The sequence below is a fragment of the Emydura macquarii genome, unplaced genomic scaffold, assembly GCF_026122565.2.
Source record: "Emydura macquarii macquarii isolate MOO-44397 ecotype Brisbane River unplaced genomic scaffold, CSIRO-AGI_Emac_v2 contig_1119, whole genome shotgun sequence".
Classification (NCBI taxonomy): Eukaryota; Metazoa; Chordata; order Testudines; family Chelidae; genus Emydura; species Emydura macquarii.
In genome coordinates, this window is record NW_027131256.1 from 21,738,190 (window position 1) to 21,809,652 (window position 71,463).

The 71,463-nt window shown below is 43.8% G+C and overlaps 2 protein-coding genes and 1 long non-coding RNA gene across 6 annotated transcripts; 1 reads left to right on the plus strand and 2 right to left on the minus strand.

Moving 5' to 3' along the window:
* Positions 1-1,518: 1,518 nt before the first annotated feature.
* ACP6 (acid phosphatase 6, lysophosphatidic) lies at positions 1,519-13,624 on the minus strand. Of its 2 annotated transcripts, none has more exons than XM_067546422.1 (10): positions 12,548-13,382; positions 8,850-8,978; positions 8,631-8,761; positions 8,208-8,287; positions 6,807-6,894; positions 4,997-5,129; positions 3,919-4,019; positions 2,971-3,066; positions 2,571-2,736; positions 1,519-2,259 (listed from the first exon to the last, which is right to left on the minus strand). In XM_067546422.1, exons 1-10 carry the CDS (start codon positions 12,743-12,745, stop codon positions 2,131-2,133), a joined length of 1,251 nt encoding a protein of 416 aa, XP_067402523.1. In that variant the 5' UTR covers positions 12,746-13,382; the 3' UTR covers positions 1,519-2,130. The 2 variants fall into 2 exon arrangements, with proteins under 2 accessions (XP_067402523.1, XP_067402522.1); XM_067546421.1 differs by lacking the exon at positions 12,548-13,382 and adding an exon at positions 13,565-13,624 and having other exon boundaries at positions 1,520-2,259.
* Positions 13,625-16,318: 2,694 nt separating this feature from the next.
* LOC137151835 (uncharacterized) lies at positions 16,319-36,669 on the plus strand. Its single transcript, XR_010919373.1, has 3 exons — positions 16,319-16,521; positions 19,370-19,573; positions 36,254-36,669. It is a non-coding gene; the product is annotated as an uncharacterized lncRNA (long non-coding RNA).
* Positions 34,051-51,794, minus strand: GJA5 (gap junction protein alpha 5). 3 transcript variants are annotated; one of them, XM_067546322.1, is made up of 3 exons: positions 51,520-51,794; positions 47,801-49,429; positions 34,051-36,967 (listed from the first exon to the last, which is right to left on the minus strand). In XM_067546322.1, the coding sequence occupies exon 3, from the start codon at positions 36,950-36,952 to the stop codon at positions 35,843-35,845; it is 1,110 nt and encodes a 369-aa protein (XP_067402423.1). In that variant the 5' UTR covers positions 36,953-36,967; positions 47,801-49,429; positions 51,520-51,794; the 3' UTR covers positions 34,051-35,842. The 3 variants fall into 3 exon arrangements, with proteins under 3 accessions (XP_067402423.1, XP_067402424.1, XP_067402422.1); XM_067546323.1 differs by lacking the exon at positions 47,801-49,429; XM_067546321.1 differs by lacking the exon at positions 51,520-51,794 and having other exon boundaries at positions 47,801-51,509.
* Between the last annotated feature and the right edge of the window lie 19,669 nt (positions 51,795-71,463).

The window sequence follows — 71,463 nt, forward strand, 5'->3', positions numbered from 1 at the left end:
AGCAAGAGGTTGGGTTATGAGCTGAAGTAGGCGGCTTTTATACTCTTCCTAAAATGTACATTATCCGATCCTGGTTATCCTGTTTTCACTAGCTATATAAATATTGAATTTTTTAAAATCTGCCTGTGCTCTTGAGAGTATCTTGTGCCAGTGAGTTCCACAGAACTTGTTGCTGTTCAGTTTCACTGGATGGTATCTTGTTCTTATGTGATAGGGGTAAAGGAGCTTACATTTTACCTTCTGTTTATCTTTAGTTATTGCATAGACTTCCTCTAATGTCCCCTCTTCTGTCTCCTTTCCAAACAGTCCACATCACTTCAGTCTCCACATAAATAATTCATCTTTATGCCTGTAACCACTTCCATTGCTCTTCTCTGAACACTTTCTGCTCTGTCATTCTTGAGCTAGTGTGCCTAGAGCTTAACATGGTGTTCCAGATGAGGGAGTACCATTGACTTATATGACGACGAATATTCAGGAGGTGTAAGGAATTTGATGGAAAATTACTAATGTTTTGTTGGCTCTCTTTGACTTCTACTGATTGCAGTTAATTTAGAACCTGGTGATATATACGTATTCAAATTTATTCCACCCATTGTGCATTTTGTCAACACATAACAGTGGTTGGCAGGGATAATTTAATGAAATATCAGAGGAAAGTCCAGCCTAGCGCACATTTCTGAGAGGAATTACCATAGTGCCTCCAGCAATGTATCACAACAGCAGCACTACTGGATTTAGTGTTTCTCTTTTAGGTGGGAAGGGATAATATTACACAGTGAAACTGTAGGGGCCATTTAGGAATACTGCATGTAAATAACCAGATGTGGGCGAAGATAGGAGGGCATAGTGCCATGGGAGCATTAATAGCTGTAAATGATCAAGGGCCTGAGTTTTACACACTAACTAAACCATGGCATCTCTGGTAATGCAGTCTCCTTACTGCTCTCCGATGGTAGCAGGAACAGAGGGAAGAGTGATGCCACTTCAATCAACACCACTTCTACAGACACTGGTGTATTCCTGGATTGCTCTTACTGAATACAAGCTGCCATTGCACTGCCCAGCTTGTGAAGTCTGCAATCATAGGCCATAATTCACTAGACTTCTCTGACACAAATGGAGAAGTCAAATTCACCTAGGAGTTTGCTGAGTGCATGTTCCCATATTTAATCTTGGCTTGGTGTAGTATGCTCAAAGCAGGCGAATATCCAGCTGTAGCAAGATGGTAGAAATGGAGTTCAGCAGCCTTTTTAATGCCTTGGAAATGGGAGAGGTCTGTATGGATAACATAGGCTCTAAATGGACTAGAATACTTAAGTCCCAAGCAGCAGGTGAGATGAGGAAGGAAAGATAGCTGTGCTCTGCACAGAGGCTATTGTGATAAGAATAAGGGAAGGAGGCAATGTCTATATTTAAAAAAGAGACCTGTAGCATTTTAAAGACTAATTTAATTTCTGCAGTCATAAGCTTTCGTGGGCTGCAACCCACTTCATCAGATGCAAGAAACAGAAATCAGATAGGGGGTCTATATATACATCCAAGGGTAAGGAACAACAATGGGGAGGGTAGGTGTTAGCAAAGTCCATTCAGTTAGAGTAGATGAGGCCTATTCACAACCATTGTTTAGAAGGTGAGAATGTGTGAACAGTGACAATTACTTCTTGTAATGAGAACCATTCCAAGTCCCTGTTCAGTTTGATTGTGTCAAGTTTGCATGAGTTCCAGCTTTGCAGTTTCTCGCTGAAGTCTGACATACTCCAGCCTTTGCTGTTAGAAAGGAAAACAGAGCATCTCCACAGCAGCAGGGCAGTCCAAACTCCTGTCCTTCTTAGCTATCTTCAGCCTCCTTCATAGTCAGACAGTCTTCCCCTGCCTTTGTATTCTGACGATAGTTCGTACTGGCAGATGCACTACCCAGATGTGAGGTTCACCTGTTTATTACACACACTCTTGCTGCTAATGCAGGAGTTAGCAGCACTACATACCAGACCTGCAGATCCTGCATCTGGCACGAACAGGTCTAGTCACCTTCATAGTGACCCATCAGATGGAGGGAAGAAAAAACTCAGACACCAAAGGTTGTAGGTAGGGAACTGAGTTTTATTTAAATGCTACTTATGAATTAGTTTACTGGTTCTCCTCCATCTGGGAGCAAAGGACACTGTACTCCTCTGGACTTACAGCATAATGTGAAAGAGCATTTAGAAATTCCTCCAGGGGGCAGAGACCTGCTGTGCATCCTCTCACCACTTGTTCCTGTAGTGGGACAAACAAGTACACATCCATTTAATAACAAATTCTTGTATCGCCAAAACCCTTTTTGCATGATCTCAAACAGGTGAAGTTGAGGCAGAGGTTAAAAAATGTTGCTGAAAGGTCCCACGAATTAGGGGCAGGCCAGAAAGATAACTAGCTCCCACCTATCCATCTTATGCTCGAGTGTTTTATCATGTTCCCAGTGACAGTGCAATCAAAATCTGTCTCATTCCATAACTTAGTATGCTGCAAATTTGTGGCAAGACCCACTATCTAGCACTTGCATTGCAGAGCCTCCCCTGAATCCTTACCTCTCCATGGTAAGACAGATGTACAAACCATTCTTTGGATTGCTGATGCTGATACAGTTCCACTGTCACATCTGCGGCATAGGGTGGCCACTTGTGATCAAAGGTACCCAGTGCCATCAACAGAGGGATGAGGGTAACGTCATGAGCAGCATAGAGAATGAGCTTTCTGGTGGGTGGGGGGGAGAACAGTAAAATAAACATTTTGATTTATTTCTCTGTGGATATCTATCTACCAAGCGCATGCTTGTGCTAATGGTGGATTAGCTTTTAAAACTCTGCTAACTGTTACGTACCCAGCTGTTCCTTTACTCATACACACAATTCTAACTGAATTGGCTCTTTACACATGCAGCCAATCAGAACTTACGGCAGCTAAAGACACAATTATATTGTCCTGTACCTGGCCTTTGAAGCAGGAGATGATGGATCCATTGCTTTCATTATATTCTCATGTAGTACATAGAGAAGAGGACCAACACTCATCTGGAGAACCTCTCTAGAATAAATGGGATTGGAAATTAGCCTGAAAAAAAATTGCTTCGGTAGATAACTTCTAAGAAGACCCAGAGAACTCACTTCCTTCTTGTTTCCAGTTGAAGTGACTTGAATACAGCTGTTTTCCTTATCTGCCACTGGATGTTACATGACTGCAAATTGGATGGCATGGGACCACATGATAGTGAGTGGAAGGAGAGAGATCCACAAGATAGTCTCTCAAAAGGTGGCTCAAACAAAGGAAAAGTTTGAGAATCTTTGGTTTATACTTTATTTCACTTCCCTATTTTGTTTTCTCTGATATACACACACTCAACTTAGGGTTTGTGACTTGTACTGGGGTCATAACTATACCCTCCATTTCTATATGGCTTGAAAGAAAGGGGGAATCCTGAAACATTGTACTTTAATGCAGAGTCAAAGTATGGAAAGGTTGAGAACCACTGCCCTAATAGGAGGGGAAAGCATCCCTACCACCAGAGAAGGAAGGTTTTTTTAAAGGAAAAAATACTGTTTACTTTGGCAATAAGCATCGTTTTTACAAAGGATTGTGAAACAGTTACTCAGCTGTGTGTTTCAGCTGACTTTTTTTCCCCCAAGTAGTTGTGTGTTGCAGGCCTAGAGTGCACCCTTCCCACTAGTATCTGCCCCTCTCTTCACAGCCCTGTTGTGTGAGTTACAGGTGATGCACCACTGGGATAACTCACTGCCTGGTGGAATTCAGATTCCAGATGTCTGGAATGACATTTTGCAAAAGGACTTCTTTACTCATCCAGCCCAATCCTCACATACTGGAACCTAGTAAAGTGCAGAACTGCCCTTCAGGATGGGGGCTGGAGGTCTGAGGCATCACCTTGAATTGTGTTCCAGGCAGTAAAGGATTGAATCGATGGATCTACGTTCAATCATTTTCAGGAAGTTCTTCAGCACAGGGCAGCTGGGCAAATCGTGTACCTGAAAGAATGTGTGATGTGTAACAACCAGCATGCAGCCACCCAAGAGCAGATACAGATGACACATGCACTCATACCTAAACACAGGTGTTCATGGGCTAAGTTTTCCAATAGGCACACTTCACAGGTCTGCCCTTGCAGTAGGAAACTAACTTGTGATGCGTGTTGCAGTTTTTTTGGGTGGGTTTAATATAAGGACCTGGCTCTTATACCAGCTGTAAGGTTTATGCATATTTCTCCTTAACCTTCCACTCACATAAAGAGCACTGAACGTGGTCTTAGGACCTGTGATGGAGATGCAGAGTAAATCTGACGGCCAGACCAGGTGAATCCTATTAGCCAGTGTAGGATAGAAATATAAAAAGGGTTTTGAGCCTCTCTCTTTCAGATAGGGAACTCTGGGCAGAGACAGATGTCCTGCAAGACAAAATCCTGAACCAGCCAAACTCAAGAGGAAAGATAGGTCAAGGTCTATGTAAGTTAATAAAGGCAAAGCTCAGGAAGGCAGTACCTTTGGATCATGTGTACTGTGATAGGAGCAGGGTGGAAATGCCCCCTGCCTGTAGGCCTGGTCCTTGGCGTGTTGATTAGAGCTAGGTAAATAAATACAAACTTTGCAATATATCCATTTATAGGCCAATAGTTGAATTATTTATTGAGCTTCATAAGGCTGACTGAAGGAAGAAAAATATTTCTTGAATAACTTATTTCAGGGACACTTGCCATTTAAATACATTTTCTATTACGTAACCAAATGCCCCCAACTGTCACTGGTGAGAGAAGAGGGTGCTCTGAACCTTGCAGAATCATATTTCATATTAAAATAATCTTCCTCATGCTGTTACTTTCTAAAGGGCTGGATCCAGCCAAAGGGGCTGTACAGGCAGGTGCCTGTGGATTAACTTGCAGGATCGGGGCCTGAAATAGGACCATCCAAGGTTGTTTCTATGACATGGCTGCAATTATGTCCAGCCTCACCTGCTCAGCAAAGAGGTTGTCAAGTAGAAGAAAAAAATCCACAGATTTCTCACTTTCAATCCCCATCTCCTCTTGAATCATCTTCAGATCATCAGAGATGCCCGGCTGCAACAAGACACTTTCCAGTTTACCCCTGTCAAGAAAAAGGAGGCTTTTTAGATCCTCAGGCACCTTGGCAAGAGCAACAAGAAAGCTGCAAGGGAACCTCCCTGCTCGTGGGGTGGGGCTGTCTTCCAGGAGCAAGAGCAGGAAGAGAATGGAAACAGCTCAGTGCTGGATGGTGTCCCAGTGTTTGGAATGCTGACACTAGAAGTGACAGATTCTTAGTGTCTGATATGATACCAAGACTTTAGATTTGTCATTAGAACTCTAACCTGGGGGGGAGTGGAAGGGGAGATGTTAATTCCAAAGAGGAAATCTAAGGGAGACACAAGCATTTCAGAAGAAAAGGACACCCTCGGCAATGATTACATATCAATTAATAGTCTGTGTCACACTGGAACTCAGCCCACCTGTGCCTCCAGGGAGCCCTGCTTTGCCTAGCTTTCCTCACAAGGAAAGAGTGGTGAAAAACTCTGGACTGACTTCTACATTTGTTGTATTTACAGGGTCAATGCAGAACTTTGCTTAGTTAACTTTGCCTAAAACTTTCCATGATAGGTCCCTACTTTCAATTGTTTTAAAACTTTGCTAAACTTCAACCAGTTGGGCTATGAAAGTCCATGTTGCATCTTTGCCTGAGGCTGAATGTGTGTGGGGGAATTTCAGCAAACTCTTCAGCCATTTCCCAGAATTAGATTAGGGAAAAATAGCTCTAGCAATGTTTAAAAGTCTGACCATTTTTTTCAACAGCTCTAGCACCTCAGTGCTGGAGCAGGGATTACAACTTTGGCAGGTCTTTGTGTCAGGGAGGTGTTTTGCTGTCCTCTAGAAAATCCTATATCCTCCCCCAAAACGTTGCACATGTGCAATTGTTCAGCATGTGTTCCTGAGTGTTGTGAATGTTCCAGCTACCGTGTACATGTTCTCAGGCCTCAGAGAGCTGCCTTTAGCAGCCAGCCTGCTTGTAAGCCCACTTCTTACTCCTGACCCCATCAAAATACACCCTAGGTTGCAAAGCCAAGCACTCAGTGTGTGTGTGTGAGTGTGTGTGTGTGTGTGTGTGTGTGTGTGTGTGTTCGTTCTGATAGTCTTTCCTGGGCTATGGACAAAAGTGTGTGTTATGTAATCCAAGACAAGCACAGTACATACATGCAAAGGGGACAGAATTAGATAGCACTGGCAACCTTCATTCTGGCATTTACTAACTTGAGTGCCTGACTTTGCAACCTTTAGTGTTCTTTTAATGTAGATTTTTATAATATTTTAAATTCCCAGATAAAAACTCTGTTACAGGTGCTCAGCCTTAACTCCAATCAGAGTATAAATATTATATGGATGTTGTAATGATCCCAAAACAAAATACACACCCTAGACATTCAGAGTTAAGGTTAAATTGAAAACAAATCCAAACATGTTAACGGATGGAACTGCAGCGTTAAGGCTCCCAAGCAACCTTAACCTTAGCGTGAGGCCAAGCTTTAACCAGACAATTATGATTTGTGCACAAGTGTTTGTAGTGATTAGATTAAACTGATCTTTCAAGATCCATTAAATTTTTTCCCCAGATAATACTTTATGCAACAAATGAATAACCACAAGAGACAAGGAGTTAAGCCATTGCAATAAGAATTAGTGAATGATGAAAACATGGTGCTTTAAGTTAACAACAGTGATGTGACACTATGGTGGAGATATGACTGGTGATTACCTGCTCAAGTGTTTCAAACGCTGGCAGTTTTGGTAATTGGGGTAGAGGATTTCAGTGCTTGCTTCAGCCGTGACAATAGTAACGGGTCCTGTGGAATGGACAAGAGGAGGATTCCGTTATCCACAGCCCAGCCGGATTTGCCTCCTACTAGGTTTGCTTTCACAAATACAGGAATACAGAACTGGGCCTTTGTGCAAGACTATCTCCCATTAATGTCAATTTCTTTGTGCAAGAAAAACAAGACTCATACCATTGTCTTCATGTCCTTCCAAGGCTCTGCTACATTCTATTTTTGCTAATCAACATTTACATTGTGGTACTACTGAGAGGCCATCCAGATTGGGGCCTCAGTGTGCCAGGCTGTGGACGTACATATAGCAAATCGCAATCTCTGCCCCAAAGAGCATATTGCTGTAGGAATCTTACCTGAGCCTTGAAAGCCATGATGTGTACATATGTAGTATTTCCCACCTCTGACTTTCTTGTTTAGCTTAGTATTGCCGTATACCACAAACTATCCCTCCCTGTAACCCATCAAGAGAGTTATGAGCTGGTAGGTCACTTTTCTGCTGCCAGGGCATTCAACACCAGGGACCAACAGCAAATGAGATGCTCTCAAGACAGTCATATCTCTAGGACCTGCTCCCTGTGACATTAGTCTCACATTAGTGAGCTTCAGGGTGCAGGTGAAGGTGTTTCTGGATGGTCAAACTTTGAATGGGGCTCAGGACTCTTAGGGACAGAATGCTCCAGTTTCTCTAGAGAGACATTTCAGACCTGACAATATTTCTTGTGAATTTTAATGTGGTACACACTCCATTTCTCATTTCCTGTTTCTGAAATGCTGCCCTGCTCAGTCAAGCTGAGCTTGCGGTACCAGGGGCAATGATCAAGGATGGGCATCAACATGAAACCCACCAGGAGACAGAGCAAAAGGCGAACTGACAACTCATGCACTAGGCAGGAGATCCTAGAGCAGGGGTGGGGAACGTCCAGCCTGTGGGCCGTATAAGGCCCACGAAATCATTTGGTCTGGCCCGCGGGACCTTTTGGTCCAGCCCTGGCGGCGGGGGGGAATTCGGCGGCGGCGCGGTTTCGCGGCAGTGAGGTTCCGTTTGGGGGGCGGGGGGGGCAGTGCCCGCTGCCGAAACCCTGCCGCCGTTTGCCCCTTTTCGGTGGCGGACACTCAGCCGTCTTCCGCGTACCACCATCAGGCCCTTCGCAGAAAAAAGGTTCCCCACCCCTGTCCTAGAGGGACGGGGGGAGGGGCCATAAGAAGGAAGAACAGAAGCATGATGGGGAGACAGCAATCTGGTGACCAGAGCAGCTAAGATGGGTGAGTAGTGTATCTATGGTAGAAAGAAGGTGGGAAGCACATCAGTCAGAACCTCCACCCCTAACCTTCTTTATGCTGTTGGAACAGCCCAGCCAGCAGACACCGCATGGACTCCAGATTGCGAACAATATTAGTGGAACGGACACTGAAAGAGAGAAGGCAGCTTGTGAAAGAGTGAGATGATCTCCCGCCTGTAAACAGGGCTGCATCCAACAACGACCTGTTAGATATGGGTCCTCAATCTCACCATGAATCAGCAGCTCCAGATACCCACTGTCAACATTAGCATCACTGAAATGGCAACTTGGAGTCACCTAAAGGCACTAGTGCCTCCTTGTACTGAGCTGTACTGGCCATGTGGGAGGGGACAGAGGCTTGCAGTGAGCAGGCTGACAAGCTGGGGGAGGAGCACGTCAGTCAGGGAGCCTTCATCCAAGAAGTAAGAGTGGGGCTTTGGGGGACTGATGCAGGAATTTTCAGAAACTCACAAGACCTCAGAAGGGTTGAACACCGGAGACAGAAAGTTGATCTTCTCCACATAGCTTCTCCTCAGCCTTTCCCCCAATGCAAACATCTGCTGCATCCCCACTGTTGTCAGCTGCCCTGCAATGACACCTCCCTGGAGAGAGAAACAGCAGTCACATTCAGTTCATGGAAAGATACAAGTCTCTCAAGAGGAACCTGATCAATAGGAAAAAGTCTCTCACCTTCAGTGTGGTCTTTTTGTATTGATCTTCATAGGGGGAAGGGGGTTTTGGCCCACCAGAGAGATCAGTTACAGTGTAATCAAATTGGGTTTGAGCAGGGACTTCTAACAGAGTTGGATGCCACTCCACCTGTTGCAAAAAACAAGAGAGAAATGCTTCAGTAGAAAATAATAATCTTCAATAGCATCAGAACTACTCTGGGCTACACCAAAGCATGGGGGAACATACTGCACTGCCTCTGTGATAATATGAGACAGGATCCAGTAATATATAGTACATGACTCCATAATCTCCTATTATAGCACAGCATCTTGGAACGTATGGTGCTTGAGACCCTCTGCTATTGAGACATGGAACATCACCTCTGTATTGCATCTGAGAACCTCCAGCACTGAGACAGCTGTACCCCTGCTAGCTGCTGAAGAAACAACAGGAGCTCACGCCTTCTACTACTACTGCTAACAGCAAACTGAATTTCTTCTTGAGCTAAATGGTAGAGCTAATACTTTCAGATTCAAGAGTTCCCAATCAGAATCCATGAAAAGCTGGATCAGTCACAATGATGCCCAGGTAAGAGGGGTAGTGTAGTACATGCTCCACTGGAGCAGTCTACATAGTAAGTGCTCATTGCCCTGGAACAGCTCTCTGGATCTGAGCATTGGGAGTCAAGCACTTCGTTAAAGTGGGCAAGTATAAACAGTTTTGCCACTTCAGAGGCAAGGAGTGTGAGAAGGATGATCTCTACTGCTACTGTACTGGCAGCTAATGGATAGGACTCCAGAGGAGGAGTATGTGCTTTTGAATCTGAAGACTCCCCCAGCCAGATTTCTTACAAACAACACTACATTCCCTCTACTATATTCAGCACAACAGCCATCAGTTTAGTAGGTAAAAGCTGGATCTAGCCAATTTTTGTTCCCAAATCCCAGTGTCTTATCCTGGTTGCCCTATTTAAAAGTACACTCTAGTGACAATGTCCCTGAAAAATGAAATGCATTTAGACAAAAACAGGGCCTCAAAAACCCAAGTCATTACCCTAGATCTAGCCATTTTTTACTCCAAGCCCTAAATTTGTACCACCTACAACAGAAAACAGAAGGCAATACCTATTGTATCACTACAAAGAGGGCATGGATCCTGAGGGATCTTGGTTCAAAAGGACAGCAAAAATTTGGATCTAGCTGGCATTTGGCAAACATTGTAACTAACAGGAGCTTGGTGCACTTAAACAGATAGGTATCTTCTATAGTAACAACCTGTATTTACATATGTCTGGAGAAAATGAGACATTGTAGTTGGATCACCACACATACAACATGACGCCATTTGAGTTAGAAGTGTGACAGACACCTTTTTGAGAGTGTCAGATGCCAAACACTATTTTATGTCAGATACTGAGTATGGCTGAAGGGATGGGATGTCAGCAGCTTCTCAGTACATGGAAGTGGCTTTCTATTATTTGCATGTAGTTAAATTAGTAATTACAATTATGTGTATTTATACAGTAACAAAAGACCCAGTTCTGCCCTCAGCTATGCACCCACACTGACTTCAGTGGAACATGTTTGGGCACTCAGTATTAACTACGTTTTAAATTACTACATTAGAACCTTCCCAGACTGCAACTTCCTAATTCCCATATTTAAATAAATGGTGTGAACCCTCTTCTCAGCAAAGATTTAACAGCAGATTCCTGTAGTGAGGTTTCATATTACCAAGACTTCATTACTTTTACACATTATTAGAGAGTATGTTTACTAGTATGCCATGTTGTATAAATAATTAAAATTGAACTACTTCTGTCACAATAAATGAACAGAAAACATTGAAATGAAATAGCTTTGTTATTTTGTTCATTCACTAATTAAAAAAAAATCAGTGCTTGGTAATGGGACTCCCTGTTGTCACACCAAATGAGCAAGGCTTTATTGTATTGTTAATTGCTTCTAACTTTAATTAATTACTATTTTTCCAATATTGCAATTTTTCCAGGATGGTATCCTAACAATTCTGACTACCCTTATCCTGCCTGGATTTGTGTACTAGTCAATTTGAATCAGAGATCAATCTCATTCCTGTTTTAAAGACAGCCATTATGGCACCCTTGCTAACTTATCAACCAAAGCCACACATTTGATAGCAATCTAGATCACAATTAGAACCACATTTAGAACCAAACACTCATATGCACAGTTGCATTGAACACAACAACAATTCACCAGATATCAAATATGATCTGACCAACCCTAGACAAGACTCTCCCTCTCTTCCCACCCCAACAGCTCCATTTGTTGTCTACATGGACATTAAAAACCTAAGGTTTAGGGGGGAAATTGAAAGGTTCTGATAGGATTTAGACACCACAACCAGGAAGATGCACTGAGTCTGAATCCCTGCAAGTACAAATGTCTCTGAAGCAGGGTACTGTCTATGTTTGGGAGGTATGGTATCATTAAATTCTTAGGTCCAAAGCCCTTCTCTAGTAATTACAAGTGTTACTTGCACAATGACCAAAGGGTAAGGCAAAAGACACATGTAAAAAGACACATGGGGTACCCTGCAAAGGCACTTTGGTCTTCTGGGTGTCTAGGCTTTAGGAATGATTTAATGAGACAAAACAAAAAACTTGAGATTAGACCAGAAGCCCCACCACATGGCAGCACCATTTCCCAGTGCTGGATGCCAGAACCATCTTGCTCCCCAAGACAAAGGACTGCCATATCTTCACTTTTCCAAACCCATCCTGTTCACCATTTCTTCTCCTCTTGCTAAACCACACTGCCACTTCCCTCAAGGATAACCACTCCTCTCCTCAAAATGTAAAATACACAGCTGGTAGGGAGGTAAGGGAGAACAGTGTACAGGTAAGCATCTTATTTTTAACCCCAGTTGTCATTATACCTAGTAATCCAATTTTGAGTTGGGGGAGAAAACTAAAAATTAAGTGAATTCAGCAGTGGATTTCCCTCCTCTTCCCCCAGTCTTTATTGCACCATAATGCATTGGGAAACAGACTTTTCTAGTGCCAAGACACTAAATGCAAGTAATGTTTGTAAGGACCCAATGTGGCCTAATACACTCAGACTCATGAGACCTGACTTCTAATCCTAGCTCTTCTGCAGGGAGACCTTAGGTAAGTCATGTCCCCTTGTGCCTCAGTTTCCCCATCTATTAAATGGGGATAAAGATATCTTTTATTAGATTTACAAAGAAAGTAAATGGTATTATTAAAGGGTAAAATTGCAAACCAAAATATAGTTGGGTCTAGAAGGATCCAAATTCTAGATCTAAAATTTTGCCACTTTAGTGGATCTGTCAGAGTCCAGAATTTTCCATTGTACTGTTATCAGCTATACTAGTTTATAAATACAGTACAAAAAGGGAGTTCAGAGCTGAGTCTGGGACTATGAATCAGCTGCACCAGGACAAATCAGAATTCACATTTTAGCACTACTGGCTGCAATTGTCTACATGTACAGTAGATACTACAGTTTATGAACAAAAATTAGATGGATTCCAGTTTTACTTGCAGTCAAACTTAAAAAAAAAAACTTCACTGTTGTTCTCCACCGCTCTAGTGCACCCTGTCACTGCAGATCCCACCTCTCCAGGTCCTCTGAGATAGGAACAGCAGCTTCCTCTGCTCCTCAGATCAGCCAGTGTCCTTACGTAATCAGAGTTTCCAGAAGCCTCCTCACCTGCTCTGGTTTCGGGATCGGTCTCAAAGGAGTGCGAGCTCCATGCCGAAAAATGACCTGCACCAATTTCAGCTCCAGCTGAGGGCCGTCACTGCTGGACTGAATTGTGTCCCTTCTCAGCTCAGCAAGGGCTTCCCTCCTCCGGTGCACACAGAAAGCCAGGGTGCCCAAGACACCCACGCGAGCCCAGAGACCCATCCAGAGGGGCTGTCCTCCCTGGGAGACGCTGCAAGTTGTGGATTAGCCACTTGTGCCGTGCCAGCGTTGGGAGCGGGTGGAAGGGGAAGGAGCCCGCACCTCAGCCCACAAATTCGGCTACCACGGCTTGGGGGTAGGGTAAGCAGAGAGCAAGTGTGAAAAAACAGGACTCCCCCTCCCCAGGGGGTGGTGTGATCTAGTTGCGTCTAAGCCCCTAATATCGGGACGTCTGGGTCACCTTAGTGTGGGGAAAGGAGAAGGTCGCTGCGCCCCCTCCGCCCTTTGCGTTAGCAGAAGCTGTGAGGTGCTAGGGCTGAGCCAGCGCTGCCCTCCCCACTAGCCAGGGGCGAGCCGAGCGCACCTATTTGCAAACTAGGAGTGGTGGGAGGGCAAGGGGAGAAACGGAACGGGTGCAAAGGGTCACGTAGCAATAGCAGCAGCGCCGGCGGCGGGGGGTGCAGCTGGGAGGCAGCCCGGCTCCGTCCCAAGGGGTGGGCTCGCTCCCGTTCCCGGCACGCGGAGCAGGGCAGGGGATGAGCGGTCTCTGGTACCAGCTCGCGAGCCGGCCGGGGCTGATTAGTTCGGCCCGGTCACCTCAACCCGTCACAGTGCAAAGAGCAGCCGCAGAGCCACCCCGCTGAGGGCGAATGATGGGAAATATAGTTTTCCTCCTGCCCGCATATGGATGTCCCCCGGCTCGGAGCCGGCGGAAGGACTACAACTCCCAGGAGACAGCGCGGCGTGGGGGGGGGGGAGGTGGTGCCACCCACACCTCCCAGCCTTTGAATCCCTTTCCCCGGACGCGTTCGGTGAGCTCACCTGTGTGGGCTGGAGGGGCGCGTGCGCGCTGCGGAGGAGGCGCATGCGCAGAAGGAGTCTGGTGTTGTTGCCGGGCGGCCCCCACGGCGCACGCGTCGCGCTCCCTGTAGTTCTCGTTCCGTATGGTGTGTCATAGGGCGAGGCGCGGCGCGGCGCGGCACTGGGCGCCCTGACCCTGGGGCTCGGACTGGGCCACGCACGCTCCAGCTCTCTCTGAGCAGCAGGGGGTAGAGAAGGGCCGCACCGCAGCGACTGTCCTTTCTCCCTCCGTTTTGCTGTGCAGGCTCCGCTGTGAGCAGCTGCCCCCGCTCAGGGCAGGCTAAGAGACAGACCTTCCGTGCGCCCCAGAGAGATGAGGTCCTGCCAGGAAACACCACCCACCGTCCCCAATCCCCCTTCGCCACCCCTTCCAGCAAACTTCTCCCTCCCATAGTGTCCCATGCATCACAAGATGTTTAGGAAGGAACCCCCCACCCTGTCCCCTCACAAATCCAATCCCAAACCTTCATACCTGGACTCAGCTTTCTAGGCTGTGTCTAAGGTTTCATCTACTCCTGAAAACTAATTTGATTAAGGTAGGGTGTGATTTTAAAACACAGTAGCTATTCCAGAATAGCTCCCTGTGTGGACATTCTTATTCCAGAGCAAGAGTGGTCGTATAGGTTGGTTAATTTTCCCAGCAGACGGTGGAGTTCTTAATTAGGAAAAGAGGTTGAATGTAGGTTGGTATTACCTAACATTGATCTCTTTTGCTAGTGTGGACGTGTCCTAGTTACCAAATGTGTGTCAAGGCACTTCTTCACCTCTTACGCTATCTGCACCCAGCTCTAGAGCTGTAACTCCCCTCCCACACACTTCAGTGACCACTACATATTTTTGGAGTCTCCTATCTCACATTTGGGGTTAAATATTGTGGCCCTATAATGGCAGAAGTCCTAATGATTTGTCAAAAGCAAAAGTCATGTTTAAATAAACAGAGCAAGGATTTCACCTCTGGTGTTTAGGAAGTTGAAAGATATGAGCACACCTTGATCTGAGATGCAGGCCTAGTGCCACAGTAGAACTCAGGATGCCGTGCTCCATCTCTATCCAAGATGAGGCAGGGTGATTGTATTGCATGCTGAAACTGGCCGTCCCCATGATCTACATGTCCGTATTATGAATGCAAGTTGTTCCATTTTATGCTGGTTTGGGGCAGCCTGGCAAATTGCCAGGGTACCTCCCTCGTGGGCAATTTTTTAGGTATTAACTGTGTTAACTAACAGAGACTTTCCTATGCAAATGTAACCCTTTTTGTAGGCCATGTTCCTTATGTTCATGTAAAAATCCCACCACACCCCCAGTCCTTAGGCTTCAAATGTGATGGAGGATCTGTTAGGAATCCAGAGAGAGACGCTAAAGTTTAGTGAGTTTTATTGTCTGAAAAATAAATAAATAAAATTAAATAACTTCACAGTCCACTGGAGGGCTATAGTGAGCACTGGAAAGGATTTAGACTGCTTGCTGAGAATGTAACAAAGAAAGTGCCCCTGGCAGAGAAAACAGACATTAACTTTTTTGTTTGGAAGGGCAACATTTAACATTCCCCCCACATTAGGGATTATGGGGTTGTCAGCTAGAACTACTATTTGATCTCTCTATATAAGGTGAAGGGGATTTGTGAGAGGTTGTTGCAGATATTTTGAAAGGTGGCACTGATAAGAACAATGTCTCTTGGCAGCCGGTGGTTGAGAGTAGTAGTGTATGCGGTCTTCTGCTTTTAAATATTTGAAAAGAGAGAAGTAGAAACAACCTAATGACTCACTGGCAGGAATACCTGTATTGTGAGACCCCCAACCCCCTCAAATAAGACAGTCTTAATAAGGGATTAGAAGATTGTAAGCTTTTTTTAATATGTTCAAAACAAATTAAACACATCCTTGGGCTTGTAATGGCCTATGATATGCAGGTGGTCAGACTAGATGATCTTGATAGTCCCTTCTATCCTTAAAGTCTATGAGTGCTGCATATATGATGCTACAGCTGAATCCACGGGCAGGGAGAGGACTGGGTAAAAGCAGCCCACCCACCCCCAGTTTGCCAAGAGGAGAAACCCATACCCCCCAGGGTGCAAATAGAGAAAAGATTCTGCTGCTCTCACCTCCCCATCCACTAGCCTATTGCAGAAGGAGAGACAACCGTCCCAAGCCTTGTCTTTGCACAGAGAGGAATTTGCAATGTGGTGAGTGGTGATTTGATTGGATAACTGGGAATGGAGTGGGTAAAGGTGATTGATGAATAGGTTAGAATGATCACTGTAGATAGACACCTCTAGAGAGAAGGAAGGAAGAAGGATTAAAAGGGTGGTCTGAGTAGAGGGGCTCAAAATGAGTCCACCCCCAACCACCACTGCTAGGGCCCAGGGGAATGGTCTTCCCTCCCTTTAGATAAAGGGGTTGGAAGCTCTACGGTCAGCACTTTGTGTTGTGAATCTCTGATAGTCCCAGCTGCCTCCATTCTTAATTTGCCATGGGTACTGCCCTCCTGACATTAGGGTGTCTCAAAGGAGAACCTGTAGCTTGTTATCTTCAAACACAATAGACAACAGAGGACAACGAGATCCATCTCTCTCTCCAACCAACGTCATCACGTTTTGTGCCTCCTGAATCCACTCTTGTCGAGTGGAACACACCTGCCCCCCAAATTGTATCTATGTGTATCTAAGTTCTGTTGGACAGTGGGTCCCCTTCTAGCATCATCCTTGGAAGAGTCTTGAGGATCTCCAAGTTCTGGAGCCTCCTGGGAACTTTCTATAGCTTTATAGACCAGTCCAAGCATGCTGTGGAGAGACTCTTACAGCCAAACCACCATCCTGGAATTCTGCTGACCTTCCTCACCTCACTGCTGTCCCTGCTTTGGTTACCAGTTCGCCTGTCGGCCGCACTATCCTGTTTCAGTCACTCCTGGGGAATCATCAGGTAGGAATACAAAAGAAAACTAATTGAATATTTATGCTGGCTACAGAAATATTATAATTATAATAGAAAACTTTAGTTAAATAAACTGGTAAAGAAGTGGGGAGAGCATTGTAACGCTGCCTGCTGGGACTCAAAGAGCATCAGTGCCAACCTCAGGGCAGACCGTTAAGAACCAGAGCACAAACCCCAAATTAGTTGTGAGTCTACACTTCGATTTCGTTAATCAATTATCAAGAATAAACTCCTCAGACACTATAACTGCCTTAACTTGGAGTCACAGACAGTCCGCTTGGGTACTCCCATATATCTTGCCACCCCGGTGAGTGTATCTTTGTGATAGATGTTTCCTTCCATCAAGAATCAGAAAAATATTCAAGTTACTTTCAGTCCCAAAAGACTAGTCACTTAGCCAGGTCAATTGCATTTTAGCTCTTACACCAAAAACAATGCTTGTAACCAATCCTATAATAAATTATATAAAGATGTACTAAATAGGAGAAGGAAACCAGAGAGTGATTTAAAGGTTAAAGCAGGTAAAAGTAAACACTTGCACACAAATGAGTTATAGCCATAAGTTTCTAAAGGAAAAGTAATCAGCGAGCTCTAATGTCTTTAGGGCTAACCCAGGCTAAGCAGCTGGGGATCTCTGATACATGCCTAGAAACACTTCGCCCCTCAGGGTCTAAGTGGCATAGAGATATAAAGTTCTTTTTGTTTGGGGTTTTTATCCCCCTCTGCCTTGTGCTCTGAGCTGCAAACTCAGCTGATGGTATGAGTCCACCTGCATGACCTGTCTTTACTGAGAGCAGAGCAGGACAAAAGCCTTTTGTCCTCTTCTTGTTGGTCCATAGGGAAATTCCAGTTGCAATGTCCCACAATAGTCCATCTGGTATTGATGGGCCTTTCCTTTTGGGAATGGCATAACGCCTTCTGCTGAAGATCACTAATTAATATCTCTTTGTCTGGTGATTTACACAGTCACAGAGGCTCACAATATAACCAGTCAAATATCACCTTAAAATATGGGATACAGATGTTATAAGTTAGATTAATGTATGCAGCAACTCACAAGCATTCAGTAAAATCTAAACACTAAACACATTCTTATAATTCTAGTGCCTATTTTAACCATATTAACACACAGGAGAGGCAGACTGAGTCCAGTTGTGTATTGGTCAGTATTCAAAAGAGACATGGGGACTTTGGCATGAGCTGGCACCTGGTCTGCCAGCATCACAAGCATATCTGGAAGGGGAAAGGCAGGTAAAAGCTGACCAAAGGTGGGTCTGAACTCTCAGTCTAGAGATGAAATGCTCCATAGTCCATTACTACTCCCCTCAAATATTTGGCTCCCCTTATTTAGTGATGTTTTGCAGCACAGCATGGAATCTACAGATAGACTCTTGAATATCGTTAGAGGGTACTACACACTAACTTAAATTTATAATGAAACTACATAGCACATATATTAATAAATATTTCCTCTCTTTTTCTTTTGGAAAGGCCTTTTAGTTTTGAATCACATAGCTTCATTTCTCATTAATTCCTATAAGCCATTTGTCTAAGAATGCACGGTGACCATTCTCTCCCCCATTCCAGCCATGCTTCCCCTCTTCCCTGCACCATTCTTCTTCTTTTCTCCTCAACTTTTTTCCTTTCTCTTTCAGGATGTCAACATTTTAAACTCCACTGGGAGGACGGGGTTGCTTTATGCTGGAAGTATTCATGGCGGTGCCATCAGCAGGCTCTTTGATCGATAGACAATTATAGAGGTGGTTGAAGGTGCCAGCTCTACTATCCAGATGGCTGCAGCTCTATGAGTGTGTCTACACTGCGATTAAAAACCCCTCAGAACTGAGTCTCAGATCCCGGGTCAGCTGACTCAGGCTCGCAGGGCTTAGGCTGGGGGGCTAAAAGAAGCAATGTAGATGTTTTGGGCTTGGGTTGGAACCCAGGCTCTGAGACCCTCCCCTTGTTGGGTCTCAGAGCCCGGGCTCCAGCCCAAGCCCAAATGCAGCCTGAACCCCACAAGCTTGAGTCAGCTGACATGGGCCAGCCGTAGCCATGCCATGGGTCTTTTATTGTAGTGTAGACAGAGCCTGTGGGTTCCCGATTTCCCCTCTTCTGGTGTTCTGATTTTAATCCAAATCAACGATATTCTGTACATTGATGCCGAAGTTATGTTACAGACAAACATCCACACAGAAAAATGCCATCAAGTTGAGTGTAAGGTCTTGTGCACTCAGCTAATAACAGTATTATCAGTAAGGAGGACTTCAAAAAAAAAAAAAAAAGGCCTGAGGATCACCTCAGCATTATGTTAATGTCTTCAGGTTCTCATAATATGGCTATGTTTTTGTTATCTGGATTAAGAAATTCCTCTTACACTTTATCATCTTTCTAATCATGAACATTCTTTTCTTTAATAAGAATCTGACTCCCACAAAGAGAGGCAAACACTGGAATTTTCTTGCTTATGCTCCTCAACTTCCTGTTTACATTGGTTTGAAACTCACAGGTCTGCTAAGCCACCTGCCTGAACTGTGAGCTTCTTGCGTTAGCAACTTTCCACCACTGTTCTCCTGACAAAGCAAGGTTTGTGTTGCCAGACCAGCCCTAGAGGTAGGGTATCAGTGTCCCCTGCTGTCCCTTTCCCAAGTGGGGTTCCAAAGCTGCCTGATGAAGCCTTCTCTCCCCACTACTTCTATCTATCTCCATATATGGCCCCATAATATCTCAACACTTGACAAACATTAATGAATATATTCTCATAACAGCCCTCTGAGTACAATTACTATTATCCCCATTTTATAGATTGGGCAAGTCACAGAGATTTTCTGTGCTTCAGTTCCCTGAGTCAGGGGGAAGAGCCAGGAATTGGACCCAAGATCTTCTGAGTGCCAATCCTGTGCCATCATCATAAGATCATCTTTCATCAGCTCCCTGCACTGCCTATTCCAAATGAAAGACCTAAGGACCTTTTGGAGGAGCACTCTTCTCTCTCATGTCGAAGTGGTCCCCCGTGGCTTTCTACCCTGCCAATGTGATTCAGGTAAAGCACACAGTGCTGCTGATTGGAGGGGTTGATGAAGTGAAGGAGACTGGTGGTGTGTACAGCAATCTCATGAAGCTGGCAGGATTTGGATGCAAGGAGCAGGACAAAGGTGGGGGAATGGGTAGGCTTGGAGATAGGGTGTAGCAGCGTTCATGGAACTTAGAGGAAGGAGCACAGGTTGGAGGGGTGCCAGGAAGTCAGTCTGTGTGGGGAAGGCCAGTATGCTAGCTACAGCACCTCTGTGAAAAATTCTATTAATGAAGAGCAAGTTTAGCTTTACAAACATGGAGTCCTCGCATTTTATTAACCCAGCAGGCACTACATGGAAGTTAGAGGAAAGACAAAAACAGAGGGAAACAAAAAGGAATGAACAGGGGAAGGAGAGAGGAAAGAGAACCAGGGAAGAAAGTGAGGCCAAGGCAACAACAAAAGAATAAGGAAAAAAGAAGAAGCTGCTCCAAACTGTGGGAGTGGGTATGGCCAAGGAAGAGCATTATGTTTTCAGGGAGAAAATAAATGTGTGAAGGAATTAGTAAAAAGAGGGAAAATAGCAGCAGCGCGAGCAAGAGGGAATTGAATAATGAAATATAAACAGGGAAGGGAAGAGCAAGGGAACAGGCCCACAACTTCATTGCTCTCTGTGCTAGTATTTCCCTGGCAGATAGCCCACAGCTCTGTAAATCTGCAGGGAGGGAGACTGCAGAATGTTGCCTCTCTGGGGATTTGACTCTTGCTGCTTTGTACCATTCCTGTTAAGCTTATATTTTAAAATATACCATGCCATAGCAGGTGCGTGCAATTAGAGGAGGGCTCCCCGAAATAGCCGACGGCTGTCCATTTTTTAGCAAATGGTGTTGCCCTTTTTTCCTTTGTCCAACTGTGCAGAAATTTATTCTAAGATGCATCATCTTTACAAAAACATTTTCTAATGGACTATATTTCCCCCCCCCATCTATACTAATACGACTAGCGAAGAAGGGAACTTCTACTTAAAATGCCAACATTGATATGGTTTGTGTTACTGGCATAAATTAGTTTTACTCTAAAAGCTAAACATATTTCAGGCAAACTTACCTCCTTAAAGTGGATTCCAAATTTCTGTCTGGCTGAAATTCATCAGCACTGCAAAAACCTGTACCTATTCACTTATTATTACTATTCTTATTTTATTAATAATAAATACGTACATACATTGTCTTTCTATAGTGTTTCCAAACAGTGAATTAAGCCTCAGAACTCCCCGTTAGGGTAGGTTAGTATTATGATCCTCACTTTTCACAAGGGGAAAACTGAAGCAGTGAGAGTTTGTGGATTGCCCAAGGTCACACAGTGAGTGTGTTGCTGTTCTGTGAATAGAGCCAGGACTTCCTGTCCATTGCTTTGAGCACAAGACCAATCTGCTTGATTATTACTATTATTGGATTATAATCTGATTTTAAATATAAATATGCTTAAAAACCAGTTTAGCATTAAAAGGTCAAACCTGGCTTTTATTGCTCATTGGGATACATGTAGGTTGCTGGGGAAGAAATGCCCTCCTCCCAGACAAAGAGTTATCGTCATCCTTTGTGTAAACCCACTAAGTCAATGGAGCTGCACCAGAGATGAACATGTCTGAAAGCATCTGTATCACTGTACTGGCATGTAGTTTAGGCCCCTAATGTAGGTTTTGTTTTTAAATGGTAAGGGGGAAAGGAGGGATTATAAATCCTAAGGGCTTCTTTCATTACTTTTCAGGTAGGGTGGTAATTTGCCCTGAGCAGGGAGGAGAAAGGAGGCAGATTTAAATAGCCTCCTACAGTACTAGGAAACCAAAGACAATAACAACATCCTGCTAGTGCATGAGAACCTGCAAATGAAACTAACTATGAGCAGAAAGTGAAGCTGATCATACTGGTTTCATTGTCCACTTCGAATGAGTTGCAATATGTAAATAGATTATCCAAATGGTGAAAAGGATTTCCTGACTTTCTAATACCATTTCCCCCAATTCGCTTGGAGTGACTAGCTCTCTGTGTTCTGCTAATTTGATAACATAGCTAAGTGCTGCCCGTCTTCCTTTGGTCATTCGTAATTATTCATAGCTACATAAGTACACAGTGACTGTGGTTGTCAGCTCACCACATATGCAGCACGGGGAGCAGAACTTGCAGTTTTCAGCTTCAAAAACACAGGCCTCTAACACTGCAACCAAGAGAGACTTCCCCTATTACTCTTCTGCAGTGATAAAGACTGTATTTTGGTTGTTTAGTCTCCAATCACTGTATCGAAGGTTCCTATTATAGCCACATAGTCACATTAGCCGTATTCCATCCATAGAAGGCTGAAGTGCATTTATAAATGAGTATACTGCATTATGTTGCATCTTAGTTTGCTGTAGCTAGTAAATGACCTAATCTACTCAGTTTGTCTATTGTAGCCTGTGTAACCAACTGCTTTGTGAGCAAGTCATGTCTGGAAATGGGAGGAATGTTGCCATTTCTAATTTGTATGATTCACAGGGGTTGAACTGGAAAAAATAGTTATGGTTCTTTCCTAAATGCCACTGCGAAGCAAGTACCTCCCTCTTCAGACACCAAAATGAGACACCATTCGGAGCATATCTATGTAGTGTCCCTCTCTATTTTTTGCATGCTTTGCATGCACCGACATTACCTCTTTTTTAAATTTGATCAGCGGAGAAATAATGTAAATGAATAGGGGCAGTTCACACCAGTCAGATCTATCGCTTCTGGCTGCCTGCAGATTCAGGCAAACAAGACTAGGTTAACAGCAAGAAATTTTTCTTCACAACTATAAAGATTAGAGATTTTTTATATAGGAAGGTTTAGATTCAGGAGTAGTCCCTCTAAGGACTAATAAGAACTAAGCAATGTAGTGTCCTCTAAGAACTAGCTTGACAAGATGGTAAAAGCCAGCCTACTTTGACCCCTGATAATTGTATAGCAAAATTGTCCAGATGCACGATGGGCACTTTTCACCTTCCACTGAAGCATCAGATACAGGCTACTGCCAAAGGCAGGATACTGCAGTTGATGGACCAGTTCTCTGAATTGCTATGGCGAATTTATGTTCCAATGGGGCTGTATTTAACTGTTTCACATTCTTACCCTCTGCCACCTCAATTGCTATTCTGTGTGCATATGGTTTGTAAAGAGTTTTGGGATGATTTGGAATGAGACATGATTATATACGTGTCAGCTACAGCTAGTTCTCTGCCCTCAGAGTAGTGTGAAGCAACAATTCTGAGCATTACAAAGTGGTCCTGGTCTAACAATTGATTATAATATGCTTTCATACGTGGACAGAAATTTCTGAAAAATGGAATTGCTGTGTGTGACGTAAGGTGCAAGCTGTGCCTAGCTGGCCACCCACCCACCCACAACATCAAAAGAGGGTGAGAAGTGATAATACGGAACCTGGGAAAATATATCATCTCTTCATTCTGATGCAGGCCTGGGTAAATCTTGAAATGTTAAAGGCCCCTTATTGATCCGACCGTTGTTGCTGAAACCCACTACGTTCTGCCAACATGCAATCAGCTGTGATATCCAATGGCACTTGAATCCTTTGTGTTGCTCCTAGCACTCTGAACTGTTTTCTATTTTAATGTAGACCCCTACACTTGATGTGGGTGGGGATCAGGCAAGGGGTGGGGGCAGAAGAGGGGACACAAGCCTTGTCTCGGGGACCATGGTATTTACATTCAAGACATTTCTGTTCACACCAGCTGTTCCATGCATGTTATTTTCAGAAATCCAGTAATCCCCAAGAGGTCAGGGGGTGGAATTCTGTGAATATATTGGGTGAATGAGGTGAAAAGGCTTGGGAGTCCTCAGGCACTGCTGCAGGGGAGCCTTAGTACTCTGGGGAGATATGAGTAAGGCTTGTGGACTAGGAGAATCCTGAAGGGAAGGAGGGAATGTGTGATGCTTTTGTGGCTCATCAAGTCTGTTCAGTTTGGTGTTTGCATGCATGACTTTTCTTTTTTTATACTGCCTGTAAAGAGCACCTGTTCTTTCCTTAACAATATATATATATATGTTGTGTATATAGATATATATATAATTCTCCATATCTGCATTTATTTTTAGCCCAATTTAAAAGTCCCCAACAGGTTTGAAAGATGTTGTGGCTTATAGTGGTGCCAGGAGGCATTGCTAGAGTTCAGGGTTTGTCAGAGTTTCCATTGTAAATCTCCGTCTTGAAAGGTTTATAACTCATCATTCTATTCTTAGTTGATGGGTTCTCTCAATCTGGGAATACACTTTTTATTTTTTATTCTCCCAAAGTTTCATGAAGTCAGTTTGCTGACCTAAAATATATGTACGGTCAAGATTTTCCAAAGGCATTAATGGTTTTGGTTCCTCCCCCATTTTTGAGTGCTTAGCTTGACATATCTTAAAGCAGCCTGATTTTCATAAAGTGCTGAGCACCCACCCTCTGAAAATCAGGCTTCTTTAAAGTGTCTCAAATGAAGACACCCCTATTTTATTTTATTTTTTTGCAAAGAAAGTATTACAAAATGAATGGATGAACAGAATTTGGTAGATCTTTTAGTAAAGGTGTTATCATGATATTTTACTCTCAATAACATTCATTCAAACTGGGTTGCTAATGCCCATTGTAAAATGGATTGAAAACTTATTGGAACACTGTAAACAAAGCCCAATAATAATAAACCATAGTGTATCAACCTTAGGCAAGGTTTTTACAGATTGGCAGATTTTGAGGCCAGAAGGAATCATTGTGACAGCCTTGTCTGACCCCACAGGCTAAAGAAACTTATCCAATAATTTCTGTGTCAAACCTATAGCTTCTGTTTGAGCTATAGCATTAACTTTTAAAAGATAAGTCTTGATTTAAAGACTGAAAGTGATGGAAAATCCACTATATCCATTTGGGAAGTTGTTCCAGTGGTTAATTACCTTTTCTGTGACCCTTTCTATGTTATGCCTTTTTCTGCTAGGTTGAAGGTGCCATCTACTATCAGAAATCTTTTCCCGTTAGAGGTACTCGTAGACCATGATCAAGTCATCTCTTAATCTTCTCTTGTATAAACTAAATATATTGAGATTTAGTCTATCACTATAAGACAAGTTTTCCAGACCTTGAATCAATCTTGTAGCCCTTCTGTGAACCTTCTCCAATTTGTCAATATCCTTTCTGAAGTGTAGACTCCAGAACGTGGACACAGCATTCCAGTAAAGGTCTCATTAATGCTATATACAGAGGTAATACCACCTTCTTACTCCCTTTTTTTTATAGTCTCCTGCTTATACATCCAAGAATCACAGTCACCTCCATAGCTACAGCATACCACTGGCACTCATTTTCAGTTGTTGATATCCAGTAGGATACTGTTAGGATTATTGGTAGGTCCTTGCTTATTTAATAAATATCTTTATTGATTATCTAGAACAATAAAAACGGCACACTATTAAATTCACAGATAGCACTCAATTGGGAAGTATTGGAAACACTAGAAAATAATAAAAAAGGGACCTAGAGAAACTAGAATTATGGAAAGGAAATTAAAAAAAAAAAGAATATAGATCCTGGGGAAATAGAAACTCATACATTTAGGGAAAAATAATCCAAACCATACATCTCATGGGAAGGAGAAAGCTGAGAAGCAGTAATACCTAGAGAGACTAGAGTGGAAGCAAACAGCAAGTCAAACCGAGTTTTCACAGTGAGATGGCAGCTGAAAACCTAATGCATTTTTGGCCTGCTACATAATGTTATAAAGTGGGGAAGTGACAATACCATCCTATATGCACATGCCTAAATGCTTTGCTGCATTGGGGCCTGAAGTAGGAAAAAAGCAAGGAGGAAATTAGACACAATTTTAATTGAAATAATACTTGCACTTTACATTTTGAAATCACTTTTCAAGAATTAACTAATCAAGACCTTTGGGAAGTGAATATGTATCATTCCCTTTTAACAGATGAGAAAACTGAGAGATATAAGAGGTTAATATCGAGATTTTAAAAAATCAGAGCCTGAAATTAGACTTCTAAATCCATATTTAGACACCTAAACATGTGATTTTTAAAAAATGCTGAGCACCCTGTAGCTTTGGGAGTTATCCTTGGTACTGCATTCTTGGTATCTAGCACTTCTGAAAATCTAGGCCACTTATTTAGTCATCTAAATATGGAGTTAAGAGGCTCCTGTTTTTGAAAATCTTGGCCAAAAGCACCTGATAAGCCCATGACAGGGCTGCGAATAGATCTTATTTCTTTAGATCATGCTGCTGTTAAGGTCTGATTTCTTGTGGCTTGCCAGGACTTGAAATGCTCTGGCTGATCAATACAGATAGGACAAGAGGCAATGGTCAATTGCATCAAGGTTGGCATGGTAGGACATTAAGGAAAAGCTTCCCAACTGTCAGGGTGGTTAAGCACTGGAAAAAAATTGCCGAGGATGGTTATGTAATCTCCATCATTGGAGATTTTTAAGAGCAGGTTGGACAGACACCTGTGAGGGATGGTCTAGAAGATAGTGTTTTGTCCTTCCTTGAGTACAGGGGATTGGACTAGACCACCTCTCAAGATCTCTTCCAGTCCTACGATTCTATGAAATCCTCTTAGGACCTGTAAACTTTCCTCACGATCCTGGATCTGTGATAAGAAAGAAAATATTGTCATTGCTTGTGTGTGTATGTACTATCTTTATATATGTGGATTACTAGCCATTAGAGAGCAAGTCAAGATTTTCAAAAACAGCTGCTTAAAGTTCACCTGCTAAATCCATATTTAAGCACCTAAATCAATGGCCTGATTTTCAAAAGCCCTGAGCCCTGCTAGGTCACTAGCTTTGGTGCCTGAATATGCCTAACTTTAGGCATCCGTTTTTTAAAATCTTGGCTTTAGCCTGGCACCCATCAAACTGATTTGATTAAGGGTATTTTTCATGTTTAGCTCCAACTTTGTTTCCAGAAGTGAACAGCTGGCACAGCATCTACTTCAAAACAAAAATAGCAGGCATGCATCTGATCCAGAGCTGGTTGCCTCTCTGCTAATCTGATTCCTTTTAAGGGTAGGAGCTGGTGACTAAAGCAATTTTCAGTAAAGTCCCTTTACATAGCAGAGAATGAGTGTGTTGGCTCTGGTGAGTGGCGCTATGAGGAATGGGAGGGTTTTGTTTTAACATCCAAGAAAGGTATTCCTAAAACATCAGTGGATGTGGTTTTGTTTCTTGTAAATTGCTGCTTCTCTGGTAGACACTGGCCTGACTCTTTGATCCAAGAGGGGTCACAAACTTGTTTAAGGAAATCTAACTATGTGATAGGTTCCCTGCAGCCCCTTTGTGATTTCTGTGCCATTCATCACCTGCCTCAGAACCTTCAATCCAACTGGCCCTGAATGGGGATGGTGGAGCCCCTGTATATGCATAGCTGTGGGTTTATTGAGTGAAATCCAAATCAGATTAATCTTCTGCCTTCCACTGAGACCCACCTCTTTTGCATATCAGGGGGAGATGTTCTCTCAAAAAGCAGTTGATATATTGGGACCTGGGGTTTGGTTTGGGCATGGTATTGTGTTCTCACCTGAGGCAGGCTCCCCTTGGGCATGTCTGAGGAACAGGTAGGCAGAGGGTCCATAGCAGTGATGTGGAGCCTGGAGGAGTTTTGGTGCAAATGAGATCAGAAAAATTCAGGTTGTCATCAGAATATGTTGATGTTCGTTCCCAGCCCTCACTGGCAGTTGCTCTACTCCCCTCTCTTCCCAAGACACCCATTTCCCAATTTTATTGTTCCAAGATAGGAAATTCTCAGTGCACTGGGAGCCGTACTCTGTGGCCTGTGTGTGCGGGAGGGTAGCTCAGAGAACATGAGTGATTTCCCTACACGCTTTTATTTCGGCTGGCTGTGTGTCTGCTTTTGAGCACCTGGACTGCTCTAAAATACACTCATTCCCTTTTCCTGATTCTCTTCCTGATGCTATCCCCCATCACCCAAGTATTATGTTAAATAGGTAGAAGCCGTGGCCAGGATATAAACGATCTCTGCATTCAATTCTGAAGTAGTTCCTGACGTCTCCACTGGGTAACATCCAGGAGAATAAATAGAATCTACCCAATAACAGGGCAGTTGCAGAAACAGTAATACTCTGTCGGCAGGTTGGATTTCTCAGATTATTACATGGTATCTCACAAGCTGGCATGCTTATTACATAGGGGGTGGAGAGGATGAAGAACTTGGTATTCAGAAGTTAAATAATACATATGGCAAATGACAACATAATTGCATGAACTGCAGCATCATCACTTCCACCTGATGCAGTCCAAGTCCCACGGCATTCTCAGTGACTGCCTAACCACAAGGGATTAGTCTTCTGCCTGTCACTTGTGTCTGCAGCCTGGACAGGATCTTCACCCAGGGTTCCTCTTCTGATGCTGCAGTGTGAGCAGTCAAGCCACAAGGGAACAAGGCCTGTTTGTATTGGAGCTGGTGCCATGGGCACTTCACTCTAGGTTCCCTTCAGCAGATGCTTTCTGTAAGGAAGCTTCACTCCTCTTGCAGATGGATGCCAGGGAGTTACACCAGACCCCCTTCCCTGCCAGACACCCTCTAGTACGGGGAGGCAGAATCTCCACTACCTGGTAAACGCAGGTGTTGTCTAGAGGCTGGCAATGTTGCCAGTGCCAAACATATAAAAATCATGAATCAGACCCCAAAAGATCTTGAGATTTTAAAAATAATAAATGTTGACTTCTATGTTCTTGCCTTCTAGTGTCTGAACATTTAGGATTCATATTTTTAAACTGTCCTCTTCAACCAGCAGGGCTAGAAACATTTTTTAAATGAAAACTGAGATTCTCAAATATTTCCATGACTCCAGAAGTTGGGGCTTTAAGAAAAACACCAAATATTGTGATACCCAGGGTACAATAAAGATGGATAGCTTCTCTCCTCTCCCCTTCTCCCTCTCCTGGGCTTGAGATAGCTCAGCTCATTATCTGGATGAGTAGCTCCATTAGTAAAGCAGTAATTATAGGCAGAGCTTGTAGGGCTGCCTATTATTAAGCTTGCCCACTACTTCCCATTATAAGATTCTGTTTTCAATTGCTTATAAATTTGCCGAACTTTAGCTATTCAGACTGAAAGTTTTCCATGCTGGGTAGCTCCCTCAGGCCAAATGGTTTTTGGTAAATTTCAGCAAAAAAAAAAAAAAAAGCTTCAGCTTTTTCCAGGAATGAGAATAGGGAAAAATTTATTAGTACATGTTAAAAATTCTTACATATATTTTGTTGAGAGACCCCACGCTTTGGAACAAGGATTAGAAATTTGGCAAGTGGGTCACCTGGGTATCACAGATGCGCCTTTCACTGTTCTCACGAGAAGCTGCCCAAATTTAGCCAAGTTATAAGCCTCTGGAAAATCTAAGTTCGCACATAGTCAGTAGAAACTGGTGAGGGTTTGTCAGCTAAATTCCCTGAAGATTCCCTCTCACTGAGCATACTCCAGGCCAGGACTGAGAAGGATTTTCCTTGCAATTCCTGCTTTTAGACACTGCAGGCTACTGTGGCACTGGAACTAATGGCAAGCAGACTGTCGTTCTTGTGCTATCAGTGCTCCCACTGGTTGGGTCCAGCCACAGTGGAGAATGGAGTCACCTGACTCAAATGCAGTGGGATGAGGAGTCAGGCCTCAGAGGGTGGGTGGGACAAGGAGCTAAGAAGGGATGGGGAGATTGGGACCAGGATACAGCTGTGTGGGATTGACTGGGCAAGGGTACTGAAACAAGGAGCCAGGGAGAAATGGGGAGGTGCAGGGAGAAAACGGGAATGGGCAACTGAGATTGAATGAGAAGCTGGAGTGGCAGGGAAAAGGTAGGGCTAGATGGGCTAGGGAAGTGGAACAAGAGGCCTATGAGGGGAACTGGAATTGGGATGAATGAGGGGGAAGACAGCAATCGGATGAGGCCCCAGGTGATGGGTACACTGGGACTAGCTGGACAGGGAGAGTGGGAATGGAATGAGGAGTCCCAGACAATGGAGCATGGACTGTCTAGATGAATAGACTGGAAAAGGAATGAGAAGGTGGGGGTAAGATAAAGACAGACTGGGATGGCCATAAGAGGTCAGGCTTGGGGGGAACAAGGGTAGAAAGGTCTGTGCCAACTAGAGTACCTCAGGAATCGGTCTTGGGACCGATCTTATTTAACCTTTTTATTACTGATCTTGGCACAAAAAGTAGTAGTATGCTAATAAAGTTTGTGGATGACATGAAGTTGGGACATATTGCCAGTACAGAGAGAGACTGGGATGTGATACAAGAAGATCTGGATGATCTTGTAAACTGGAGTAATAGAAGTAGGATGAATTTTAATAGTGGAAAGTGCAAGGTCATGCATTTAGGAACTAACAACAAGAATTTTTGCTATAAACTGGGGACGTATCAGTTCGAAGTGACGGAGGAGAAGGACCTGGGCATATTGGTTGACCACAGAATGACTATGAGCTGCCAATGTGATGTGGCTGTGAAAAAAGCTAATGAGATCCTAGGATGCATCAGGCAAGGTATTTCCAATAGAGATACGGAGGTGTTAATACCGTTATACAAGGCATTGGTTAGACCTCTTGTGGAATACAGTTCTGGTCTCCCATGTTTAAGAAAGATGAATTCAAACTGGAACAGGTGCAGAGAAGCGCTACTAGGATGATCCGAGGAATGGAAAATCTGCCTTATGAGAGGAAAGTCAGAAAGCTTGCTTGTTTAGCATAACCAAAAGAAGGCTGAAGGGCAATATGATTGCTCTCTATGAATACATCAGAGGGATAAATACCATCAAAGGTTTCTAACCATCAGAGGAGTGAAGTTCTGGAACAGCCTTCCAGAGGGAGCAGTGGAGACAAAAAACCTAGCTAGCTTCAATACTGAGCTTGATAAATTTATGGAGTGGATAGTATGATGGGACAGCCTAATTTGGCAATTAACTGATCTTTGACTACTAGCAGTAAATATGCCCAGTGGCCTGTGATGGGATGTTAGATGGGGTGGGTTCTGAATTACTACAGAGAATTCTTTCCTGGGTGTCTGGCTGGTGAGTCTTGCTCACATGCTCCGGGTTTAGCTGATCGCCATATGTGGGGTTGGGAGGAATTTTCCCCCAGGGCAGATTGGCAGAGGCCTGAGGGTTTTTCGCCTTCCTCTGCAGCATGGGGCGTGGGTCACTTGCTGGTGGATTCTCTGTACCTTGAAGTCTTTAAACCATGATTTGAGGGCTTCAATAACTCAGTCATTGGTTAGGGGTCTATTACAGGAGTGGGTGGGTGAGGTTCTGTGGCCTGCGTTGTGCAGGAGGTCAGACTAGATGATCATAATGGTCCCTTCTGACCTTAAAGTCTGTGAGTCTATGAATATATGTTCTCATCTAAATAAATGTCTGCCCCTTTTTTGATCCTACCATGTTCTTGGCAATGAGATCCATTAGAAACAGTATTTTGTTTCCAACTTGTCACTTTTAAACATGTTGGCTTTCAATTTCATTGACTAGCCTCTTGCTCTTGTGAGAGGGGAAAGAGGAATTAACTTACCTTTTCTAGGTCATTCATTAGTTTGTGTACCTCTCTCGTTTGTCTCCTCTCTGAACGGTCCCATTCTCTGCTGTTTGGATGGAGGGAGCAGAGCAGACCGTAGTCTTAAATTTGTCCTGGTATCTCTGTCTTGTTTTGTTAGTTTTGGCATTAGGGATATTTTTAAATATAGATTTTCTTTTTATAGGATTAAATACTTTTGCTTTAAGAGCCTGGCCAGACTTAGCTTTTCCTGCTCTCTTTGCTCAGAGTCAGCAATCCAGGTTTCAGCAGCTGAGCAGCAAAAGGCTGTGGAATCAGGTTGACTGCTGGATTGTTCAGACAGCTTCTTTATTTGACATGTTCTGGCAGAGGAGGCGATGCTGATCTGGTTTGAAGTGCGACAGAGGAGAAGAAGCTCTAACATCACGGAGCTGGTACATTCTAATTAAATTACTCAGGAACTCCAGCTCACACTCTAGGATTCTGAGTTATTGAGAATATGGAACTAGAACTTGAAGGGGTCCCCAGTAAATTAGAATCAATGTGGAATGAAAATCTGTAACCTGTTCTTTTATTCAAAATGTTTTGTAAAGTAAATGGTAACTATATCTTGTCTTCATAAAAGCATGAGTTAAAGATTGAGTGCCAACTCCAATGTTGAATTTTGTAAGTATTATCGACTTAGCTCACAACCTTAATGCCATCTGCCCATCCATTCTATCCAATACAGTGTGCAAGAAATCTGCCTGAAAGGACAGCACTTGCTCCCCTGCTTACTGGCAGTTAGAACTAAATACTCCCATTTTGATATGATTAGACAGACAGCCTTGACAATGGATTCCAAGCATCATAAGCATACGATCTGTCAGCAAATGCAAACATCCATCTATCATGCAACCTCCATCAGTTATATCCACGAGACAGAGCCAGGGAGGAATGCAGGGGAGAATGGGAGCAAGAGAATATATGTTCAGTACTTGGCTTTGATGCACATGTTTTCTAGGGAATGGGTGGACTGTGATCTTGTCAAAGAGATAGGCATGAACCATGTCCTTGGGTATGAACATCCCTGAATTTGAGAGGTTTGCAATCTGAATACAGATCCATATCTTAATTTTCCAGTTCTACCCCTTATCTATAATGAGTAGGATCAAATACCCCTGCATTTTTGGGGGTACAGTTGATTAGAATGGGGTTTTTATACTTTGGACCCATTTCTTCTCCTAAATTAAGACTAGTCAGACCTGGTTTAATACTTGGATGGAAGATCTCCAAAGAAAACTGAGGGCATGGTGTGATAACTCAGTGGCCCAGTTTTCAAAGAGGTGACTGCTCAACTGTGTGTGTGTGTGTGCGCGCGCTTTTGCATTAGCCTGACTTAGACACACAAACCCCTCAATGCATGTGCATACCGGCAGTTTGCATGCATAGTACAGGCACACTTAGAAGTGCATGTGCACTGTTTTGAAAATTTGGATCACTAGAACTCATCCTTCCTGCATTGTGCTGCGGGACATTGTGGTGCTAAAGGTGCCATCTCTCAGCTGGGATGTCAAACCAAGGTTCTGACCACTTGTGGCCTTAAAGAATCCATAAAACTTTCCTCAGGAGTAGAGGTCCTAGCCCTGGTGTCCTCACCAAATTCCAGCATCAGTAATTATGTTCTCTGTAAATTTCCCCTTCAATTTCAATAGGATATAACCCTCCCCCTTGCTTCTGCTTCCCAGCCTGAAAGGTCCCATGGGTTGGGAGGTGAAGTTGGGAGGGGGGGGAAGAAGGGGAGCCCTGTGAGTTTGACAGATTGAGCAGGGGAGAAAAAGAAGCTTGTAGGCTGAGAGGTGGCAGCAAGAGAAGGACAAGAGGCTCTGAGTTGGGTTTGGGAAGGCGAGAAGTCAGCTGTTTGGACAGGGGACAGGAGAGGAGTTTGTGGGTCGGACAGCCTAATCTTGAAAGAGATGAGTGACCCAAACTGCTCTTTGAAGATAGCGATAAATGAGAGTACTCAACTCCTTTCAGGATCAGTTGCCTAGGGGGGTCCCCTTTCTGACTGACTGATTTTGAGGGAAGCACAATTGAACTCTTCTGGCCAGATTTTGCTACCCTTGCTCCCTCTGAGAAGTGCCTCTTGGATGTAGAAGAGTGGCAGAACCTAGCCCACCATGGAATGCCTCTCACAGCTCCAGCCACTGCTCTTTCTCTCTAGCTGGCTTCCTGTGTTCCTTCTAGGGATGTAAAAATTCGTTTAACTAAGAATCCGTTTAAACGTTCTAAAAATAGAACATTTAAACGGTTAAACGCGTGGGTGGCAGGGAGCCGTGCTGGGCTCGGCTCCTCACTGCCAAGTGAGAGCTGTCTAGCTGTGGCTTCCACCCCCTCCCCCCCCCGTGCTGCGTGTGCAGAGCCGTAAGTTGGCAGCTCTCACTTGCGGGGAGCTGAGCCGAGCCCAGCTGTGGCTTCCCCCACCCCCGCACGCTCTGTGCGTGTGGGGGGAGCTGCGCTGGGCTCTGCGCCTCCCCCAGAGCAAGAGCTGCCAAGCTGCTCTTGCTCGCGGGGAGCCAAGACCAGCTGCCGCTCCCCGCCCCCACAGTTTAAACGGTAATCAGCTGTTTAAAACATTTAAACAGCTGATTACCATTTAAATGTTTAAAGGTTTAGGCTTTTGCATCCTTAGTTCCTTCCCTTCTCTGATAAACCAAAGGGGATGGGGTGTTCCCTTTACTTCAGCAGCCTGTAACACAATAGTTTTTCAATATTTATAATTTACCATATATTTCCTCCCTCCCCCGCCCCACAATTCCAAGCAATGGCTTGTGTTTGTTTTGGGAATCTGTGATCGTTGACAGGCAGAAGTTGGGATGGAAACCCGTAGATGTTAGCCCCTCATTCTTTCTTTCTTAGCTCATTGTTGGCCGTGTAACAGGGGAGACATGAACAAGAGGAGATAGAATCAGAACTTTATTAGGACAAACTAGACACAATTGTTTCAAATCTCTTATTAAGGCAAGCACACATTTTTTCCTGATTCAAAAATACATGTACATACAGCACTTATTAACTAAAATGTTTTCCTCCCAGTGCATGTGTAGGCAATTGTACCAAAGCAAGCACTGCATCAGACTCAAGGAATGACAATCTCTTTCAACAGCAAATATCAGAGGGAATAGATCAGTCCTCTCTTAAATCACTCCCAGCCCTGACATACACAGTTCAGCCTTTCATAAGCAGCTGCCCATGTTCAAAAGGGCAGGGTAAATGAGAGGGAGTATTTGGACTAGGCCAGTTTATCCTCCAAAGACAGAAAGGTAAACTTAATCCCCTTGTTTCAATTCTGCGATGATCAAATGAATGGCGGTCAAGGTGGGATTTGGGGACCAGGAACCATCCTAAGAGCTGCTTGAACAGCCTTGCTTTGGGATCCTCATTTATCTCATTACCCAATGTTGCCATCTGATGATGGCTCAGGGTGACCTGTGTGGTGAAAAGAAATGGTGTGTTCGTCGATTTCTTAACAAATAGGTGCCTGTCATAAGAACAGGCAGACTCAGCAGAGTGGCCAAGGACTGACCGAGTTACGGATACTGGACAATATTCTCACTTTAAGAGGTCCCTCCAGAATGAGGTTGAGATTTATTGGCAGGGCCATGGAGGAAGCTTGCACAACCACTGCCCATGCTGTACCTCTTCTGTGGATAAACAGAGGATTGCATGATTGCTAGTTTAGCACCCTTGCAATAGAACTAAATTTACTTAAAATATTTTTTAAAGAGAAAAAAAAATCACATCTTTCCACATTATAATCCCTCTTTTTTTACCAGTGACATAGTTGCTTCCATGGGATAATCTATTTATTTGGTTAAATGCCCATTTCTCTTGAAACTGGTCTAATAAATATCTTGGGAAAATTCTTTAGGCCCCTTCAACAGGTAGTCTGGGTACAGGGAAGCCAGGTCTGTCTGCTGGCCTGACCCTGGGATGAAGATATTTCCAGGGTTGGACACTAAGGCATTTTATTTTGTGGGGGGAAACAGATAATTCTTAATGCCTAGTCAGATCTTGAGGGGGGCTACATACATAGTGTCAAAAATTCAAGTAAAAATTCATTGCACATTTACTTGGAATAGGTAAGGCAAGCTGGTATAACACGTCTGAGCCCAGGCAGACAAAAGGAAAGAGGGAAAAATATAAAATATTATTTAGAAGGCCTAGTGTTTAATTTCTGTTTTTCTTAGGAGAGAAAAGTTGTCACTCAATGTACTTGCAAAGTGGGTGTAGCTCATAGTAAAGTAATTCCAAAGCAGGGGTGGGATGGCCAACATATGGCTTGGTGAGTTCAATATTGCAGCTCATGGCCAGCCTAATTTTTCAGGGGAGTTGCAATCTCTGTAGGCTACAGGTCCTGCTAGCCAACATTCCATCTCTGAGTGGCTAGGAATGGCAGGTTCTGTAGGTCCTTGTAGGTGGCACCTCTCCATTAAATATGAGGATGGTTACAATCTGCTGCATTTTCTGCAAATTAAATGCAGTCCTGGCAAGTTGCCAGTGTGCCCCCTATTGGGAAAGTTTGCCATTTTTAAGGCATGAGAAGTGCAGTCTGGAGTAGAGCAGTGCCATTCATTAAAAGGAACAGAGGGCCATAAAACAGAGAGCAGAATGGCAGGAGTTCAAAGGCCACACTGCAAGGGTTTTGCTTAGCACTGAGGCTTTCCCTTTCTCCTTGCCTCACCTGGCAACAGGTCACACTGACAGATCATCTGACCTAGCCTTACTGCTGGCGCGGCTGGTCTTGCTGAGCCTTCGTTTCTCATTGAAGTAGCCATTGGAGACCTGGTGGGGGGCAGTGTCATTGAGTGCCTCAGGACTCTGTGCATAGTTGATCTGGATAAACTGGCCTTCCCCAGCCTCATCCTCTTGGCTGTGAACCCTTTCAGTGGCAAAGTTGGCCGTGTTCTGCTGAGAGGCCATTTTATTGCTAAAAGGGCTGATGAATTTCCCGTTGGGATTGGCCAAACACTGATTAAAATCTGGAGGGGGAGTGCAACTTTGAGCCATCTCCACGGGGGGTGCAGGCTCTGCTTTGCCAGTAGCCATGGTGGGGCTGTGTTTGTAAGATTTAGCACACTTCTCCTTGGCTTTTTTCCATCCCAGATGGTACAGCTCGGCCAGGCTCAAGAAGAGCGACAGTACAGCCACGGCCAGCATGAAGATGATGAAGACATTCTTCTCTGTGGGCCGCGAGACGTAGCAGTTTACGGGGTGAGGGCAGGGGTCCCGGTGACAGGTGTACAGGGTCTGCAGGAAGATTCCATAGAGGATGTATTGTCCGACAATAAAGGCCACTTCCATAGTGACACGAATCAAAATGCTGTAGACATAGGTGTTCAGCAATCTGCCCTGGAGTAGTATTCTCCCACTTGATTCCTCCCGACTGGAGAGCTCTGCCTTCTCCGCCACAGGGTACTCCTGTTGGTGGTAAGGGTCGCCACTGTTTCTAATCACCTTTGCCCTCATTTCTGCCTCCTTCATTTTTCTCTTTTCTTCTGTGCGCACCGTGTGCATCGCATGCGCCATGTACACCAGGGATGGAGTGGAGACGAAGATGATCTGAAGGACCCAGTACCTGATGTGGGAGATGGGGAAAGCCTTGTCGTAACAGACGTTCTCACAGCCAGGCTGCCGGGTGTCACACATGAAGTCAGACTGCTCATCTCCCCATGAGGACTCCGCTGCTGTGCCCAGCACCAGCATCCGAAAGATGAAAAGCACGGTCAGCCAAACTTTCCCCACCACAGTGGAATGCTTGTGAACCTCTTCAAGGAACTCTCCCAGGAAGCTCCAGTTATCCATCTCTGCTCACAGCCTCTGTGGAAAAAGAATAGCGAGAGAGCGAGGTTCTGAGAAAGGTGAGGGGAATTTATGCCCTTAAATCAGAAAATGCTGCATTTGAAAAGCACTGAGATTCAGTCAGAAATCTGCGGTGAATTTGTGTCCTGAAACATCCTTCTGAAAGAAATCCTCTCCACCCCCACTTCAGTTCATTATATTGGTGTGGATTAAGCATCTGGCTTTGATCCTCACTGCTGGAGACAGGATACCAAATAAGATGGTTCATTGATCTGTTCTTTTTGTGGTAGCATCTGTCAAGAGTAAATTAGTATAAAGACCTCAGAGTATTAACTGGGCTGCTAAACTATTTGAGATGTATCAGACTTTATTCTTGGTTCAGGAAATATTTACACTGTGGTCTGAACTTAAATTTATCCTCTATGGAACCTGCATCTGAGGTGGTTCTCCTTCTGCTATACGGATAGCAGAACTACTCACCCGGGATTCCCCAAATGTACTGGTACTTAGAGTGGTGAGATTTGAATCTAAAGATAGGACTAAGCAGTATCCTTGCGCTTCCTCTTGCATATGCCTGGCCTCTACTGTAGCATATTTAAAATGGATGCATCAGTGGCACAGACATGCTAGATCAGTGGTTCTTAATCTTTCCAAACTACTGTACCCCTGAAGCCTGAGTCCCACCCCCACGGGGCTGAGGCATGTAACTTAGTTTCATGGCGCCCCTGTGGCTCCAGGCAATTGCCTTTCTTGCCACCCCCAATACCAGCTCTGCACTTGCGACCCCTCTAAACCCCCAGGTTGAGAAACACTGTGCTAGATGTTTGAAATGCATGCAGCATCTTCTTGTCTTCCTGGGTTTCATTTCAGAATTGAGTTCCACCATTAAAACAAATGTGCAGAACCCACCCACCAAGCTATATGATTTAATTTTGTTGTTTCTGAGTGTAGTTAATTCCAACAATTGCAGTCATAAATCATAAACATTTTCCGGGGCCAGCAATGACTTCAAATTCCCTCCCAACTTGTAATCCAATTTCTGATCTTTGATGCTTGCTTCAGAATACCCCATTGTCTGATACAGGAACACTGCAAAATCTTAGCATCAGAGCTTGCTATTTTTAAGTTTGTAAGTCAAAATTCACCATTCAGATGAAAAGAAACCGCCCTCTGAGATGTACCATGGGACTAAAAGTATCTACAGAGACAACTAGTTAAGTGGTCAGATGAGAAGGAGGGGAAGATGATCTTGTACTGAAATCTCAGGGTTAGGACTTGAGAGATCTTGGTTCTCTTCTATCCCAGGCTCTGCTAGACTCCCTCTGATCAAGTCACTTAACCTCTCTCTGCCTCAAATCCCCATCTGTAAAATGGAAATAATGGGCTTAATTCAGCCTTACTGTAACTCTGGAATAAAAGAGATCTAAGAGAGATTAATTTGGTCCAATTATACTTACCATACCTACCTTACAGAGGCATCGTGCAGCAAACATCTCAGTAGAAAAAGTTGTGATCCAAGAGCAGAGGTCCTATAGAAGTGTTCACTGTTTTGATAAAGATAATATGCCTGCTAAGACCCTCCCTTTCAAAGACCTTATAACCTCTTATCAAATGGAAAATATAAAAACCACAATGGCAACATAATAAAAACCACCACATGAGGGAAATATTGATGCCCCAAAAGTCCAGAAATGTAAGTCTTTCCTAATCATCCTTTGTCTTGTCTACAAGAGCTAATGACTCTCCATGAGCAAAGATTGTATGGCTTCCTTGGGGAGTGGAGTTTCAGACTCTATGAAATGCTGAAAGTTTACTGCAGCAATATGGTTGAGATTTTACATGCACAAAAGTTGACGTATACAAGGATATGATTATTGTGGGAACAATAAGTTTCCCCCCTGTTATATAATTTGAGGAGTAAAATGTAGCACTGTACATGTTGCTTTATAGTGCAGGGTGTATGTACAGTATCACCCAGTTACAGCTCATTATGGACTTAAACCTTAAAACTGGCTTTGGCTGTTCTTGCTACTGTGAAGGCTGGCCTAAAGGGACAGCTGAGAATTCCCCCTGACAGAAGAGAGTTGCTAGTGGCTGTTCACTTCCCCCACTCCATGTAGGGAATGTTTCAGGATGAGGAGGGGGCATGGCACAGATGGGACTAGGCAGGGATGAGTAGATGGGACTCTGGCTGATCCTGGATGGCACACCTGGTTCCATACTAAACTATTTCAATTGCCTTAACTTTGAGCAACCCTGAGGCTGCTCTAAATTATACCAGAGACTATTTCAACCCTCAGCCATCCTAGGACTAGGGGGGCAGCATGGTGGCTTAGTCACCTATTCGCTCCACACAACTGCACTCCATGTAAATTTGGTGCACTAAGGATCTGTTATCCCACTGTCTGAATTTTCTGACTTCAGTTCATATACAGTTTCAATGTGGTGGGAAAATGCTATAAGCAGACAAGGGATTAAATATAGGCTAATATGTTGATGATAATAGTTATTTATAAATAGTTACTATGAAATGCTGCATCATGTTTCTTGGATGTTGCTTGGTAACTCCACTGGGAATGATGTGATACCACCCTGTTATCTTCTGATAACTCTGTAAATACTCCATGTTACCAGTGAGTCCTATGTCTAATATGCCGTGCAATATTTGTATTTATGAATTGTTTTTTTTTCCATAGGGCAGAGTAAACAGAGATATGGCTGTACACTTTTTCCTCATCTTATGTCTATGCATATCCACTACTTGCATGTGTTCCTCCAGGATTCTGCCTTTGATAGGGAGCCTCCCATAATTTGGAGTAGATGGGTGACTGATACTGCTGATGCAATTGTATCCTATCAGTCCTGGCTGGAACTAGTTGATTTTTCTCTGTATATCTTGTTTGCTAATGCAAAGACTTCCAGTGCCCTCTTTTTCAATAGAAAGTTTTAAATCCAAATAGTCACACTGGTCTTCTGTGGACTAGAATCATAGACTTAGCACAACTTCTCATCAGTTGTAATGGTTTCAGCCACACACTGGAATTGCATACAACTTTCTGATGTTTCCAACATACTAAAACTTGTTGCTCAAGTTAGGGGACTCTGCAGTTCTAGACATAAATTAAATATAAAAATCTATATTAATACAAGATTAAGATGATAAGATAAAATGTATGAAAAGTCCAGAAAATAATGTCAAGGGTTCTTGGAATTTACCCACATTACACATTCAAAATATTTCCCATGTCTAATTAGACTGTTTAAATACATACCTTTATGTGCATAACTTTATACTCTGTGGGTTGAGTCTTCACTCGGAAGAAAGGTGTGTTTTTAACTCAAGTAGCTAACATGAGGTAAAATCCTAGTGAAGACAACAGTTTGGAGTTTTCATAGGAATGAAGAGGTTGAGGCAAACTCTAGGCTCCTCCATAGTCTTTAACTCCACCTGCTAACTCATGAAAATGCCATACTGCCTTGTCTTCACTAGGATTGTACCTCATGGTAGTTTACTCAAATTAAAACGCACTTTTTATTTGTAGTGAAGACCAGGCCTGTGTGCAATGTGGCAAATTAATAATATTATGAGAACCGTATCTTTTCCATTTCCACGCATTCGTGTCTTTAAATTTCATAACCTCAACATTTATATGAGATTCTGTAGTTAATTTTTTGTGCATTTTTAATAGTCTTGGCAGTGAAGTGAAAGTTGTAGCTACTGTTCCACTGTCTGATGTCACAGAAGTAGGACTTTATTAGGTTTTGCTAAAATCTTAGCAGATGCCTATTGAGCATACTCAGAAGAGTTTATTTTCAATCACTGACAATTTTTTTGCTCGTTAATTCATCCTCCCTGCAACATAGGTTCTTCCTCACTGAGGACTACTCTCATTACAAGACTGGAGTTTTTTGTTTAACTGTTTTTTTAGTTTTTTAGTGAGCTAGTGAGACATTAATAAAGTCTCAGCCAGAGTTCTCAAACATTTTGAAGTCATGAATTTGTTACAACAGAGCAAAGTTTCATGACCCCCCACTCCTCCCACCCCAGCTACTCATCGAGAGAAGAAAGGTTGTCATGGTCCTCTGAAACTGTTTCTGACCTCCCTTGGTTGAGAATATCTGATCTGAGCTTTCTCCCCAGTCTGGTTGTTCTAGGGATTTCCCCTGCAGTAAACCTCCATCCTTGCTCCTAGTTCCTTCTGCCTCTGAGAAAGAAAGAAAGAAAATGAGAGTGTGCATGTGCTTGTGTGTCTAAGCCTTTTTATATTCCTTAATTAGAAACCCCCCATGATCTAATCCCACTGTGACTCAGCAAAAATGCCTCTGCATATATTTGCAGGGTCTCAGCACCTGATATTGGGATGACTCAACCAAAAAGCTCTGCATATGCATACTGAGTCTTAAAATCTGTCACCCTGTTACAGTCCCTTAGGCTGCTAACACTTTATTGGATCAACAAAGGAGCTGTGTGCAGTCATGAGATCTTGGCAACAGTGATTAAGTTAAGCAGAGAAAGTGTACGTGACAAAGACCAGCTGTGTGCAAAATGATGGCCATGCCCATTTTAATAATCATCTGGAACAACATTAATGTTAGGGGGAAACCAAATATCAAAGAGCCAGAGTACACATGGAATCCAACCAACTTTATGCCTTGCGACAGAAGAATTCTAAGATAAAAATGCTTCCGCAAAAGCAGCACCTGTGAGAACATCGAGCTGGCCTGAGTACAAAGCACTCATATCTGCTGTCATTTGTGTTACCTTCTTCTGGAGGACGCAAGTGTTCAAGTTCCTGGTTTCCGATTATGATAGCACATGGTCTGAATGACAGACAGGCAGTATTTAGCCAATATGTACCATTACTTCTTGCTCTGGGAAATGCACTGACCTTGACAGACAGATGATGGCTTCAGGGAAAGGATAAGAAATTCACACTGATGAAGTAGAAGGGGGTGGCTGTTACAGCCACATGAGTTTCTGTACTTCACAATTTCCTTCTTCCCCAGAGCCTCCCCTCCCCTCTCTGCCCTGGAGTTGCCAAAAATCCACCAGCTCCCCTCCTTGGAGGACTGTCTGGAATACGAGCAGCAGTGATATAAATAGCTGAACTCAACACTTTGCACTAACTTTTCCCACAAAAAGGTGACAGGAGGATGCTGGCCCTGCAGGATGTTTCTAAAATTAGTGGAGAGACGATTATAACAATGCATCTGCTCCATCTCTCTGCTCTCACTTCTCCTCTGTACATGGCACCGACCGTGATATGGACACAGTGACCATGCATATTCAGAGAAATTCTCAGGCAAATATTCATTTGTCCACCAAAAGTCTGTCAATTGGAGCTGGAGAAAGAAAAGAAAATAGTGGCTTCATCTCTTATATATCTGACATTTGGTTGGAGTGAGTCGGGAGGAGTAGGAAGAGGGAGAATGGGGATGTCAGGGAAGTGGAAGATCATACTCCAGATAAAAATTGGCAGAATGCAGTGTCCCCCTCTCCCAACATGCACCCTGAGAGAACCATTCCCTCAGTGGGGAGGATTTTCAGTTGTCCAGTTACAGCCAGACTCTCTACATAGGGAGTGAGAATCTGACCCTTCATGTCCTGTAGAGGTGCTAATCACTTATAGGCCATTCACCCACAGAGAGCTCTTTTAGATCTACAGATCCCATCACAGACTGACAGAGCTCAGATAATAACACTTTTCCATAGTACCTTTCATCTGTGTATCTCAAAGCTCCATGTAATTAAGCCTCATAACACACTGTGAAGAAGATAGGTACCATTGTCTTCGTTATGGAGATGGAGACTTTGAGGTGGAGAGTGACTAAGGCCCAGATCCTCAAAGGTACGGAGGTGCCTAACTCCCACTGAAATCATAGGAGTTAGGCACTCCATACCTTTGAGGATGTGGGCCAAAGTGGCTTGTTCCCAGCCACACAGTGAGTCAGAGACAGAACTGGTGATGGAACCCAGGAGTCCTGACTTCCAAACCTATGTACTAATCTATACACTGCCCTGCTTCTCTCATGACAGAGACCTCTGCTTTAACAGGTCCAATCACAAACTTCAGCTAAGGCTCAGCCTGGGACCTGGTGGTCTCTAGGCACTAGGAAGAGATTATTTGAGGTGAGCTAACAGGGACTACCACCCCGCCTCCCCAACAAATGCACTGGCTAAGCCAGTAAGGAGCTCATCTCAAGAGGATGTCACTTGTTGCATATTTTACAGGCCACAGATCCAATCAAAGTGACATAAAGACAGAAGTGATCCTTTCTTTCAGGAATATATTCAGCCTGCATCCACTGGATGTTTCTTTTCTGCAGTGCCGGGGTCTGGAATGGAGGGTTTCTCCCATCTGTGTAGGTAATCCACCTCCCCATGAGGTAGAAGCTAGGTCAATGGGAAAATTCTCCTGTTGACCTAGTGCTGTTTACACCGGGGGTTAGGTTGGTTTAACTGTGTTGTTTAGGGGTATGGATTTTTCACAGTCCTGGGCAACTTAGTTGTACCAACCTAATTTCCCAGCATAGACGAGGCCTTTTTTGAGAGGTCAACCTAGTTTTCTTTACCAAGAAATGCAATGAAACAGACTGGTTCCCAGGCTTTGTGCCAATAATCAGATCTGAGCACAGATCTGGACCAGCCTGGTTCCCAATCGCTGTTGCTAAATAGAGTGTACTTGTGTGTTCACTCAGGTTCCCTTCCAATCCCTGTGGCCAGGCTTGTGTGTAGGTCAGATGGCTCTCCACTCTCTAGTCCCTCTTCTCAGTTCACTGAGGCTTGTGTGAGGATCACACTGATATCTGGCCCCTCAGCTCTGCTTGCAGTTATAGAGAGCTCATTATTCCTTGCTTGATGAAGAGTCCTTTCCTTTCACACTCCAAATGTGGAACATCTCAAAGTTCACCAAAAAAAAAAAAGAGAGTGAAAAGATAAGGGATTTTAATCATCTCTCATCTCCTGCATACGTGTACACACAAACACACCCTCTAGGTGGGTACATCAGGCATATGTCATAAACATAAGGCAGCCTTATGCAGAATATTTTAATCTGAAGAGTTGGTGGAAGTTTTAGACTCTCTTCCAGTTGCTGAGTTAAATGGCTCTGAGTATTATTGTTTGGTCCAGCTGTGGAATCTGATGTTTTCTGTTCTTAATCAATGTAGAATCATACATTAACAGAGCCAAATATTTGGGAGCAAACTCAGCCCTGGGTTAGCCCAGCTGAATTCAGAGGAGTAACATCAAGAATGAATCTGGCCCATAGTGTTTTAAAACCTTGTTTTAAAAGAATATCAAATTACAGGCGGGGTGGAAGTGTCTAATGCAAATTTACTTTCTACTTCCTCTACAAAATCTCTGAAATTCTCAACTCAGTCACAGTCTGTACTGCTAACATCATGGTCCGTGTTAACTCTCAACATAAGTGATGTGTAGCAATTTTGGACAGCCATTTCCATTGAGAACAAAGTTTGGATGCAATTTGTGGGTGGTTTATTTTGTATGATCTCTCTATCTCTCTCTCACTCACACACATACCCTCCCGCCCCCATGTTAAAGTATATTTTTAAGGTTGCAAAGTCAACCACTCAAAAGTTAGGAAATGACAATATTAAGGTGGTCTGTGCGTCCTTCATTCAGCCCTCTTGTGTTTGCATTGTAATTAATTACATGATCATATATTATGATTTCTCCAGGACCTCTGCTTCCCTCAGTGCTCAGGATGGATGGTGCTCACTTTATGGAAAGCAATTCGATATTTTGTTTCATCGTTTTTCAGTGTATGGTCATATGCCTTTTTTACTGCACATTATTCAAATCCTGCTCTGAAGACCATTATCATTTCATTGTGGGCTTTTCTATGGTGGTCATCACTCTAGTTTTCACAAACACTGATGAATTTATCTTCATAACATCCCTGTGAGGTGAAGAGGTAGTATTATCCCCATTTTACAGATGGGGAACAGAGATAGAGAGAGATTGAGGCTAATTTTGGCCTCAAATTTTGGGGTCCCAATTTGAGAAACCTAGGGCCTACTTTTTCAGCGGCATAGCACTTCATATGCTCAAAGCACAGTTCCCATTGACTTCAGTTGCTTCAGCTTTGTGTGCTCAGCACCTCTGTAAGTCAGACATGAGGGCCTCAAGTTGGGCACTCAGAAAATGAGGAACACAGAAATAGTGACCATCTGTGAAAAGTCTGGTTTAAGTGACTTGTCTAGCATTGTATGATAGAAACTTTGTGGCAGAAGCCAGTATAGAATCCAGTTCTCCAGGGCAGCATTCAACTGTCTTAGCCATGAGACTGGCCTTTTTTCTCCTGCCATCCCCTGCCTTATTCACCACACACCTTCCAGCTTCTGCATCAAATAAATCAAGTGTCCTCCAAACACCAGCCTCCTTCACTACCCCACCCAGCATCATCCCTAGAGCTGCTCTGTCCTATGCACTGAGTTGGCAAGGACCCTCTTTTTCATTCCGGATGAAAAATAAAATTCCATATGAAAAATTCCAACCAGTTCAGCTCTCAAGGCATGTCAGTAATAGCACAGTCAGTGCTGCCATACAAAGAGGGACAGAAGCACAGGTGTAGCAAAGCTCTCTCTGGTTCCTCTGTTAGGAGAGGAGGAGGTTGACCCCTTATTCCTTTACAGATACAAAAGGCAGTTTTTTATATGTGTATATACCCATTACTTATGGTATGGATATAAGTATTTCTTTGTTTCAGGAAAGCTCTGGAGTGTGGAGTGTTGTTCACAAAGATCTCTCTGTTTTCTGTCAGTAGCCAGAAAATTGACTTTTTCCCCTCTTTGTACATTCTGGTTCTAAAGATCAATGTTTGGCTGGTGCTTCCTCAAGGCCATTTCTAATTTTAAGACTTTGTCCTCATGTCTCACACAACAGCACCCAAGGCGTGCAACATATGCTCTGAAATACGCTCCCTGCCGACCATGCTGGACTGCTGAATTACTCATTCTTGCTAATCTATTTTCAATGCATTGTGATAAGTCAGAAAACAAGGACAAATGAGCAGAATGTATGAAATCTATGTGAAGGTCAAAAAGGAAAAAGGGGTTGGGTAGGAAGTCCTGCATTTTCTGGTAAACTTCAAAATCCTTCTAGCAAAGCATTAGAATTCCATATCCCAAAGTATTGAGAGAAAATATAAAATAGGGAGGGGGGAAAAATAGCTGATGCTTATATTTGCAGAAGTGTTTAGCATAGTTCCCAAGTGAACAGAGCTTCCGAGAGTCGGATCAGCATTTTGAACTCTGAACCCTCAGGAATTCTCTCAAACTAGCAGAATCAAAAAGAAAGAAAGAAAGAAAGGGGGGGGGGGGAGTGTTGTGTTATCTCCTCTGGGTTGAGAATTTCAGAAAAAGAGCCAATACATAGTTGCTTGGTTTATACTGAAAATGTAGCAACAGTGTGGGATTTTAGATTAACTGGCAGAAACACGTACACCCCCTCCCCCTTTATTCACAGATTTAGGACAGCATAGGCAGGAGCAATGCAAACCATCCACTCAGGCCGTGTGTCCCCCCCCCCATGCAATTTACCCCTAACTCGTAGAAACCCCATCGTTTAGTGGTGAGAAAGGAGATCAGTTGCTGTGGCCCATTCAGTCCAAGGGTGTCTTTTCTGAATTTTGCCAGCAAGGCTGTTGATTTAGTCCTTTACTATGTGTCTGTTTATTCTCTTTCAACTGGATCGAGACATCTACTCAGTTTAGACAGGCCACTGAACTGCCATCAAAACTTCATGAAGTCCACTAGGGACTTCGCTATTGCTATATTGATTTTATATGGAAGGTGTTCAGATACGATTGAGTGAGTGAGTGAGTGAGTGAGATTACATGGGGTCACTACAAACTTTTGACTGGATTGGACCCAGCAATTAGGAGATGAAAGGTTCTATCTCCCATGACCAAGCCCTGTCACTAGATCTCCCACAGTGCGAAGGATAAGGGCAACAATTTCAAGCTGGTTATATGTTGAAAGCTATTTCTATAATACCACAAATATTCAATATTAAAAGGTAAACACAATGCAAGAATTAAAAAATCAGAGCTATTAATGAGAATGGAAAATGCAGTGTGTTCGTCTCTGTAAGTCTTTATGGTTATCAGTTTTTAACTGGATTTGCTGGGATCAGGGTTTGAACCAAGAGAAAGTTCAATGAACAAAGGGCTCACAGCCCCGAGTTACTGCACATCACACACAATACATGTGATAAGGAGACTTTAAAGAGGTGGCACTGTACATTTCCATTGCTCTCCCTAGGAATGTCATGCAGCATTCTCATGCTTCATGTAACCGCGTAGTTGGGATATGACACTCTCAAGGATATGAAACTGGAACATTTTTAAACCATTCAGCATGCATTAGAAGAAAGCTGCTCCCCACTCTACCGTGTTTATACATTTATACATTGGAATCCTCTCATAGCAAGGAGTTCCCCTCAGCCCCCGTCCCAGGACTGCTTTGCTACAAGCTGAGTACCAGTACTGCAGTCTGCACTTTTCACTGTAATGAAGCTATTTGAGGCTTTCATTCCACCTCATTGAGATTTATCCCCGCTCGCTACCAGCAGGTTCCTCTGTAACTTTTGTAGTTGTTTGTAATGGAAGGAGTTACATTTTCAGAATGTCCATAATTATCCTTATTAATAGTCTGGATGTTATAGAAATAAATGGAAACAAGAATGCGTGTGTCCAATTTCTTAGTCATTTTATGGCTACCCTTATCTTCACCCCCCGCCCACATTTCCCCTTGATTCTAGCAATGTGACTTCCCTTTGATACCTCGGCAGTGCTATTATTTTTTCTAAATGACGTTTTTACTTACCTGATGTTTGATATCTCTTCTCTGGTCTCCTCCTTCTTCCTGGGGCTCTTTCTTCTTCTTCCTCTTCTTCTTTTTTGCTCTTCTTTTCAGTTGTTCTGTATTCCTTCAATCTTTCTCTCGCTTGTCTCCTTCTTCTCCACCCATTTTCTCTGTCTGTCTGTCTCTCATTTGGTGTCCCCCCCACTTTCTCTCTGCCTTTCCTCTTCTTTCTCTCCACCTACTCCCTTTCTCTGTCTCTCTCTCCCCCCACTGGGCCTCTCTGTCCCCTCTCCACTCTCTCCCCCCACTTTTTTCTGTCCCTTGCACTTTCTTTTTCTTAAATCCTATTATCCATCTTTCTTTTTTAAAAAAATATCAGTTTCATGTGATTTTCTCCATTCTTGGTCTTTTTCTGTCACTCTTGTCTGTTCCTCACTTCAGACACGCTGCACTGACTGCTGGCTTCACACTGTCCCTTCCAATTGCCAATACACATGTTACATGCACCTCCTCTCTGAGATAACAAGCCCTGGTTTCAAACCTTCCTTTAAATTAAAAGAGACGGGGCTGCCCCCTCACTTATCCCAACCACATTCAAGGAAGTTCCTGTGGGATCAAAACTAAAGAGAGAGCTAGGTGGTGGTTTCTGACTCCTTTATTAAAGCCCAACCAATCAAAAGCTGAGTTTCTGTGTTGCAGGCGGTCTCTTATTTAATGCCAAGAATGCCTTGCACACAAGAAAAACAAAATAAATATTCTAAATATAAATACATGCACAGCTCCAAAAGTTAAAATAAACCCCAAATGCAGTATGCTTCCTTTGGAGCACAGGAACGTAGAAAATACCATGCCAGCGCAGACCGGCCCTGCACTCCAGAACCCCATCTCTGACAGTGGCTGTTTCCAGAGGATGGTGCAAGAAACCCCTTTCTGGACAAACATGGAATGACCTGCCCACAGGGGACATGTCTTCCTAACATCTTTACTTAGAGGTTTGCCTTTTGTCCTAAAGCATGAGGGTTTTTATCCCTTCTAAAAATGTTTTCATCGTATCTGATGTTGGATGTGCTCATTACCAATACTCATGTCTAATTCCATCATTCATTTCGACTTAAAGCTTGGCCTCAGTGGTGAGAAGAAATGCTGAGATTCCAGCCAATCTGAACTATGGCTGCTGACAGAAAACAAAGCTGATGAATGTCTGATGTGAGCTTTGGCTAAAGAAAACTATACTCTGCCAAGTGGTTTCACCATATGCTTTCTTTGGTAGCTTTCCTTCCCTCCCGTGATCCCAAATGTAGTCAGAAGTAGTTTTTTCCCATCCGTATTATAAAGCCACACTGATCCCTACGTGCTTACCATATCGGCTAAAATAGATCAAGTCATTTGAGAAGTGAAGGTGTTCTTGTGAACTGAGTGCAGGGCCAAGAACCAGGAACTCCTAAATTCTAATCCCAGCTCTGCCACTGATTTGCTGTGTGTTCTTGAGCTGCAGACTTAACCTCTGGGTGCTACATTTCCTCTTTATAGAAAAATCCTATGCAATAGAAATTGATAACCTTTCTATAGGTTTTTTGAACTATTGTATATGATTAAATAGACAATTATATACCTGCTGTGGAATTCTATTGTTTGGACGGGGGAAAAAACCTGTAGAAAGGAGAACAATATTAAATTCTTTAGATTATTAGGGGTAATTTCTATAGAGCCTTATTCAATTTCCATAGAGCCCTATTGGTTTATCTCTATGAATTTCTATGGGATTTTTTCATATAGGCACATCTATATGAATGAATAATTTATGACTAATATGGACCTAGCTCACCAGGGCAGTTTTAGGATTGATATGTTGATGCTTGTAAAGTGATTTCAGTTGGCTCGAAAGGTGTAAAGTGTTGTTGCTGTGTATAATATGGCTGTATTATAACTCAGACTGCCCCTTTGCCTGGTGGTACTTTACTGTACACTCGGAGTGAGCTGCTCTGCTTTTCCTGGCTTAGTTCTTTGTTTTTCTCACCCTAAAACTGAGCCAGGAGGATGCACTCTTCTTTGGGTTGATCTATAAACCAAGATGAGATCCGGTTCAGCTAAATGAATGCAGGGAGTTTCTGTGATGCTATATATGTGTGTGTGTATCATGTAAGTTATGGGGCTGATTTTGTCATATTATGCAGTCACAGCTGGAGAGAGAGAATTTGGGAGTGAATCCTCCCTCAGACAAGGGGCAATAAGAAGCGCAGTCCATAGATTACCTTGTGTAGCCTGCAGATTTCTCTGCATTGCCCTATCAGAGCTACCAGATCTCACCCAGAAAGAGGCCAGAACAAGATTCTGAGCAGAATATCAGCACAATGGCTTTTTTTTTTTTTTAAAGCATTGACCCATCTGTAGTTAATGGGAATATTTATCCTGTGCCGTAGACTTCAAATAAATCAACTAAACCAATACAAAGTCTGGGTCCATTTGAAAATGTTTGCAAGTACACAGTGCAGGTGAGACTCATGCATTTGAAGGGGGCTCACACTCAAAGGAAATACTCTGTGAAACATGTGCTCGGTTGTTTCATGCAGGGACATGTGCTCTGTTGAGCACCTGGTGGTTTTGCAAGGCTGTTCGAGGGGAGGGTAAGTAGTTCTCTGAGGCTCTTGCTTTCAGGAAAGAGAGGGGGCCTGTTACACCAGAAGAATATATCTTCTCTCTCTATCTTTTCTACACAAGGGAATTTTAGGGGGAAAAAAATTCCAACCTGGGCTACCACCGATGGTAGCACCAGTAGGACCCTTTCTGTAGCCACGGCTCTCATGGCTTCACCACTATGTCAATTAAACCTGCTCCTCAATGTGATAAAAATGCAGAAATCCATTAGAACCTTGTCTATAATGGGACAGTGCTGCCAGGTGTTATTTTTCCCTCCCTAAAGTTCCCTGATGTAGATGTGACAAAAGGAGAGCTTTTTTCCTGAGGGCTGGCCGTCTGAGTACTGTACAGTTGTGGAGGCATCTTCAACCTCAAAATACAGTTCTCGGGGCAGACTGTCCCCCTGAGCATTGCAGCAGTGTATGATGATAAAACCCCGAGAGCCAGGTGAGCCATTTTTTATAATCATGTTTATGCTTTTAGTATAAAATCTTAAATGTTTTGAATTCAGCAAGATGTTTTTCACCCAAATCTCTCCCTGCCCCAGAATATCAATCCAAGACAGACACAGCAAAGAAAGGTGAGGCACAAGTATGTAGTTTCATTTAAGTTCAGAAACAAAGTCTTAAACTATAAAAACCAGGGCAGATTTCCATCTCTGTAAGCCAGAAGTGAACATCTTTCCTAAAGTGAATGGTTAGCTGCAAGCCTTGTTTTAGCTGTAAAAAGTATTGCATTGTTTCTTCTGCTGCTGCTGGTACTACTTACGACCTTTCACCTCCTTAGCATCTCAGAGCATCTCAAAGCATTTTGCAAACATTTAATTGGATTAAGCCTCACAGTGGTCCTATGAAGGTGAGTGTTGTCCCCATTTTACAAACGGGGAAACTAATTCATGGAAGGGCTAAGTGATTTTCCCAGGCATTCAGCAAGTCATTTGCAGGGCCCAGAGCTGAACCCAGGAGTCCTGACTGCCTATCCCAGGTTATAGGCACCAGACACTGCTCCCTGTCTTATAAATATATACACTCTGGTTAAATCAATAACCATCTCACACAAGCATGTTATTTCAGCGTAAGAAGAAGAAAACCATAAACTGTTACCTCTTTCTGCTGATTCTGGACAGGTGGAGGGAGCAACACACAATGCAGGGAAGTGAAGGTAACTATTAGCTTTGGCACAGACTCAAGGGCAGGCTGGAAGCCTCTCTCCGCTAGTGTCCAGTGCTCAGTAGGGTTTCTTGTCTGAGGACGTGCCCTTTAAATGGGGCAAACAAACCCCAGATGGCTCCTGGAACACAGCCTCTTGTAGTCTGACACTAGCTGACTGACTGGAGATTCCCTAAAGCTTGAAGGAAATAAGCTGGGGGTTCCCAGCTCCTATGCTCTGCCTGATATGCACTGGCAGCTGTCTGCCTACTGTTCTTTTAAAGAGTTGTCGTGGATCGGGATATAAATGTGGTCTTACGCAGGCTGTATTGTAAGCAGCGACTTGGCCCAAGTTCAGCTCTTCCTCTGGCTCCCAGCTACTCTATTTTTAATGAAGGGTTTGGGGCTATCGGAAAGGAAGTCAAATTGTTTTAGGAAAACAATAGCAAAGCAACTAAAAGTTTATTAGCTTCCTCCCCAGAGCCTGGAACCAACTTGTCAAACTAGTAAAAAAGATGGCTGGACTATTTATTTAAAGGGCTAGCGACAAGCCTCACAATTACATTCCTGTTTATGTCTGTGAAAACAAAAGAAAGTTAAAAAAAAATCGAAGAGGAGCAGGCCTTTCTAGTCTCTGAAAAATGCAAGTAGGATTTAAGGGTGGGCAGCTCAGGGCAGTTGCTATGCTTATGGTGGAATTTTCGTGAATAAAGGAAGATCCACTCACACTTTTACAAGATACCATAAAAAAAATCTCCTCTCAGGTTGATATCTTCCATGCTAAATCTTATCTCAGCGTTTGCTTTTATTTAAAAGTTTGAGGGGAACATTTCTTCAGCCATTTTGAGCTATGCAAAGGAAAAAAAATACATTAGGCCAATCGCAGAGCCAAGAACAGACTCCTGGTCGCCAGAGTCACAGTCCAGTGCACTAGCCACTGGCCTATTAAAAATGTTTACATCACTCCAAACTAGCCGCAGCCAGCTTCTCCAGGTGGTGATTCCCACATATTGGTAATACAACTCCATTAAAGTCTCTGGAGTCACACTGGTATAAAGGAGTGGAGAGCCATGCCACTACATTTTCAAGCCTAAGACGTTCAGGTTGGCTAGCCCTCTCCAACCACTTTGACCGTTTGCACAGACAAGAGACAAGAATAAAAAAGGAACCAGGTTATAAACAGTTGCAAAAACTGTGTAACACAGAGAGCAGTAACGTTTGCCTGCGGGGCAAACTACTTAATTGTGACCTTCTCCTGCTGCCTTTGAACACAGTGATAAAACTCAACACTCGCTTCAGTGGTGCGGGAACGATTGCCTGAGAGACTGGTCCTGAAAGGTGCCGAGCCAGCACAACTGCAAAATTCTAGCACTCCAAACCATTGAGCAGCTCAAAACACCAGGGTTTAAAATTCCATTGTTCTCTGAAGTCTCGGACAATCTTCAGTCCTGGATCAATGACAGGACAGTGTGATCCTGTGTCTTTTGTTGTAGTCCACTAGGGCTAGACTTACCGGCAACATTTTATAAGAGAGCTGTGTGAGTATATGATATCTGGAAGATCACAAGATACTGGCTTTCAAAACTGCAATGACCTGATATACAGAAAAGGTATTTTGCTACAGGTTTAAAATATATGTTTACAATTTCTGTCACTCTGAGATCTTTACATCTTTTAAAGCAATGGTTCAACACAGCATTCCCATTCAGCAAAGCTCTTAAGCATATGATTAACTTTGAAGACATATTTCAAAGATAGTATTTGGTCCTGCCATAAGTGCGGCGGTCTGAACTAGATGACCTCGCGAGGTACCTTCCAATCCTCTGATGCTATGAAATCCCATTGAGTTCAGTGAGACTTAAGCAGGTGCTTTTATGCAAGCACCTGCTTAAGTGCATTGCTGAAGCATTGCTCTAAGAGCCTGCTTTATTGGCAGGGGGATACAGCAGATATTAACTATACAAAAATATTTCTAAAGTATTTTTGTTCTAAAATGTGCTACTGGCAAAACACATGATGGTGTGTGTTAGGGTAAATGTTTTATGTGCACTTGTTTGGAGTGACCTCTGTAACTTATTCATGACTTAGTCACTTACAAATAATGTAGTTATCCCAGACGTTTGGCTCTGAAACCTGTATACTGGTGCCACACTGCCATGTATTCTCTCAATATTAATCACTTAGGTGCTGGTCCTGCAAAAACTTGGGCATATGAGTAACTTTATATATGGGAATAGTCCTACTGTCTCTGATGGCACTTCTCATGTGGGTAAAGTTCCCAATATGCATAAATGTTAATTCATTTGTATGTCAGTTGTGATATATACTGGGCCAGTGCCCTCAACAAAGGGGTAGCAAAGTAGGATGATACTCCATGACTGGCATCATGAAGGCAGATGTGATCTCTTGGAAATGACGGAGTTGGCAGGTACTGCCAGCTAAATATACTTTGGGGATTCTAACTGTAGAGTTGACATCCGGAGGAGACCAGTGCCTGCCCGCTTCCCGGAACTCAATAGGCATTAGCTCTAGCACTGCAGGGTGCCAGATGGGAGCAGGGAAGAAGGCAGGATGGGGAGAGTGCAGAGGGGAAGACACACAGGAGTGAGATGTAAATTGCCTCACTTCAAAGAAAATGATTTTTGAGGTGGAAAAAAGAGGACGTGGAGCTTGCTCCACAACCATGATGATGAGCCCTGGTAGGGAGGTGGGAGACCCAAGATCTGATCCTATCCTGAACTCCGTGCTCTCGCTATAAGGACTGAAAGCTCTGGAGCCTTTCCTGATTGGAAATCTCTTGGGGAAAAATGATGAAAGAGTTTGACGAATACGCGGCATACTGCTGAACTGGCGGTTATGGCAGTAATGGCATTTCAAACAATTGCCCTGAAGTACAAGGAGTTCCTTTGACAGGGCATATTGCCCAAAGCCTGATTGCGATCTTTAGAAGCAGTTTTAAAGTGACCCAGTAGATTAAATTAAGAGCTATTTAATTGTACAAATCAATGAGAAAGGATTCTTATTTTCCACTATTTTTATTGGTGATTTTCGTGCTGGTGACAGCCTTAGAGACAGAACTCTTTTGTGAACAAAGCAGTTATACTATGGGAAAGTGCAGGTGCAAGCTTCGTGCTACCTAACCAATTTTTGTCAACCCTGAGTGACTGCCTCCAGGAATAAGAGTGTGCTTATTCTCCATGAGACAATTAATCTTTGGCCTGTCTCAGTGCCATAGTGCCGCTTGTGATGGTCTTTTTGGTGATGTGGACTGGGAACTGGACTAAGACCTCCAACCCTTTTCATGCAGGTTATTCAAGTTATCAGATGACACCACACCTGCCTCACCTGATAAGCTTTGATCACTACCAGCTGGGGCTGGATTCAAAGCACTAACCTAGAGGTGAAAATCTCTCTGTTCCATTACCAGTCCCTGGAGACCTCTGGTGACAAGGATTCTGAACAACTGTTCAATCTAGTTTCATACAGGTGAAGAATGCTGTGGGTATATTATTGAGAACTGCAGAGCATGCAATGCAGCAGTGAATGGAAGGTGACAGGAAGACACCCCTGACCAAAGACAGGAATGAATGGAAAGATATGATTAGAAAACTCCAGAAGCTTGAGCCACACGCTTAACAGTTCATACACTAGACTAACTTCCAGCAATGCTGTGGTTCCCAGCTCATAATATGGTGGACTTTAAAGGAGCTCATCATTACAGAGTCTGCTGAATTACTCTCTCATCCCAAGAGATGGCTCTACCATGTCAGCCGTAAGGTCCCCTGGCTGTGAGGGAAGCCTGCATTCCTGCTGCTTATGCACATTGTAGACTTCACCTTCCAGGGCTGTCAGTCTGGCACCAGCATTCACTGGGGGAAAACATGACAAGAAAACGAAAATTGAAAAGTTTTTTTAAAGCTCAGCAAAGGTTTGGATCCAGTTCTGCTTTCTGGGTGAGTGAAGGCTATTTTGGTCTGTTCATATTTTGTGCGAACCCGCTCTTCCGTCCTTATCTGTATTTCTGGGCACATTAGCCTTTATAGTAAAACACAACATTGGATCCATTTTCAATGGCCCCCCAACCAAACATTGCAAAAAAGAGCCTGCAATGGGTTAAGGAAACTGGGAGAATGAAGTTCCTGGATTTATATAGAACTCTTAATAATTAAAGGAGATTTCAAAGCATGATGCAGGAGGGATTGTTGGGAAGATTTGAATGATCTGTGATGGGCAGTTGCCTAGCATGGGGAATTCCTATGTTATATAATGGGCAATAAATGACTGGTTTGTTTGGAGAACTTCCTCACCCCTTACCCCTCACGGCTTTGCACTGTAGTGACCTTAATTGCCCAGAGAGAGCTGGATAGATTTTTTGTGCAACTTCTCAGGGTGGCTTTTTGCATGGCCTCAGGTGGTTGCTGCAGAGTAATGCTGGGAGTCAGTTTGTTCCCCTTGTGGGTGAATGTGCATCCTGCATCTGAAATCAGGAGGGAATATAGGGTGTGGTCCTGGGACCTACAACATCCAAAATAAAATGCACACAAACTTCATAACCATCACCTACATGTTCCTCTTGAGGGTTGTTGTTTTTGCATCTAACTGATTGTGTGACTAAAGTGGTACCAAAGTGGGCTGGTAGTCACATATGAACTCATACAGGAACTTGATGATAGCATTGGATTAGTTATTGATATTAGCTAAAGGGGGGGGGGTTGATTGGGGGCAGGGAGTTAAAAATCATTACAAGAAATTGATGTGACTAAGAAATTATTTCATTTCAGCTAAACTTCTCCAGGCAGTCCTCAAATATGCAATCCATCTTCTTGAGAGAAGCCTGTGAGAAAACATCAGTTTTGTTTAAAAAAAACAAAAACAAAAAATAAGAGGAAGTGTCGACTGAGTGTGAGACATCTGAGGTGATAAGAATGACCTTAACAAATCTTGAGAAAAGCTCTTTCCCAGTCTTGAGCAGTGATTTGTGACTCTGTGAGTGTGAGAAATCAAGAGGCATCAGCAGAGCATGATAGTGGGATAGATGGTTCTCACATGTGATATCCATGTGGACTAAGCTAGGGCTTTTCACATAATTAGCCTGTGTCGACCCCCAGCTTCTTCCAATGAAGGAAAAAAACTTCAGCTGGTTCTTCTAAGATCAAAGGGAACCCAAGACTGGTTTCAAAACAATGCACTCAGTATTTGGGAGTGTTGTCACCAAATCAGGGACACCACGGGATATGACCACAGAAAGGGCAATGGAAAATATAAATGGAAATGGTTCAAAGCCATGCAAAATTTTTCTCGCGGGTGGGGTGGAGGGAAAAATAGGAATTCTGACCATTTGCACAGGTCAGTCCCTGTGAAGAACTCATTTCCAGTCTCAGGAAAGATAACAATTTAACAGAGCACAGTAGGAGGAAGCTCTGAAATATGCCTCGTGCAACTGTGTAGCAACATTTGACTAACACCTGGTAAAGATTTCTTAAATAGTCTCATCTTCATGATCCTGTGTTTCTGCCATCAATAATTTTATGGCAATAATAGTGAGATCTGGCTGTAGACAGGGCCTTTCTGTGAAGGAATCTAAAGGATCATGAAGTGTGCTGATAGGAAAATGCCGAGGCCATGTGTTCCAATTATTGTGCTTAGATATCAGCATTTTTTCCCAGATTGTTTGGAACACATGGGAGATACTGTCTTGAGAGCTGTTGTTATGGCTATTAATGCCATTGGATACTTAAGGGATGAGAGATGGGAACCTCAGCAGGTTCAAAGATTCAGTTTAGATCCAGCGTGCAGAGGTTACAGTGTTTCTCCAAATTATGGAAACAATGGGGGTCTCCTACCATCTAGACCCACTAGAGCCACTTTCTCCCTCTCCCGCAAAAAGTCGTGAGAGCCCTTTTTCCCACTCCCAACAGCGTGGGAAATCTTTTTCCTTCCAGTTCCGACTCATGTCCCTTCATAAAGCCTGAACAAACCTTTCTATTTCTCTCCCTCCAGCTAGGTCATGTGACTCATCTCCCTGCCCATGGAATATGGCCCACAATGCTTAGTATAAAAAAAGATTCTTTGAGAAACCATACCCAATAGTAAGAAAATGGGGGAGTTATTTTACCCCACTGTGAATCAGATTTATACTCCTCCATGAAACTAAAATCAGTCAGTAACTCAGACACCAGAGTGATGGGCACTAGTACACAAACCTGGAGAGAGAGATAGTTAGTTAGCTAGAGTAACTTCAAAGGAATTGCAAGCAGGTCAGTGATGGTAAGTGCAGAATGGTACCAGGACTGCTGAATGGATGGCAATCTGCACTTTGCTGAAGTAGATGGATACTGGGTTTTTATTTGCAGTTCAACACACTTTAGAATTTGGTTCATGTGACCCAGGACCTCTTGGTATCAAGTGGCAGAGGGTAAAGGGGTGCATGAGGGTACAGGAAGCCCTGGATCTGGTCTCTACATAATAGTTCACTAAAGAGTGTTATGTAAGGTCTTTACTGAAAGCCTGTGTAATACATTTCACAATGATTATGATGAACTCTATGTGTGGATGTTACATAAGGAGATATGTATATGTACTGACAGTTATGCTTTTAAGATCTGTGAGTTTATCACCAGAAGGTAAACAAGTTTCTTTGAGGCAGGAGATGCTTATCTAGCTATCTGTAGATTGAGTAGTATATACTTCACACCTATTTACAGTCTGAGAAAAATTATAATCAAGTGAGCAAAATGCTAATCAAGAGATTGCGAAGTCTACAGGAGAGATTCTTGACTAGAAAATACAAGCAGTGGGGGTTTCCCTGTTTACAAAACAATGGATTGTTTGAATTGTATCTGGGGGTGCAGTGGTACATCCAGATATCTTTCACCTAGGGGAAAGGCTGCCTACTGGCTTATTTTATGAATGCAGGATCTCAGTTGGTCTGGCTGTTTAATGCTGAGAGAAACCCTTGGGCTAAACTAATCTTTATGAGACAGATAATAAGTCTCATTAGTAAAGTTTAGATTCTGGAAAGTGTGTTACGATTATTATGTTATTTTATTATATATTTTATATTTATATTTATTTTATATCTTACCATTTGTTTCCACTTATTCTACTTGCTTCTTCTCAAATCTCTGTTCTTTGTTTTCAGTAAGTGCTGTAAGTGGAGTGGAGCAGTGATCCTGAGGTGTAACTGGTAAGCTAAGGTGTACTGTTCCTTTAGGAATGGTGGTTCTGTGACTACTGCGAGTGTCTAGTGGACCAGGGGCTGGACACTCCAAAGGGACACTGGGGGGATCGGGGGTTGAAACGTGCCTGTTGCTTACCAGCCGACGGACAGCGGAGCCTGTGCAGGCAGAGAGAGGAGAGCTTGTGTTGCACGTGGCTGGTGGAGTCGGGGAGCTTGACCTCCAGCAGGCACAGGCAAGGCTTCCTCATGCTAAAGACAGCCTGTAGCGAGGTGCCTCACAGCCATGGGTATCCCCAGGAAGCATCACAGTTCAGCTGTGAGAAAGAGGTGAATTTGAGGTGGTTTGTACGTTTGGATCATTCAGCCCAAATCATAGCCAGAAATATGTAAAGATTTCTCCCTGTGCCTCTTCATTTCTTTCCCTTTCTGCTATTATGTACCATTTACCTCTCTGAAATGGATTGATAATGGCCACCACAGCCACTGCAATTTTTCTAGCTGCCATATAGCGGGTGGTGAAATAAAGGAGCACAATTATGGGGGGAGTCTCACTCATGCTCAGGTTTTAAATTGCAGACAGGGAGAACAAAGACATTGCAGAGAAGATACCTAACCTTTTTGCCTTAAGCCACCTTTGCCCCCTTCCAATCTCTGGGAGTGTTGGGGGCTATTTCAGCCCCAGCGTTACTTAGTGCAGCTTCAGGACAGTTCTCAATTGCAATTGACTGAACGAGCCCAAGGGGCTGTTCTGATGCTGGGATTGTCAAAGTACAGTGGTGCTCCAGGCGCACCTTGACATCTCTGGCACTCCTGTCTGATGCTGGGGATCCAAGTGGGTGAAGAAGGGCCACGTAGGCCAGCTCTACACTATGAGAGCATTCCCCTACACCAGGGGGATCCCCAGATAGCTGTGGAAGACGGTTTTAAAGACGCTTTGCTCTCAGACAAGTGCAAAGCCATCTGGAGGATGGGCGGATGGGCAGGCAGACTGTGTGAGGGTGGAATGAGGGTTCTGGATCAGGTCCCTACCCTTTTTAGTGCCAGAAGCCAAGCTGAGACATTTTCACAAAAAGCATCAAAAGGTTTGGTGCTGGAACAAACTGATAAATTAGAGACCAGAATGTCACTAGGAACAGATGGTCCACACTGAAAGGTTCAGGAGGAACTTCAAAATGAAGTGACTCAGCAGGTCACAAAAATATCCAATCTCTGAGTCAAGCCAGCTAATATACTGGAGAACTAGAGAGAAGAAATGTTTCATCTATTTTTTTTTTTTTTAAAAAGGCACTAGGAACTACAGACAAGTGAGCCAAGACTTGGACCAGAACCAGGATATTGGTTGAAGCAACAATTAAATACAGAGTTATAAAACATCTGATTGAACATGGCTTGTGGCCTGAGTAGATGCCCATTCCTTTCAGTGAACACTGGATCAGGTCCATAACAGGGACTGATCAGCACAGTTTCTGTAAAGATAAATTGTGACTATCTAATCCACTAGATTTGTTCAAGCATGTCAGTAAAATAGTAGAGAAAAGAGAACGGGTGGAGACAACGTATTTGGCTTTTCAAAAAGCCTTGGGCAAAAGCCTCCAAAGAGACTATTAAGAAAAACCAAGGAGTCACAGGTGAGAGATAAAGTTCTGTTATGGATCAAAAACTAAGAGATAGAAAATAAAGAGTAGGGACAGTTTTGTCAGTTTTCAACATAGAAAGAGATTAATGGTGGCGTGCTCTAAAGATCCACACCCCTGAGTGACACAGTTATACCAATCAACATCCTGGTGTACACAGGGTATGTTGATGGGAGGACTAATGGACATTCTCCTTCAGTTCATACTGTGGAGACCTTTGTTTCAGGAACAGACAGTCATGAATTCTGGGCTACACATGGGTAGTTTAGCTGGTAGCCATGATGCCTGTATATGTGTTTGATTCTGTCAGGTAGAAACGAAACAGATGTAGTTAGCTGCGGCTCTTCTTGAAGAGGAGTTCAAACATTATTAATATATAGAGATGCTTTAATTCTATGCCCTATTCTAGCAGAGCGTTAGCTGAGCTTGCCGGACTGGCTGGGACCTGAACACAGTTAGTTATTGCTTTGTCATGGATCGACCATGCAGGGGACTACAGTTCCCCTCAGCTCTTTCCTCACTGCACAGCCCCTTTCTCCTGGCCAAGTAAGGGGAAAGATCCTGAACCAGGAAATGGCTGGGCCCTGTTTGGAAGTGGTGGCCACATGACTAGCCAGATAGCTGCAGAGACATAGTAGTAGCAGCTGCATGGCTAGCCAAGAGCTGGAGAGAAGCTGAATTCAGAGCAATTCCCCAGGAAACATATGATGGAGGGGCAGTGGGGCCAAATTTGAGTGAGTGGTGTTGCAATTTGTCACATCAGATTGAGAGGGCTGGGTGAAACCTGAGTGGTGCTGCAATTCCAAATCCCAGGTCACAATGCCTGGACGAGGAGCCAGGCCCAACCCAATGGGATCAGAGCCACTGCTGCAGGGTAAGTGCAGGGAAGGCTTTCTCTACAACACGCCCCACTCACTGGGGCCTCCCCTCTGCAACGGGCCAGGCAAAGTGTCTGTCTGCCTAGGTCAGGGTCCAGTGTTGAGTTAATCTGGCCCTGGCAATGGCGACCCATCTAGAACCTTCCCACGATCCACTGGTGAGTCGGGACTGTTGTGGTAATTAGGCCTGCAAATTTACCCTAATTGTGAGTTCAACTTTAAAAAGTATGTCAAAGTTCACACGATGTCGCAATAACCTATAACAATAAATGCTGATGGGAAAAGGTATGAAAGGGAGACAGAAAGACTGAGTTAGTACATACATAAAGGCCTCCTGATATTACTCAAGAACTGTATTAAGATCATGCTTGGCAAACAAACGACGTGTGGAAGCAGAAATCAATGAACCAAAACAGGTGTGTCAGAAACGAGGCCTAATTGGTGGACAGAATAATTTGGGGATGGGCTGTTTTGCCCACTATTCCCTTTGCGGGTCCTTAAAAAAAGAGACTTTGGGAGAAGAACTGGCTACTGGATTGAGCTTCACCATTATAGCTGTCACTCCCGCTGTCTCCTGAGACTCTGGACCTTCTTCATTATGATCCTGACAAGTGTTCTGACAAGACCAGGCCACAGAAAGGGACCCAGATGATATTGCCATCTCTGTCAGCTCCAGCTGAATCCCAAACACCATCTGGGATGAATGGGGATAAGACTTTAACAACAGCTCCAGCCCACTTCAACTAATTTCTCCTTCCCGAAAAGGACAGTGTGACAGAGTGTGAGTAGCCTAAATGATTCACAACTCTGTGCATTTGGCAAGTGTCCCCCACATGGGCCAAAATGAGGAGATAATTGGTTAAGGACTAGAGGGTTAACCAATTAGCAAGGTGAGTCAGAGCTTCAGCTGAAGACAGTTAAAAAGAGACAGGGAGAGGGAAAGGCCAGAAGGAAGGTCTAGAGAAGTCCAGAGTCTCAGGGAGGTGACACCTTCATCCCTCACCTTTGCCTTATTCTTAGGTAGAAGGTAAAAGTCTTATGTTGTGGGCGGACAAGGACTTGTATAGCACACTGTAAATAAAGCACTTGGCGTTGAACTGGCTGTGGGAGCGTGTGAGGACTGTTTGCAGATGGGAACCAGGGTGAGGGAGGTCTGCCCTGTGAAAGACAGTTATTACCTTCTTTGATACCATCTACAAGACTGTCAAGTAGAAACTCTCTCTAGCTAAAGGGAACAAGGGATACTGTTAAAATGAAAGTCTGATTGAATACTTTATATTTCAGACTATGTCTACATTGATGGCAGCACTGTTGGCGCTGCTGGATCGATTCTGCAGGATCAATTGAGCAGCAGTGGAGACCCGGTCAATCAACACCGCTAATTCACCGCTAATGAGTAATGCTTCATCGACCGGAGCGCATTTCTTGTCGGCGCAGTGTAGCTGCTGTGGTAAGTAGAAGTTAGGAAGTCGATGGGAAATACGCAAGCTACTTTACGTAGCTTGCGTATCTCCCGTCGACTGCCGCTGAATTTTGCCAGCAGTGTAGACATAGCCTCAGATGCTTATTACTGTTTTTGCCCTCCCCCTCCTGTATATTTAATAAAAGGTTAAAACGACTTCTGATGAGGTGTTGGCCATGGTACGAAGCAGGCTGAGGTCTCTCTCTATACCAAACCCTGGACCTTGTTTGCAATTGTTGGCTGTTGGACAGTGGCTGGGTTATGTTAACACTCTTGGCCCATTTATTCCATTTAAATTAATACAGCAGTTTGGGAAACACTAACTGAGCCTGGCCTGGACACCTGTAAGCTCCTGTATGCTTGAATAGAGATTGGACTGGAGAGAGTACCCCAGGTGCTAGGCCTGAAGAGCCCTGACTCTCAATTGGGCTGCCATGGGACCCAAATCAGAACCGCTGTTGCTCACTTTGAACTGTAACTGTTTAAGCTTCTGTACCTAGTACCTGTACCTGCAGCCTTTCCTCCCAGCCCATGTAAAATACCCTTTCCCTTAGCCAAGTATCTGGGTGATTATGAAGACCCACTAGGGCTGGCTGCTGAAGCACCTACAGTGCTTGCCTCCAAGTCGTAATACACCCTGGGGATTTGGTGCACTGAGCTGGCTCTCTAATTACAGCTTGTAGAACACAGGGTCAGGGAGTGTTGGACTGCTGCTGAGCTAATCAAGTAATATGTGTAGGAGGTGTCGGTTGGTCATCCAGTATACACTTCATTCTCAGAATAGGACACTCTGTTATAAGGCCTCTCTCTGCTTATCAGACACACCATCTGTAACCGAGACCTTTCTGCTCAACTTGGTGATAAGAGCACTTTTTAACACCAGAGCTGCTGGGTTCCCACGGCTGGTGGTGGAGTCACAAGGGCAGTGAGTGTTTAAACAATAGCTGAGGCATAAAGAATGGTCTCTCTAATCAATATCCTGCCTAGATGCTGAATCAGGTGGCAGCGTGGGCCTCTCTAAAACTTCTGCATTGTTGCTGGGTTTGTTTTTTTTACGTGATTAGTGCTAAATTGTATCTTCAAGGCAAGGAGGCACACAGGAGTTGCTCTCTCTGTACCTGCTCTAGCCTCCACCAGTGAGGGATATGAATGGCTTGTTAGTCAAGGCTTTGAACTGAGTGCAGTTTGTTCCAGTTATGGGAAACTGGTCTGAGCAGGACTCCCCTGGCACCATGTACCTCCACCCAGTTCCTTTTTTCCATATGTCCCCATGGAGTGAGAAATTGGGTCCTACACACGGATTTCCATGCATGCTGCCATGAAAGCAACTGGTCCTAAAATGGCCAGACAGAAAGGCAGGGATGCAGACATGGAACCCTCATGGATTTCTCTATGGAAGAATGTTTTCACGTGACTCAGCAGCACAGGGCACTAGGGCAACTTGGTCCCTAACAGACGGTTGGTGAAGTGACAAAAACAACACTTTAAACTAACCGAGGACAAGGCGTGGCCCTCTTGCTGGAGCCTTGGTTGAGCTGCACTCAACACAGTGACCAAAGGGCAGTGGGTCAATGTGCTTGTAATCACCTTTAAACCTCCCTGGTTCTGGGGCCAAACAAAGACTAACAAGTTCAGACCCCGATGTATGTTAGAGTAGCCTCGGGGCTGTTGTTGCTTATGCCTGACTGCTCATGGGTCCAAGAGATCATTCTGGCAGCTTGGGACAGCCAGAGAGCAGCTGTGCTCTGGCCAAACACCTTTTTCCTCCTACACCAGGGGCTGTATAGGAGAAATGGCATAGAGTCCCTACCCTTTAAGAATCTCCAGGTAGCCGGTTAATCCATCTTTATGGCCCTTTGGCTCTGCCTGAGTCCTGCAAAAAGGCCATAGCAGAGGGGAGACCCTGGCCCTGAGTGTGCAGCCAACAGCAGGAACTCCTGGAGCTGGAAATGGGAACTGGTGTGGATTGAGGCTGGGTGTCTGGATATAAGAACTGATCTAACCTTTCCCCCACCTGAGTTTCTCTGAGGTTCAGACAAGTTAGGTTAACTCTTTGTAAATGTTTGGGCAGGGAATCCCAGACTGAGGAACTTTGCAGTCCTGACTGAGACCAGAAGCAGACATCCTCCAAGGAAGGCTGTGCTTGTGATGTTTCTGTTCTAGACAAAACTAGGAAATAGTAGGACTCTTGCAAAGCAGCCTGATCTCATGAGGCTTCCAATCTGGTTCCCAGACTAAAGAGTGATGGATGATCTGTTCAGACAAGCTTTTAAAATTCTGGCCACTTACCTATATCCAACAAATGTTCCAAATCTTTGAGGTTCACGCCAAGCTAATAGAGAGAGTCACACGGACGGGTCTTACCATAAGATATGGCTACTGTGCTACTGTGGTGATGGACAGTGTAAAACTGTAGATATAAGCTAGAAATTCACAGGTCCATGGTTCTCAATCTTAAACAGGCACCAGAGTCAGTCTTTTTCAGATAGATATCTTTGTGGTGTGCCGTGTTATGATATCTTACTCTCTGACCTCCTCCTCATTCAGTAGAGTACATTCTAACCCACAACAGAGCTTGGGACGTCCCAAACCCTGGCACATGTCTAAACAGTGAGTTGTTAGTGCATGACAAACCTGGGGGTGAATCTCCAGTGTACTAGCTTTCCAGGGCAGTTTGTGTCCTGCTGCTTGAAAGCATAGGATGCTGAACCTCATTGTCTGACTTTCACGGTACTGTAGCAGGGCCAGCCTGGTGGGTTGCTGTGTGGCAAGTGGAGCCGCTGCAGATTCACAGCCCGGCTTGCTGTATCTTGCCATGTAGAAAAATCCTGGAGCAGCCAGCTTCTGTGAGACTACAGGTTGCAGCAGGCCAAGCTGGCTGCAAAGTAGAGCACACATGACTGAATGGGAGCCAGGCAGTGCAGTGGGGTTCTGCACAACAACTGGGCAACTAGTTAATGGTGAAGGGAAGTAGAGGGTTGTGGAGGGGGCCTGCAGATCTGGAGAGATCTGGATCCAGGAAAAATGGTTGACATTTGCAATGTGCAACTTGGCAGGGCCATGATGGTTGTTGAGGACTAGTGCATTTGCTAGGGTAGGGAGGAAAAATAAAAAATGTAGGCTGATGAAAAATCATTTCAGACCATGCTCAGATGGCATTTGCTAGGAATTTTGCAGACCTAAAAAGTCTCTTTATGACATTCCTGCACCTGCACCCTGCCTAGATCCATCAGGGGCCTTGAGCAAGGGCTGCAGCTCTTAGGTGTTGCTGAAATAATTTGCATGATAAGAGATTATAAATATCTGTCTGTCTGACACACACACACACACAAACCCCAGGGAGCACAAAATCTGCAGAGGATGAGGCCTTAAGAGTTACTAACAGACTGAGAAGTATCTTTCAGTTGTAAGAAACTAGATCATCTTGAAAAGGAAATGTAAACATACAATAAAGTGCATGCCCTTTAAATCTTCGGCTTAACTTTGGTAATAATGGGGTTTCTGCCTTGCTGTAAGTGCTGGACACTGCACGATAGAATCTGAGTGAAACTATATGCTTCAAAAGCCTAGGTTTAGGGCATGCCAGAGCAGAGACCATATTAACTCCTTTGCAAGTGATTGGGAGAGGGGATGGCTCTTCTCCCCCTCACATGGCTTTTGGCTCCCAAGCCCACACTCACACTAACTTTCTTCCCAGGAGCCTGGAGCAGTCAGGACAAGATCAGAGAATGCTGCTCATGTGCTTGCTATTTACAAGTAGCCTAATTGTGGTGTGGGTTTGTGTGTCTCCTCATGGATTGTGGTGAAGCCATTCTTGTCACAATGCAGCTATTCAATGGCCTTGTTTACAAGGACCGAAAAAGAGAAATGTTGATGTTTAGGAGGCTGTTTGCCAATTGAGGGAAAGAACATACAACATTAGAAAAGGGACCGCTCTGACTCAGGCACATTCTCTCTTTATTTCGTGTAAGTTCCGTGTTAGAGATAAAAGTCCGATCTCTCTTCATTCACAAAACTGGTAAGTATGGGCAACAGCAGGGCAAATTTCCTGGTGCTACACAGCCAGTGTGACTCCTGCTCAGGCTGGAGGGACCATTCCGCAAGTGAGCGTGTCGCGCTGCATCCCCATTCCATTCGCTCCTTGGTCTGTCTGCCGAGACAGCTGACGAGCTGCCACTAGTGCCAGCTGTGTGGGGACTGTTTGATATGGACACCTGCCGCCTTGGAATTTAACTAAGACCATCAGCTCATTTCACAGAGACCACGGACAGGGGCTTGGACTGGACTCTAACCAGCTAGTGGAGGCCCCAATCTGGATTGGTGTTCGTACCCTGCATATTGCCACATCGAAGCACCAGCTGAGAAACCTTGAGGTCCATTGGCAGTAGCTCTATCAGATAAACTAAATGGCAACTTCCTCTGACTGAGCTAGCAGGAAGATCTGTGCTAACCTGGTCTTTGTATATAATTAGATAAAACTTATCCCTGAGTTCCTAGAAGGTAATTGGTCTGCTCTACTCCGCACTGGTGAGGCCTCAGCTGCAGGATTGTGGCCAATTCTGGGCATCACACTTTAGGGAAGATGTGGGCAAATTAGAGAAAGTCCAGAAGAGAGCAACAAACATGATAAGAGGTCAGGTTTTCTAAACCTGTCAGGAGAGGTTTTAGAGGGAAAGAAAAGGGTTAAAATGTTTAGGCTTGAGAAAAGAAGACCAAATGAGGACCTGATCACAGTCTTAAAATATGTTCAGAGCTGTTCTAAAAAGGAACGTGATCAGTTGTTCTTCATGTTCACTGAAGGAAGGACAAGAAGGAATGGGCTTAATCTGCCGCAAGTGAGATTTAGGTTAGATATTAGGAAAAACTTTCTAACCATAAGGATAGTTAAGCTCTGGAATAGATTTCCAAGGGCGGTTGTGGAATCCGCATTATTGGAGGCTTTTAAGAACAGGTTGAACAAACACCTGTCAGCGATGTCCTAGATTTCTTTTGTCCTGCTGCAGTGCAGGGGCCTGGACTTGATGAGCTCTTGAGGTCCCTTTCAGCCCTTTGTTTCTATGATTCTGGGGTTCATATTTTCTAAAACAAATCCATAGCCACTTAGGACTTTGCTGTAGTCATCGTGCTGCACATCATGGCCACTAAAAACTACACAATAGAACCAAGATTTTCCTGCTTCAAACACACAGATCTTGTCACCTGAATTAAAGCAGATGCTCCATTATCTGCTAGGGTCTATAATATGCAGTCCACAGTCCATCCAGTAGGAGGCAGTAATCTCTCTTGCACTCTCTCTCTGTCTCACTCACAAGTGGATTACAATATCTTGCATCAAACTCTTCTGAAAACAAAGTGGATACTAATGTGGGTAGGCGGGGAAGGATCTTAAATCTCAACAGAGGCCTAGAACCACAGTGCTTCTCTTGGAATTAAGGAGTCAGCAGAGAGGTGAATTACACCGTATCAATCTTTGTGGGTGGAATGGCAAATGTACTGAGCTCTCCTTTCTTTGTAGTTCATCTGGTAGGGGTGTCATTCAAGCATCCAAACAAGAGTTCTTTCAAATGAGAGTGTGGAAAATAAAGGCAACCCTGCTACCTCCACATCAGAGTGCCTGAACAATGAAAAGTGCCTTTTCCACTTGCTGGGAAGCCTGACGCACTGAGGATTTTCCAGGAAAGGACTTGTTCCCCACAACCCTAGAGCTCAGACTGCTGCTGTACTTCCAGTGGAAATCAGTAGGCAGGACAGAGAGAGAAGTGCACACAAAAGAGTGAAGAAAGAATTGCCAAAGAAGCAGCTGGCAAAAACAGCACTGGACTGTAGAGCGTCAGCGCACACATGACAGGCGGGGAAGTTCAAGCCCAACTTTGGTCCTTGTCAATGGCACCTCCTTGACTTTTAACACGTCCTTATCGCGTCTTCACTCACCTTGTAGCAGCTCTGATAAAATACCATCCCTGGTGTAATCTCCTGACCAACTCGGCTGAGAATGCTGCAGAGCATGGGAGGCCGAATGAGCTGCAGCAGGCAGCCACTCCAGGCCTGGTAATAAAGAAATAGCTGTAACCTGTGATAAGTGACAGTGATACAGCAGAATAACTTCCAAAATGCATGGAACAGCAGATGTGCTGAGCTGTTGATACAAAGCATATGCGATCACTGTGAAGGTTTTGCATTGGACTGTGAGTTTAATGAAGTTGGGGTATGTATTGGAAATGAAAGCCTTAAGGAATGGTGGAGTTATTGACAGTGTTGTTGCCAATATGAAAGTGGACAGGAAGTGACAAGTCTCCCCTTTACCTCTTTACTTCCCCACATTCAAAGTTTCGGGTGGATGAGGTGTGTGTCTTATTACAGCCTTAACTGTCATTCAGGTGTAGCTTCTGTTTTTGAATATATAATTGCTGTCTACTTTTTCTGGCTGGGTTCACAGCAGATCAGCTCTTTCATGGCAGACACCACTTACAGTGACTCCCCTGGATGGATCGGCTACATCCAGAGGTCCTCCTGGATTCAAATTCTTGCAAAAGCATGAACCTCAACTGAATTAAGGAAGTGAGTCCATTAGATTAGAAGCAGTAGCAGGCTCATACACCTCTACCCATAGCCTAGCTAGCCCTGGACAGGGATAAAGATGCACCTGGCCCCTTATTACCTAATAGAGCTGGTTAAAACCGAGCATTTATTTTTTGTGGGAAATTCTGACATATAGAAACTTCCTTTTGTCTCAAATTGGCATGAAAAATCAAAATTTCTAAAATACTTTTTGTTGGAAATATTGACAGGCTTTGTTTTGACAAGGTTGAAGCACTTTGCTTTGACTTTATTGTTTTATCTGTTAGATATGATAGAATAGTCATAATGATAAAATTGAAACAAAGTGCTTCAACCTTACTGAAACTAAATGTTTCACTAATTTTTCGTTTAAAACATAGACAAAATCAATATGTTCCAGCAAAATGTTCAGATTTTGTTGAATCAGCTTTTTCTGAAGGAAAATTTTTCTGAAGGAAAATTTTCAACCAGCTCTAATAATAGTCTTGCTGTATCTCTGCATTTCTTTTTCTCCTTGTGCTCTAACCCCACCCTTGCACTGTCATCTACTTATTATTTATTATTCTAAATCATTTAGATAGCACCTTAAACATACACATCACTTTAGGGAACATGGATGGGATAAGCTCCCTGTGGAAATGGATAAACTGTTCCGCTTTGAAATGTGACTGGCATTTGGTCATCTAGTGTATCATGTCTGCACTGACCCATCTCTTGGTATTCACTTACAAGCTCCTTGGAGAAGGGACCATGTCTTTCTTGTTGGTACAGTGCTATACCAAACTCTCAATGAATAATAACAGTGATGGCAAAAATCTTCCTCTTTGACAAGGAGAGGCTCACACTGTAGCAGCAGAGGGAGAGGAAGTGAAGGGAAAGAGAGTAGAGTGCAATGGGAAGGGAATAGTGGAGCAAACATGGGGGGTCTACTTCTGATGTGAAAATTCCACCAACTAAAGGATTTTTTTTTTAGTGGTAAAAATAAGGGAGTTAGTAAGGGTATCTGGCATTAGGCATTGCTAGAGAGACTGGGTAAAGGGAGCTGTGAGAGAGGATGGAACATTATTGGCCCATATCTCATATTGCTGGCGTTACAAGTGATGAAATGGTGGTCTGAACCTTTGAATGCCACTCGCTAATGATAATTGGAATGCTTTGGGAGATGGGGAAGGGGTAAATACCTGGAGATAATACTGGAGTAACTGGAGGAGGGAGGATAATGTAACTGAGCAATGAGTTATTGGGGCTATTAAATGTGTGGTGGTGTAGCTGGGAGAGGAGCTGAAAGTAGGAATGAATGATTGGGTCTGTAGTGAATGCTGATATAACAGGGAGGTTACATGTAACTGGGAATGAGTGACAAGGTTTATGGAGAGGGTGCTGATGCGTGTCTGGTAACTGGAAGTCTAGTTGATCAAAGGGTTTAACAAGCCTTTTGACTCTGCCTGCCCTTCCAAAAATGCATCATAGCTGTTGGAAGGTCACCATTACACATTACACCAAGCACACATAGATGTTAATCACCCTCTTGGATATAGGTGCCAGATCAGATTGCATGGGCTGGGTAAACAGTGGGATATATGATAGCGCCTTTGCTGAACTGCAGGGTCTGGAGGTAACGTTGATATCTGTAGGGCCGGGATGTCTGTGGGAGAGAGGAGATCCTGACAGGGCGGCAGAATTCCCAGTCTCTTCAGCTGTTTGCCCTGAAAATGGAAGGAGAGAGCATTTCAAATTCCAGAAGTCTTTGTGGATATAAGGCTCTCACTTTACAGGCGTCTCCTTGCTGTACTGGGCAATGAGCATCTGGCAGTAACAAGGAGACGTCTGCTTGTCTTACAGGTTTAGCCTTACTGAAATATGCATTTGTGGAGCACCAGTGAGAGGAGACTGGGAACCTTGGAGCTGCTGGAGAGGATGATCCAAGAGGATGTGCATTGACAGATGAATGTGTGGAATGACACAAAAAGAAGGAAGGAGAGACAGAAATGGGAGAGGAGCAGAAATGGAGGGAGACAGAAAAGGGAAGAAGGAGAGAGAGAAAGGGAAGGAGAGGCATATGGAATGGGAAGAAAGCAATTGAATATGTACCTGCAGTTGTACCATGGTCAAACACACATGGAGAAGTCCAAGCCATCAAACTCATCCCAGAAATACTGAATTTAGTTCTGGGTAAGTTAGTTCAGA

What these genes read in the sequence shown, in the direction of transcription:
- GJA5 (XM_067546323.1), bottom strand. Translation starts at nt 36,952, where the DNA reads ATGGATAACTGGAGCTTCCTGGGAGAGTTCCTTGAAGAGGTTCACAAG.
- ACP6 (XM_067546422.1), bottom strand. Translation starts at nt 12,745, where the DNA reads ATGGGTCTCTGGGCTCGCGTGGGTGTCTTGGGCACCCTGGCTTTCTGT. An exon ending in ACAACCTCTTTGCTGAGCAG is followed by an intron (nt 4,020 to 4,996) that starts GTGAGGCTGGAC and finishes ACATTCTTTCAG; the next exon opens with GTACACGATTTGCCCAGCTG. An exon ending in TGCCTGGAACACAATTCAAG is followed by an intron (nt 3,067 to 3,918) that starts GTGATGCCTCAG and finishes CATTTATTCTAG; the next exon opens with AGAGGTTCTCCAGATGAGTG.